At 46.6% G+C, this 72089-nt stretch overlaps 1 protein-coding gene across 2 annotated transcripts; it reads left to right on the top strand.

The window, feature by feature from the left end:
• The first annotated feature begins 18772 nt into the window (after window positions 1-18772).
• Window positions 18773-62244, top strand: LOC115079405 (C-type lectin domain family 5 member A-like). 2 transcript variants are annotated; one of them, XM_029582971.1, is made up of 7 exons: window positions 18773-18938; window positions 23101-23136; window positions 26685-26783; window positions 38549-38623; window positions 47647-47798; window positions 53332-53423; window positions 61559-62244. In XM_029582971.1, the coding sequence occupies exons 1-7, from the start codon at window positions 18845-18847 to the stop codon at window positions 61755-61757; spliced, it is 747 nt and encodes a 248-aa protein (XP_029438831.1). In that variant the 5' UTR covers window positions 18773-18844; the 3' UTR covers window positions 61758-62244. The 2 variants fall into 2 exon arrangements, with proteins under 2 accessions (XP_029438831.1, XP_029438837.1); XM_029582977.1 differs by lacking the exon at window positions 26685-26783.
• Window positions 62245-72089: the final 9845 nt, after the last annotated feature.

Here is a 72089-nt window from a genome sequence, read left to right as displayed (position 1 = left end):
TCAATGTCTGCAGGGAGTAGTGAATTGATCGGCTGAGAAGAGATTAGTGTTAAGATTTTGAAAGTAGGAAATTAGGGAGGCTGAGCTTTGCCCCAAAGAAGTCGTTAGGTCATTGGGGATAAAATTAGACAAAAAATTGAATGTGGAAAAACAAATAGTGCAAGCGAACAGAATGTTAGGAATTATTAGAAAGGGAATGGTGAATAAAACGGAAAATGTCATAATGCCTCTGTATCGCTCCATGGTGAGACCACACCTTGAATACTGTGTACAATTCTGGTCGCCGCATCTCAAAAAAGATATAGTGTTGCAGCTGCCACCACCTAAAATGTTTCGTCTCTAATAGATCATTGTCAGCTCATATCCTAATTCTATGGAGTAGCCTCCCTTTTGATATAAGAGCAGAAAGTGACTTGAAGCAATGTAGGAAAAGACTGAAAAAATGGATTATGTATGCCACATTTATTATATAATCCTGTTAAGATGAAATGATGAGAGAGTTTGGGGAGACTGCCTGGTCAGCACATTGGCGTTAGAAATGCTGTATTGTATTGAAGCGCATGCTTTAAGATTGGGCATCGATCTGAGCGTTTTTTAAACAGTAGAGCGGTTGATAAATGTCAATAATAAATAAAAATGTACCACTGCAGAAATGCATAAGTATATCTTCTCAGGGGACATGTGCAAGCTACACGGTATACAATTTCTGGTGGCATCTCAGCAGCAGTAACTCTCTGCTGCCAGCAGGGGCATCGCTCCACTTCTCACCCCAACGTGAGCCATGCTCCCTCCCTCAACCTTGCTTAAATCCCATCTGAAAGCCTCCTTGGTGATGATGCTTTTAAATATTAAACCAGCCTCATTAACTAATATTAACCAATGTCTTATATTTATGTATTGCAATTATTTATTTTATTGAGCAGGGACCGTGTCTGGCGTGCTGCTTGTACGGCACTGCCTACGTCGAGTAGGGCTATAGAAGTGTTAATAAGCAGTAGTGGTAGTCAGCTGGGACCTCGATGCCAGTTGGGCTGCAGGTTAAACGCTGGCGCCTCTTCCTCCTGCAGCCCCACGGTGAAACGCCCCCTGTTTGAACTGTGGGACTGTATCTACAGAGCCCTGCATGCGTCGGATATCAGCCATTAGAACTGAACCGAAAACCCTAGCAAGAGGGACATAGAGAAGTGCATTCCCTCCTGTACTGGCCGGTTAGATATGAGCAGCTGGATACGTCGAGGGCGGATTGGGGCGATGCTGTTTAGCTGGATAAGTCTTAGACTGATAAGTTATATGGGTAAGTTAAACCTGCTCAATAGCAGGTCTAAGCTTGGATAAGCAAATGTTGCTTACCTGTAACAGGTGTTCTCCCAGGACAGCAGGATGTTAGTCCTCACCTATGGGGTGACATCATCAGGATGGAGCCCAATCAAGGAACACTTTTGTCAAAGATTCTAGAACTTTGACTGGCCCCTACTGGGCGTGCATAAAATCAAGTATCATTATTTTTTTAATGTTAGAATTTTATTACAGATGTAATCTTCAAACAGAAATGTATCAATTTATAACTTTTTTATATTATTTTTAAAGAATCTTTAAAGGAACATATGGACACCATATATCATACACCAATATCCCTGATAAACACCCCCATATCCTAAAATTCAATATAAATGTTCATCCATACACATTCATCCTATTATTATAATACATGAATTAAAACACCATCCCAACATTTTTATTGCACCATATCCCAACTTTTCAACATATATTGTTCCTTGATTCAGAACACGGGTATTCTAGAGGCTCTCAACTCAGATCCACGATCTTCACATACTCGATATTTTCAGAAATTCATCTTTCACTTCTTAATAGTTTGTAAATTCACCTCCCCATCAAGGAACCTCATTTCGCCAATCAGGCTTCTTCAGGGGTTGTCTCTTCCAATACCCTCTGATATGTGCTTTCACTCTCAATGAAATAACAATCCCCCGTTGTCCTGAACGTTCAAACCTTTCTTACATCGGTGTCCAACACGTCTCTCTGTAAGGTCTTACAGCACCAACTCGTTTCGTATATTCACTAAATATCTTCCAGTAATGTCTCGAGTCAAATTTGTAAGACACAGTTCACATAATTCCGTTATCCCTCGCTGTTCTAAATTCTTCACCGAAAGCGTATCATTCTCCTAAAACTTCATCATGTGAATAGCAACTCTCAAAACGCCGGCGCTCAACATATTGCCGTACCTCTAGGGAGGAGACTAGGAGTGTTTCACTGGAAGAGCACTTTTCCTATTTATCTCAGTGCAGGATGAGCTCCACCAGCAGGGGGCAGGTGACAAGAAGGCAGCGGCCGGGGCTCTAACGTCCTCGGGTGGCTTGCAGGATGAGCTCCACCCGGAATTCTCAGGTTGGATGCGTCACTTCCTGCCTGCAGATCTCGTGAGAAACCATGAGCCTTGCAAATGCTCGCAGTGCCTTAACTATGGCCAATCAAGAAGGATGGGAATTATGCCAGGATCTGATTTGACAAATTATCGTCCCATTTCTGTTTTTTTTTTATTATCAATTTTTATTGATGTCCAAGGAAGCAGAAACATCCAAATTGCCACAATATAGGATTTAGCAAACAATTTGCTATGATGACAACAAGTAGAGTTTTACAATTGCATAATAAACCCTTCCCCCTTTCCCTCCCTATACTGCCTGTATCACGACTATGTTTACAGCAGTAAGTTAACAATAGCATGCGTGTCATCTGGTATAACATAGGATGCCCCCATGTTCATCGCTAATATCTGAGATCACGTTGGTTTTTAGCTATCAAGGTAAAGCCAAATGTTCTCCAAGTCAAGTAGGGGTCCCAGACTAAGGAGAATCTACCAAGCTTGTGATGTTTAGATGCGGTAATTCTGTTCATGGTGCAGATACCCCTCCCTGGCTGCTCCGGTAGGTACAGAGCCAGAACAGCGCTATCTCCATTCGTGTACTCTGGGTGGATGCATTTTCAGCCAGAGGCGGCAAGTTCAGTAGCGCTGTTGCCTTTGACAGTTTAATTGTATTCTCCAAGATCTTAGGTAATATGGAGGATATCTGCTACCACAATCCCACCACTTATGGATCAAGGATCCCTGAGAAGAACAACCCAAATTGCTTAATTGAGGGCAAAACCTATGGAGCTTTACTGGATAATAACATCGTCCCATTCCTAATCTCCAGACAATCTCCAAAATTTTAGAAAAATGGGTATCAATACAACTTGAGCAGAATGTGGAGCGTAATAAATGATTGGTTCCTTGTGAAATGGGATTTCACTGAAAATTGGAGCAGGAAAACCCTGTTGGTCTCTTTGTGTCAGCACTTATTACATGAGGCGGATAAGGGGGGACCTATTGTGTTAATCCATCTTGATATTGCAGCTGCTTTAGATTCTATGGACCCTAAACTTTTAATTGATTAGTTACAAGGTACGGGACTTTCTTTAGGTTTTTTTTTTAACTTTTATTTATATTTTAGTTTTTGTAATTCTATGGTTTTATCTTCCGATGTATAGTTGTTTCTTCTACCTTTATTTTATTTAGATATTTTAAGCGAAATGGATAATATGTAACTAGATTTTTAAATGTTTATTTTAAAATGCAGATTCAATTACTGATGCCTAATCTGAGATGTAGACCGACGCGATATGTTTTCACATGACTGCCGGTATATAAAAACAAACAAATGAATATGTATAGGGCTGCCAAGCTACCTGCTAAGGAGCATTGCAAGTGACTCAGCACAGAGCAGCGCCAGTTACTGCCGGTGCTAAATATCCTGAGCGGGTGACAGCCGTGCTCAGGGAACACTTTCCATCCTTGGGTTTGCGGACACCGTATGCTCCAGTTTGGATGACTGGTGTCTTTCGGCGTTTCCTGGTTTAAAGAGTCATCGCAGCCAGGAAGCACAAAAGAGAAGCTTTCTCACAGACCCCGCCCGTGCTAAGGGAGTCACTCGATCCTGGGATCAGGACACACTTTTCCCACAGACCCCTTAGGTCCAGCACGTTAAGGCGAGCGTATGCCAATTAAGTGCCTGAGTTAAAATGGTTTTACTACTGTGAACAGGAGGGGATGATGTGGATTGTGCTTGTTAATATCTTTTCATCCTTGTGTTTTATTTGGGCTGTTTTATTGTGTGTGTCATGCTGTTTTATGAATGCTTCCTTGTAAGAACATAAGAACATGCCATACTGGGTCAGAACAAGGGTCCATCAAGCCCAGCATCCTGTTTCCAACAGTGGCCATTCCAGGCCATAAGAACCTGGCAAGTACCCAAAAACTAAGTCTATTCCATGTAACCGTTGCTAGTAATAGCAGTGGCTATTTTATGAATGCTTCCTTGTAATCCGCACTGGCGTATGAATAAATTATCTGTGGCACCATTTCCCGTCTCTGGAGGCTGGGAGTGAGGCACCCTGCAGTGCAGAAAGGCTCTGGGCTGGTGACCCGGCAGGACCTGGCAGAAAGGGGAGTGAAACCGAAAAGCATTCAGAAACGAGGAATTAGCAGCCTCCACCCCTGACACCTGGGCTCAGGCTCTGCCCCCCCCCCCCCCCTCTCTGATGGAGATTAGCACAAATCGAGGAGTAGAGAAGAAAAAGAGGGTGACTTTAAGTGTTGCGAAAGTCGGCTGAACGGGACCATGGCCAGACTCCTCCTCCTACCGGCACGGCCGACTCCGCCTTCTCGGACCAGGGAACCTCGCTTCAGCCGGCGGCCACGGCTGGTGAGCCACACCGCGGCCTTCCTCCCGGGCCGCCACGGCGACGCCGCGCGCAGGACGGCACGCCGGCGGCTCCTGCTCTGGCCTTCCTCCTGACCCCTGGCTTCCCAGGCATGCGTGCGCCCCACCTGACCCCCTTTTCAGGGGTCACTGCGGGAGGGGCTCAGGCTCCTCCTCCCAAGCCTGCTACTATTTAAGGCAGGGTCTGCTTCTCAGGCCTTGCCTTGGCTACTCCTGGCTCCAGTTCCTGCTTGGCTTCTCTGTCGTCTGATTTCCTGGTTCCCGTCTTCTGTTTTCTCCGTGCCAAGACCCTCTCCTGCCTGTCTATGATCATCATCATCTGCCTTAGACCCAACGTAAGTCCATCCGGCCCCGGTACACAAGGGCTCAACCCACAGGGATGAGGGCTGGAAGTGGTGAAGGTCCTGTGGGGGTCTCAGGTCTCCTGCAGTCTCGCCTGCCATTGGAAGGGTCCTCTGGGGCTCCTCCCCGCTGGCTCCCCTTTTCCGCCGGTCCAAGGATCCACTCTCCTAATATTAAGGAGGGGAAGAGCGAGTGAGACAGAGGGAGGAAAACATTGAATCCTGTGAGCTGGATCCAGTGCAAAAAAATGATCAGCTCACGCCCTTTCTCCTAACGTGCGCCCAGCCACCCCTCCTGGGCGCCCGATGCGTTATTTAAAGGAGGGGCCATGCTAAAAAGGGGCGTGCTAGGGATAAATTGTGCGTCCCTAGCACGTCCATGGCATTGGGCGACCAGGAGAGGTGGCTGTGCACCAGTTAGGAAAATTGGCCCTTAATTACTGGGTATCCACTTCCCTAACCTGACTGTCGGCAAAATGTATTTTTTTCATGCCGCTTCCTGTGGCTCCTCCTACTTAGTATTGGGATGATACTAAGTAGGAGGAGCCACAGAAAAGGAGTAGTTTGGGCATTTTTTTGTGGGTTTGTGTGGGGGTTTTCAGGTGGCTCGGAGCGCGTAAGGACTTAATGCCAGCCCTGGGGTGCTGAGCCCCTTATTGCATTGGGCGTCAAAACTCGCATCCAAGTGCTGGTTAACCTGTGCACTAAGGCTCAGTGCGCGATATTGCATCTGCCTATCTGTGCAAGAAGCACCAAGTCTCCCCGGAGGGCGCCCTAAGATAATTTTCTGTTGCATAAGAAAAACGTCAGATGCCAGATATCTCCTGAGATTTTCTGGCACTGATGATGCAGCTCCGGGATTCTGCAGAACAGGGGCTCGTGAGAGGGAAAGAAAAGGAGAGGATGGAGACATGACAGAAAGCAGGGAGTAATCAGAGCCAGTCCCTGACACGTAACTCGGCCACCCACAAGGTCTGACTCAAGAACTGGCAAACTCAGTGCACTACTGACCCGATGCTGTACCCGAGCAAGGTCAGCACATTCCACAGAACACTTACGGGAACGCTTCTCCTATAACAGACTGCCTGCTTTAGCTGTCTCACAGCCTCGCAGTGTCTCGTGAGTTCGTAACAATTTCTACATCACAAAAAAGGGGAAGAGGAAATTCAACTTCAGGCCAGGAATGACATGAGAATGTAACACTGTGTGCTGCTGAAATATCCCTGCACAAACAGGAGAAAAAGCATCAGCACCAAGCACCACAACCTATAGCCAGGGCGCACACTGCATGAGGTCCCCTCCACACACACACACAAGACACAGACACCGGAGAGGTATGGAGCACACCGTGCACAGCTGGAGACACAGACCCAGACCCAGAACAGCCATAACATCGTAACATCACAGAGTGAATGAGAGTGAGCTCTTTATGCTGCAGTGTAGGTGAGGCAGCCTCGTAGGTGAACCTATGAGCAAATGAGCACTGTAACGGGGGACAGTCTGGAGCTTCATCTATACCAGCTGCCTCCCCTGCAGGTTGAGGTTCTGGTGGGTTCCTGCAGCGGTGAGGAGAGCAAGAGTCCAAGGGCACAGAGTGATCAGGACAGGTAGCACGCTGGAGGGTACCGGGACAAGCCAATGTTCGGGGCAGCAGCAGCAAGCAAGCATAGCCTAGGGCGAGAGGTCAGCTCCAGGCAGCAGGCAATCGTGGTCAGGTACAATTAGGAGGTCAGTAACAGGAAGTCAAGCCAAGGATGGATGAATATGCACAAGGGACACTGGACGAGATGGCTGGAGAAGGCAGGCTGGGCAGGCAAGGCTGAATGCAGGAACGATCAGGACCACAGAAGCACACAGGGATGCAGGAACAACATGCAATGCTACTGAGCAGGAGACCCATTCCTGAGGCAGTGACAGGGAGCGCAGGCCGTAATTAAGTGGTGAAATCTTGCTGATGTCATCATTGGGTGCCGCAGGGGTTTTTACTGCCACTGGCCCTTTAAGTATTTGCCAGTAATGGATCCACAGGGAGGAGCAGGATCACAGCGGCGTTCTGGCCGCGTTGGGAGGATATCGCCAGCGCTGGGGGTGAGTTCAAGAGAGAGGCCAGTTGTGAGCCTACCCTGTGGCTGGTGAAACACTACAGTAACCCCCCCTCACCTGTTTTCTGGGCTTCAGCTTGTTGGGGAACATTTTGTGGAAATCCCGTAATAGATGTGGGGCTTGGCTCCCAGGAGTTCTCCTCTGGTTCGAAGTTCTTCCATGAAATTAAGTACTGGATTTGCTTCTTGCCTTTCCTGGAATCCAAGATCTCCTCCACTTTGTATTGGGCATTCTCTTCAGCTGCAATTTCTGTGCGTCTGAGGCCTGGTCTGGAGGGCCAAGGTAAGATTGTTGGTTTTAACAAGGATGCATGAAATAGGTCCTGAATCTGGAGAGTCAGAGGTAACTGTATTTGAAGGCTACTGGCCCCATTTGTCGCACAACAGGAAATGGACCTATAAATCTTGGGGCAAATTTCAACGAGGGCATCTTAAGGAGTACGTTTTTTGTACAGAGCCAAATGAGGTTTCCAGTTGAGGGGCCAGGTGATGTTTCTTGCCCGCCTGCCTTTTGAAATGCTCTGCCACTTGCTACAGGAGATGATGCGTTCTTTGCCAAAGATCCTGGAGTTAATGTCCCACTAAGCTGACTGCAGGGCAGGTGACAGAGATTGGGACAGGCACATAGAACTCTTCCCACCGGAGCAAGGATGCCCAGTTGACCTGCCATTGGTTTACATAGGGCCCTGAGAAATGCAGTGAGAGACTGATTCATTCACTCGATTTGCCCATTGCTCTGGGGGTGGTAGGCCAAGGAGAAATCCAAGGTAGACCCAATCCAAGGTAGTCCCAAACTTCTTGCACAGACATTTCCAGAAGTGGGCTATAAACTGTACTCCCTGTTCAGGGAGAACGTGGAGAGAGAGCCCATGCAGATGGAAGATGTGCTGGATGAAGAGGTTGGCCAATTCAGGTGCTGAAGAAAGGCCAGTGAGAGGCATGAAATCAGCCATCTTTGAAAAATGATCCACCACCACCACCAATACAGTGGTGCTGCCGCTTGAAAAGGGAATGTCAGTGACAAAGACAGTGGCCAAGTGATTCCAGGGTTCCTTGGGGACAGGCAGCAGCTGTAACATCCCCCAAGGTCAAGCTCGAGAAATCATGTTCATGGCACATGTGGGGCAGGAATCCTCTACATATCGCTTCACGCTGGTCTTCATTTGTGGCCACCTATAATGATGGAAAATTTACTCCCGGGTTCTAGTAATGCTGGGGTGACCCGCCAAACAAGAGTCATGGGCCCATTGAAGAACTTTCTGTCATAGACATTGGGGAATAACAGTCTCCCCAGACAGGACTGTTACTGCGGCAGCAACCATGATTCTTGTGGGGTCAATATAGAAACATAGAAATGACGGCAGAAAATGACCAAATGGTCCATCCAGCCTGCCCTGCAAGCTTATGGTAGTAACTGCTGGCCATACAAGCCACCTTTATAATTATCAGTTTCCCAAAGCAGGGCCCTTGTTAGTTGTTGTCTGAATCAAATACCCCTTCTCCTTTTTTCCCCCTACCATTGATGCAATGATGGAGTTGCAAAAACTGTATGAAGGCTTATTATTGGTGAAGGGTAATAACCGCCACACCAACAAGTTACCCCCATGCACTCTTTTCTTCATTCCCATTCTCTAGCCTTTAGGGATCCACAGTGTTTATCCCATGCCCCTTTGAAAATGTTTACTGTTTTTGTCTTCACCACTTCTTCTGGAAGGGCATTCCAGACTTCCACCACCCTTTCTGTGAAGAAATATTTCCCGACATTGGTGTTAGGGTCATTGGGGTCATTTTGTGACCCCTAGTTCTACTGGTTGTGCATCATTCCAACCTTTCAGGTATCTGAAGGTTTGTATCATACGTCTTCCAGGGTATACATATTTTGGATCTTCAACCTTTCCTCACAGGTCATTTGATGGAGACTCATCACCATTTTGGACACCCTTCTCTGGACTGTCACCATTTTGTCTCTCATGTGCTCCCCGGCCGTGGCAGGCCCGCAGCTGGGCTCACTTACCCCTGATATTGGGTCCCCGGAACTGGCCCAACCTCCTTATTTATTTATTTATTTATTTAATAATTTTTATATATGCTTGTTCGGGAACCATCACAATGGATTACAGAGTTTTACAAAAAATAGTAAAAATAACAGAGTATAATAATAACAAATAAAATGGAGAATAAAAAATACGATTAATAGAATAAAATAAAAGATAAGATCAAGGAAAATAAAATACTAGAGGCAGCTGTATTCAATAAAAGTGTGAATGGATAACATAGTCATAAAGTCAGGACTGACATAGAAAAGCTCTTTAAGAAGGTTATAAAAAGAATCATGTTGGATCCTGATAGGCCTTTGTAAAAAGCCACATCTTTACCTCCTTTCTGAATACTTTTAGATTTGGTTGAAGCCGTGTCTCTATTGGGAGGGAATTCCAGCATTTGGGTCCTGCCAGTGATAATGCCCGATCTCTTACTTGAGAGAGGTGTGCTGAATGGACAGAGGGAATATTTAGGAGACCTTTATTAGCAGAACGGAGATTGCGTTGTGGAGTGTGAATCCTAATGGCGGTATTAAGCCAGTCAGTTTGTTCATCATATATGATTTTGTGAAGAATGCATAAGACTGAATTCGATTCGATATTTAACCGATAACCAGGGTATGGACCTTAGGATGGGTGTCATATGGTCATGTTTCTTGGTTCCTGTTAGAATTCTGGCTGCAGTGTTCTGTAGGATTTGGAGAGGACATCTGGTGGAGGATGGTAAGCCCAGTAGTAGAGAATTGAAGAGGTCAATGTTAGCAAAAATTAGAAGTTGGAGTACTAATCTGAAGTCAGAGGGATTTAGTAATGGTTTCAATCGTTTTAAAGTTTGAATTTTTCTGTATCCTTCCTTTATTTATTTATTTTGGTTGAAATGTGTTTTTTAAAATTTAGTTCAGAATCGATTATGACTCCCAGGTTGTGGGTATGAAGGATGGGATTTAATGTAGTCAGCTGATCTTGTAATTTGAAGGAGGGGAACTTGCCAAGAGTAGATCTTCTATTTAGGAAGATGATTTCAGTTTTGTCAACATTTAACATGAGCCTCATATGGGATAATAACTGTTTGATCATTGTTAAATACATTGCTGCATTTTTATAGGTGGATTCAAGAGATTTGTGGATAGGAATGAGAATCTGTATATCGTCTGCATAGATGTAGTGTGTAAGTCCAAGTCCAGAGAGCAGATGACAGAGTGGAGGCATACAGATGTTAAAGAGAGTGGCAGAGAGTGCTGATCCTTGTGGTACTCCAGTGTGAAGTGAAATTTTATCTGACGTGGAATTTTTTATTTTAATTTGAAAATGTCAATTGGAGAGATAGGAGTTAAACCAGTTGAGGGTTGTATTTGACAGTCCGATGTCAGTTAATTTATCAAGCAGGATGGAATGATTGACTGTATTGAATGCTGCCGATAAATCGAGTAAGATTAATAGGTAGTTCTGTTCACTCTCAAACCCTTTCAAAACGGTGTCCGATAGTGCGAGTAGGAGTTTTTCTATGTTAAAGTGTTTATGAAAGCCGAACTGGAATGGGTATAGGATGTTATTATTTTATTTATTTTATTTATTTATTTATTTAATTCTTTTATATACCGACCTTCATGACGGGTGTCATATCAAATCGGTTTACATGGAACAAGGGGGTAAAACATTCTTTTCAACCATTTAACAGTAAAATAATTTAACAGTAAAATAATCTAGATGTTCAGTTAGATGTTCATGAACTACTTTTTCCAGCAGTTTGGCTAAGAAGGATAAGCTTGATATGGGGCTGTAGTTGTTGAGTTTTGTATGATCAAGGCTATTTTTTTTTTACCAATTTGGTTTAATTATGGCTGTTTTAAGTGGATCAGGAAAATGTCCTTCAGAAAGGGATAGATTAATGATGCCTGATATTGGGGCCGGCAATTGTATGGGCAATAGATTTCAGTGTTGGAACAGGAATGCTATCAATTGGATAACATTCCAATTGGCGGCAGTGGGCAGTTGCCTACGTGTCTGGGTACCCTCCATGTTCCCAGGATCCTCCTGTGCCGCGTCAACCTCCTCCGGGGCCAACCGGGCCTCCCCAAGTGCGCCGTGGGGAGATACTGCCACTTCCTCTTCCCTGGCAGGCTCAGACATTCTCAGAGCAAGCCTTGGCAACAGGTCTCCACCCTTCCAGGTAGCTTTGTTGCTACTCCTGCTCCAGTACCTGTTCCAGCTCCTGTTCCTTTTTCTGCTTACCTTCTGATAGACCTTCTTGGCTTTGACCTTTGCTCGGATTTGACCTCGCCGTTTGATGATCACTGGTGCTGAGGTGGGCACCCACCTAGACTTTATTTATTTATTTATTTATTTATTCATTTATTTAGAGACAATCTCCCCTTTAGTGAGCACTAGGTCGAGTATAACACTCTCCCTTGTGAGTTCCATTAGCATTTGTTTGAACAGAGCCCCTTGCAATGCATCCACTATCTCTCTACTTCTGGTAGATACTGCAGAAGGGATTTTCCAGTCTATGTCTGGCATATTAGTCTCCAGCAATCAGCTCTTCTCCTTTCTTTTGGATGTTTTCAATTAGATCTCGGTCTAGTTCTTCCAGTAAAAATGGATGACCCATCTATCCCACTTTCCTTGCAGTTCAGTTACTTGGATATTGTTCTTGACATACAGGCCGATTCAATAAACTCCGCGGGAGAGCCGGCGCTCCGAGGCGAGCATCTCCTGGGCACGTGATTTTCTATTTAAATTAGGGCCTGTGCTAATAATGAGGCGCTAGGGACACTAGCACATCTCTAGTGCCTCCTTAGCGGAAGTGGCAGCTGTCAGCAGGTCTGACAACCGACACTTAATTTTACCGGTGTCAGTAAACAGCTATGGGTTCAGAAAACGAAAGCCGGCAAAAATGAGCATCCATTTTCCAACTTTTTTAATTTTTTTAATTTTTGGGACCTCTGACTTAATATCGTTCTGTCTCGGCCTGATAAAGAGCTACTCCTCCCCCTTTCCTGTCCTCTCTGTCCTTACTTAACATGTTATAGCCTGGGATGGCCGTATCCCAATCATGAGGATCTGTGATCCATGTCCCCATGACAGCAACAATGTCCAAGTCCACCTCCACCATTAAGGCCTGCAGGTCTGGTATTTTATTGCCCAAACTACGAGCATTTTCTTGTCATAGCTTTTCAATTTTTTCCTTTGATTTGTTGCATTTCCTAAACACCTTCTGTGCTTCAGCCTCCACCCTCTGCTGGGGTGGAGGCTGAAGCACAGGAGCCAGAGAATGTCGGAGAACGGTTCAGAGCCGGACTCAGTGGCGTCCCCTGCTGGGGTGGAGGCTGAAGCACAGGAACCAGAGAATGTCGGAGAACGGTTCAGAGCCGGGCTCAGTGGCGTCCTCTGGTGGGGAGGAGACTGAAGCACAGGAGCCAGAGAATGTCGGAGTACGGTTCAGAGCCGGGCTCAGTGGCGTCCTCTGGTGGGAAGGAGACTGAAGCACAGGAGCCAGAGAATGTCGGAGAACGGTTCAGAGCCGGGCTCAGTGGCGTCCTCTGGTGGGGAGGAGACTGAAGCACAGGAGCCAGAGAATGTCGGAGAACGGTTCAGAGCCGGGCTCAGTGGCGTCCTCTGGTGGGGAGGAGACTGAAGCACAGGAGCCAGAGAATGTCGGAGAACGGTTCAGAGCCGGGCTCAGTGGCGTCCTCTGGTGGGGAGGAGACTGAAGCACAGGAGCCAGAGAATGTCGGAGAACGGTTCAGAGCCGGGCTCAGTAGCGTCCCCTGCTGGGGTGGAGGCTGAAGCACAGGAGCCAGAGAATGTCGGAGAACGGTTCAGAGCCGGGCTCAGTGGCGTCCTCTGGTGGGGAGGAGGCTGAAGCACAGGAGCCAGAGAATGTCGGAGAACGGTTCAGAGCCGGGCTCAGTGGCGTCCTCTGGTGGGGAGGAGACTGAAGCACAGGAGCCAGAGAATGTCGGAGAACGGTTCAGAGCCGGGTTCAGTGGCGTCCTCTGGTGGGGAGGAGACTGAAGCACAGGAGCCAGAGAATGTCGGAGAACGGTTCAGGGCCGGGCTCAGTGGCGTCCTCTGGTGGGGAGGAGACTGAAGCACAGGAGCCAGAGAATGTCGGAGAACGGTTCAGAGCCGGGCTCAGTGGCGTCCTCTGGTGGGGAGGAGGCTGAAGCACAGGAGCCAGAGAATGTCGGAGAACGGTTCAGAGCCGCTCTCAGTGGCATCCTCTGGTGGGGAGGAGACTGAAGCACAGGAGCCAGAGAATGTCGGAGAACGGTTCAGAGCCGGGCTCAGTGGCGTCCTCTGGTGGGGAGGAGACTGAAGCACAGGAGCCAGAGAATGTCGGAGAACGGTTCAGAGCCGGGCTCAGTGGCGTCCTCTGGTGGGGAGGAGGCTGAAGCACAGGAGCCAGAGAGTGTCGGAGAACAGTTCAGAGCCGGGCTCAGTGGCGTCCTCTGGTGGGGAGGAGACTGAAGCACAGGAGCCAGAGAATGTCGGAGAACGGTTCAGAGCCGGGCTCAGTGGCGTCCTCTGGTGGGGAGGAGACTGAAGCACAGGAGCCAGAGAATGTCGGAGAACGGTTCAGAGCCGGGCTCAGTGGCGTCCTCTGGTGGGGAGGAGACTGAAGCACAGGAGCCAGAGAATGTCGGAGAACGGTTCAGAGCCGGGCTCAGTGGCGTCCTCTGGTGGGGAGGAGGCTGAAGCACAGGAGCCAGAGAATGTCGGAGAACGGTTCAGAGCCGGGCTCAGTGGCGTCCTCTGGTGGGGAGGAGACTGAAGCACAGGAGCCAGAGAATGTCGGAGAACGGTTCAGAGCCGGGCTCAGTGGCGTCCTCTGGTGGGGAGGAGACTGAAGCACAGGAGCCAGAGAGTGTCGGAGAACAGTTCAGAGCCGGGCTCAGTGGCGTCCTCTGGTGGGGAGGAGGCCACGCAGTGGATGGAAACGCAGCACCTGGCTGAGTTGCCCCCTCTTCCGAAAACAGGAATGTGAATGTGCTCCTGCGTTGGCCAGGATGCTTCATGATACTGATTCTAGCTACAGAAAAATCATAAAACAGCAGAAGAGATTTGTTTCCTGTAATACCAGTTTTGCTTTCTTTAATTTGCTTCAGTTCCTCTTTTTATTAATGCGAGGTCCCCTTTACTCTGCTGTATTCTTCTGAGTTTCCTGTTCCTGACAGAGCTCCCCTTCTCTCGGGCACAGCACCTCCCTCAGGCTCCAGCTTCGCATCACTTTGTCTGCACAAATGTTTCGTATAATTTAAATGAAGTAGAGGCTGAATTTATGAGAGGAAGAGCATCAGGGACAAGCCTCAGGTCCTGGTGCTGGTGCGGATCGTCCCTGGTCAGCTTTCTTCATTTCTGGCCTGGTGCAGGATACCACACTGCTGTCTCTCCCCTTTCCCCCAGGATTAGACGCGGTTTTTCCTGCTCCTTCTTTTGTGGGTAGTCCTGGATTTTCTTCATCAGCTGAGGGAAACGCGCAGCTCTCATCTCTTCGCAGTTTGCGTGGCTCAAGGGGAAATGCATTATCGGGGTTTCCAGTTCATCTTTCCGTTTCGAGTCTGTGATCGCTCACACGTAAGCTTGCCTGTCACTGCAGGCTGATGGCGAAATGTCCCCTGTGAAACTTACAGGCTCCCAGAGCCTCCTCTTCAGGCATTGCTTCAGCTCCACAGCATTTTTTTGCTTTTCAGGCAGTAGATTCAGAAAACCTTCCCTTTGCCTTACCTGTTTTCTGACAGGATCACTATTCTTCTTAAAAATTGTATCCTTAGTTTTGACTTTAAAAACTCTCTCGTGGGCGGGTTACGATTTTCCTTTGCCCAGTTCTGCACGGTCTTACTCTGCCCAGCTCTTGCTAAATATCTTAGAGATTAGTTCAGCAGTTTAATACATTCTCCTGCCCCTCAGTCAGGGAACCTCAGCTCGTCTCGCAGTTACACACACTAACGGGCCGATTCACTATGGTCGGCCGAGCGTAACTTCAGAACCTGGTTTGGCTGCGTGTTTTCGATGCGCTATTTTTACCACTTATACAGTAAGGGGTAATAGCGCATCGAAAACGCGCGGCCAACCCCCCGAGACTAATAGCGCCCGCAACATGCAAATGCACGCTGATGGCCCTATTAGGTATTCCTGCGCGATTCAGAAAGGAAAATGTGCAGCCAAGCCGCACATTTTACTCTCAGAAATTAGCGCCTGCCCAAAGGCAGAAGTTAATTTCGACTGGCACAGGGAAAGTGCACAGAAAAGCAGAAAAAACTGCTTTTCTGTGCACCCTCCGACTTAAATTACAAAAAAAATTTTAAAATCTGCCCATGGCCCGCGGGTTGGAAGACGGACGCTCAATTTAGCCGGCGTCCGTTTTCCGAGCCCGTGGCTGTCAGCGGGTTCGAGAACCGACGCCGGTAAAATTGAGCGTCGGCTGTCAAACCCGCTGACGGCCGCCGCTCCAGGTCCAAAAGGAGGCGCTAGGGATGCGCTAGTGTCCCTAGCGCCTCCTTTTACCGCGGGCCCTCATTTAAATACTTGATCGCATGCCCAGGAGAGTGGCCTGGGCGCGCGTCGGGAGAGCGGGTGCTCGCCTCGGAGCACCGGCTCCCCCGCAGTTTTTACCATATCAGCCCGTAATATAGTAAAGCTCCAACCAACAAAGCAGGAGGGTAGGCTAAAAAGGCCGTATCAGGCAGATATGGCACATAGTAAAGCTCTACAGGGAAAGACACAAGCGGTGCATTCAGTCTGCCCAGCAACCTTTCTTACTCCGACTTCGTTCTTTCTGAGGGGAGCTGCTGCTCTGCGCACATTATCCCAGCCACCACGGGTTACCTCACTAGACGGTGATATATTTTCACGGAAGGGTTCCTGCTATGTGTGTGTGTGTGTGGGGGGGGGTGTATCCCCATGATAGCAGGCCCCTCCCCTGAAGAAACATCACGGCTTGACGGTGCGCTGTTTTGACTCGTGGCAAAACATCGCAGGGCAAATCAACGTGGCTTAGTGGCCCTTTACGCTCCTTGGCAGCCCCAATCTCAGGCAACCGCCATCGCCATAAAGGGCCAATGCATTAAAAAGAGTCCCCCCAAGAAGGAAAAGTGTAGTGGGGGGGGGGAGGGTCAAGGCTGACCCCTGGCTCAACCCAGAGCAACCCTGACACCCACAAGTTAAAGAAAGGTGAAAGCTCTTGTGTGGTGACCTCCGCCAACCCCAGCCCTGTCTTCAATAAAGAACTGTCTCCCCCAGCCCACCCCAATGGTCAAACTCAATCATTAGGGATGTACTGGCCCCATCCCCCAAACGTAGGGAAACATCATCGGATGCTCCAGGCTCCCCCAGGCCTCCCCAGAGGGACATTGCTGGCAGGTGATGGCCCATATGGCATCAGCTGTCTATGTAGGACAAACAGGTCAATCTATAAGGAAAAGAATAAATGCATATGAATCTGAGGTTAGAAATGGCAACATTCAGAAACCAGTAGGAGAAGATTTCCACCCCCCCCCCCCCCCTAGGACATTCTCTACACGACCTTGCCATATTCCCCAGCCTGAAACTGCTGAATGGGAACTCATGAAAAAACTTAAAACCATCACCCGAGGGCTGAACAGAAGCAATGGCTTCAGGACTCACTGCAACTGGGTATCAGGCCGATGCAGTATCAGCGCGTAGAAAGCAGGTGCGCAACGCTGAGCGCCCGCTTTCTTAATGCGCGCCCAACCACCTCTCCCGGGGACCCGCTGCTCTGTGCTAGGGAAAGTTGTGCGTCCCTACCGTGTCCTTCACATCAGGTGCCTAGAGACCTGCCCTAAACTCCCTTCCCCCCAGGTCTGGCCTCAGATTGGTCCTTTACACTGACATTTGCCAGTGAAAAGGACCAATCCCCTTTCAGGGCAGCTTCTGAAAGGCGATTGGTCCTTTCACTGACATGTGACAGTGAAGGGACCAATCGGCAATAAGTGAAGTGAATAAATCAATATTAAAGTGTTGGGCACTTAATATTAATTTATTCATTCCTTCACTTATTGCCGATTGGTCCTTTCACTGTCACATGTCAGTCACCTTTCAGAAGGATTGGTATTTACTATTTACTGCTTTTCTGTACACCGTTTTAGCCACTCAGAAATTAACGTCAGCTCTGTGCTGGTGTTAATTTCTGAGCGCTCCAATGTGCAGATTGGGCACACATTTCTTTTCTGCACTGAGTGGACTTATCTATGTGGGTGGTTGGGCACACGTTTTGGACATGCTGACCCCCGTTTTGCATCGGGGGTTATGGCCGCGTGTCCAAAACGTGCGTCCAGCCGTGCATTGAGCCTTGCGCTGTGGCCTGTGTACCATACTACATCGGCCTGTATGAAGGTAACTGTTATCTGATCACTCTATCTTTTCACACTTCTCTCAGTTGTCAGAAGGCTATGCTATAATGCTATGAACTCGCTCACCACACCATGTCCTGCCTAATCTAAGCCTTCTCTATGTTCTGTATATATTTTTCTCATCTCCCGTACATCACTTCATGAATCTGATGTAGTAGACTCTGTCCTCCATAGCTCATGCTTTAATACATTAGTTAGTGAGTCTATAAGGTGCCACATAGCTCTTGACATTTTTGTTATTAAGCAAACAGACAAGAAATAGTCCCTACTTAGCACTGCATGATAGCTGCATTGATGTGTATAGCAAAGTCCTTCATAGAGGGTTCAGGAAGTTGGGTCAAAGATGTGGATTTTAGGGAAAGGCCTGGCTGCGAAGTCATGCCTTAGCGTTTTACTGAACTCAAGGGATCCTGGCTCCAGGCGCAGGGTTATTGGGACTTAGTTCCACATTTTGGTGCACAACGGCTGAAAGCACGGAGTCTCAAGCAAGATAATCCTGGCAGCGGTCAGGGCAGGAGAAGGAAGAAGAGGCATTTTGCTGGACCAGAGTTCGCTAGAGGGTATGAAAGGGGAGAGAAATAGAAAGTTATCCAGGGACCTATTTATTCAAGCCTTTAAGTCAGGGCAGCGGGTGCTCGTTCCCACCCTCACTGTGGTTCTTCCCTGCTTTCACAGCAGCAGCAGCTGCACCAGAAGGACCCCTGCTCCCCAAACGGGACGGAAGCTGTAGGACCTGCTCATACCTCTGTGGATTCATTGCTTTCTCACAGGTCTGAATGCAGGCCCCATGCTCTCTCCTCCTACTCTTGCCATCCTGGGGTAAATTGAGAAATAGTCAGGCTTCAGCAGCTGTGGCCCCTTCTCACCAGAGTGGGGGGAACTGAAATGAGCGGCATTTACATTAAACTTGCTCCAGTCCCGCCCTGTATCAGATAAAGGGGAAAACGAAGCTTGCCAGCCCTCACACTACCTAAATATTTGTAGCGGGTTTGGGAAAAGTGAAACCCACTAACCCTTGGCTGTGAATCTTTCAGAAAGGGAACTTATTTGCAGGAGGGTGGTGATAACCAACGGTACTGCTGGTTATGGGAGGGGAAGGGGAACAGCTTATTTCCTGTATGAAAGGGACACAGAGTGAGAGCTTGACGCATTACAGTTTTCTTCCAAGGTTGCACCCAGCAGCAGCCATCCCCTAAGATATCCGCAATGGCAGAGGAGGTAACATATGCAGATCTCAGCTTCCCCTCCACTATCCAAGATAAAGGGAAATATGGACCAGCTCATACTCAGGGAAGACCAGGTAATGCAAATAATTACTGGGTGTTATACACAGGGACCTGCTGATATAGAAACATAGAAATGACGGCAGAAGAAGACCGAATGGCCCATCCAGTCTGCCCAGCAAGCCTCACACATTTTTTCTCTCATACTTATCTGTTTCTCTTAGCTCTTTGTTCTATTCCCCTTCCACCCCCATCATTAATGTAGAGAGCAGTGATGGAGCTGCATCCAAGTGAAATATCTAGCTTGATTAGTTAGGGGTAGTAGGGGCAATAACCGCCGTGATAAGCAAGCTACACCCATGCTTATTTGTTTTACCCAGACTATGTTGTACAGCCCTTGTTGGGTTTTTTTCTTCTCCCCTGCCGTTGAAGCAGGGAGCTATGCTGGACATGTGTGAAGTATCAGTTTTTTTCTCCCCTGCCGTTGAAGCAGAGAGCTATGCTGTATATGCATGGAAAGTGAAGTATCAGGCACATTTGGTTTGGGGTAGTAACCGCCGTAACAAGCCAGCTACTCCCCGCTTTTTGAGTGCGAACCCTTTTTCTTCTCCCTTGCCGTTGTAGCAGAGAGCTCTGCTGGATGTGTGAAGTATCAGTTATTCTTCTCCCTTGTCGTTGAAGCAGAGAACTATGCTGGATATGCATCAAAAGTGAAGTATCAGGCACATTTGGTTTGGGGTAGTAACCGCCATAACAAGCCAGCTACTCCCCTCTTTGTGAGTGCAAATCCTTTTTTCCATTATCTCTTGCTGTTGTAGCTTAGAGCGATGTTGGAGTCACAGTAAGCATGTGTATGTTTATTTAATAAGGGTATTGTGTCAATAGCCATCATTCTGGCGAGTCACCCACTCTTCATTGGCGGCCTCTTGACTTTATGGATCCGCAGTGTTTATCCAACGCCCCTTTGAAGTCTTTCACAGTTCTGTGCATACTCTGTATGAATACTCTGTATGCATACTCTGTATGCATCAGGTAATGCAAATAATTACTGGGTGTTATACACAGGGACCTGCTGATACTCTGTATGTATCAGGTAATGCAGATAATCACTGTGTATAATACACAGGGACCTGATGATTCTCTCTATGTATCTGGTAATGCAGATAATCACTGTGTATAATACACAGGGAGCCTCTGATACTCTGTATGCATCAGATAATGCAGATAATTACTGGGTGTTATACACAGGGACCTGCTGATACTCTGTATGTATCAGGAAATGCAAATAATCACTGTGTATAATACATAGGGACCTGCTGATACTCTGTAAGTATCAGGTAATGCTGATAATCACTGGTATTATACATAGGGATGTGCTGATACTCTGTATGCATAAGGTAATGCAGATAATCACTGTCTATAATATACAGGGACCTGCGGATACTCTGTATGTATCTGGTAATGCTGATAATCACTGTGTATTATACACGGGAATCTGATGATTCTCTTTCTTTGTATCAGGTAATGCAGATAATCACTGTGTATAATATACAGGGACCTGCTGATACTCTATTTATCAGGTAATGCAGATAGTCACTGTGGGGCGGATTTTAAGAGCCCTGAGCGCCGGTGAGCCTATTTTACATAGGCTCACCGGCGCGCGCAGAGCCCCGGGACTCGCGTAAGTCCCGGGGTTTTCGGAGGGGGGCGTGTCGGGGGCGTGACCGAGTGCAGCGCCGATTTGGGGGCGTGTCGGGAGCGTTTCGGGGCGGGTCCGGGGGCGTGCTTACGGCCCGGGGGCGTGGCCGCGCCCTCCGGAACCACCCCCAGGTCGCGTCCCAGCGCGCTAGCGGCCCGCTGGCGCGCGGGGATTTACGCCTCCCTCTGGGAGGCGTAAATCCCCCGACAAAGGTAAGGATGGGGTTTAGACAGGGCTGGGCGGGTGGGTTAGGTAGGGGAAGGGAGGGGAAGGTGAGGGGAGGACAAAAGAAAGTTCCCTCCGAGGCCGCTCCGATTTCGGAGCTGCCTTGGAGGGAACGTAGGTAGAGTGCGCGGCTCGGCGCGCGCCGGCTATACAGAATCCATAGCCTTGCGCCCGCCGATCCCGGATTTTAGCGGATACGCGCGGCTCCGCGTGTATCTACTAAAATCCCGCGTACTTTTGCTTGCGCCTGATGCGCCAGCAAAAGTACGCCTATTCGCGCGGTCTGAAAATCTACCCCTGTGTATAATACACAGGGACCTGCTGATACTCTGTATGTATCAGGTAATGCGATAATCTCTGTGTATACTACATAGGGACCTGCTGATACCTTGTATGCATCAGGTAATGCAGATAATCACTGTGTATAATACACAGGGACTTGCTGATACTCTATGGGAGTCAGGTAATGCAGATAATCACTGTGTATAATATACAGGGACCTGCTGATACTCTATTTATCAGGTAATGCAGATAGTCACTGTGTATAATACACAGGGACCTGCTGATATTCTGTATGTATCAGGGAATGCGATAATCTCTGTGTATAATACATAGGGACCTGCTGATACCTTGTATGCATTAGGTAATGCAGATAATCACTGTGTATAATACACAGGGACCTGCTGATACTCTGTATGTATCAGGTAATGCAGATAATCACTGTGTATTATACATAGGGATGTGCTGGTACTCCGTATGCATCAGGTAATGCAGAGAATCACTGTGTATAATACACAGGACCTGCTGATTCTCTGTATGTATCAGGTAATGCAGATAATCACTGTGTATAATATACAGGGACCTGCTGATACTCTGTATGTATCAGGTAATGCGATAATCTCTGTGTATAATATACAGGGACCTGCTGATACTCTATTTATCAGGTAATGCAGATAATCACTGTGTATAATACACAGGGACCTGCTGATACTCTGTATGTATCAGGGAATGCGATAATCTCTGTGTATAATACATAGGGACCTGCTGATACCTTGTATGCATCAGGTAATGCAGATAATCACTGGTATTATACACAGGGACCTGCTGATACTGTATGCATCAGGTAATGCTGATAATCACTGGTATTATACACAGGGACCTGCTGATACTCTGTATGCATCAGGTAATGCAGATAATCACTGTGTATAATACACAGGGACCTGCTGATACTCTGTATGTATCAGGTAATGCAGATAATCACTGTGTATTATACACAGGGAGCTGATTGTACACTGTATGTATCCGGTAATGCAGATAATCACTGTGTGTTATACACAGGGACCTGCTGATACTCTGTATGTATCTGGTAATGCACATAATCACTGTGTATTATACACAGGGAGCTGATTGTACACTGTATGTATCCGGTAATGCAGATAATCACTGTGTGTTATACACAGGGTTCTACTGATACTCTGTATGTATCAGGTAATGCAGTTTATCACTGTGATTATACACAGTGACCCACTGATACTCTGTGGGAGTCAGGTAATGCAGATAATCACTGTGTATACTACACAGGGACCTGCTGATACTCTGTATGTATCAGGTAATGCAGATAATCACTGTGTATTATACACAGGGAGCTGATTGTACACTGTATGTATCCGGTAATGCAGATAATCACTGTGTGTTATACACAGGGACCTGCTGATACTCTGTATGTATCAGGTAATGCAGATAATCACTGTGTATTATACACAGGGAGCTGCTTGTACACTGTATGTATCCGGTAGTGCAGATAATCACAGTTTGTTATACACAGGGACCTGCTGATACTCTATATGTATCTGGTAATGCAGATAATCACTGCGTGTTCTGCACAGGGACTCGCTGATACTCTGTAAGTCAGGCGGTGCAGATACTCGTATGTTATACAGAAGGACCTATCGATAACCATGTCAAACAGATTAAAATTAAGAGAACTGGATCTCTCAGATAGTTGGTGACCTGAATGGAATTCCTTTGCTTCCTGGCTTGCAATAGAATGCATTCTGGGATTTATAGACGTGTCTCCTGTGTATATAGCCCAATCAGTATCAAGAGGCTGAGGAACGAGAAGACGAGAGCTAGCACCCGGACATCTCCAGAATCTGGGTCACGTGACTGCTCTTTAAGGCTTTTTGCACTTCCAAGCGCGCTCTTCTTGTGTGAACAACATAAACTGATGTATCCTTCTATTCAGTGTCTCTGCTATATCATCACCTAGAATTGCAAATACTCTTTAAAATTTGACATCTTTTCTCTCATAACAGACATCCACAAAAATGAACATCTGGAAAAAGCAACAGGTAAGGTCTAAATCAACTCACTCAACCTTTCACTTAGGGTCACTAACAGAGCTGGAGTAAGAATACGTCTCTCTGAGTTCTGTGAATAACATCTGGGTAATACCTGAGTTTGACCAGACAGAGGTTGGAGGGAGAGCACTGCTGACTGAGGTGTGTAGGTAACATCTGGGTAATACATGAGGTTGTCAGGATAGAGGCTGGAGGGAGAGCACTGCTGACTGAGGTGTGTAGGTAACATCTGGGTAATACATGAGGTTGTCAGGATAGAGGCTGGAGGGCGAGCACTGCTGACTGAGGTGTGTCTGTAACATCTGGGGATTACTTGAGGGTGATAGGAGAGAGGCTGAAGAGAAAGCAGTGCAGTCTGAAGTGTGTAACATCTGGGAATTACTTCAGGGTGACAAGAGAGAGGCTGAAGAGAAAGCAGTGCTGTCTGAGGTGTGTAACATCTGGGGAATAGCTGAGTGTGACAGGAGAGAGGCTGAAGAGAAAGCAGTGCTGTCTGAGGTGTGTAACATCTGGGGAATACCTGAGTGTGACAGGAGAGAGGCTGAAGAGAAAGCAGTGCAGTCTGAGGTGTGTAACATCTGGGGATTACTTCAGGGTGACAAGAGAGAGGCTGAAGAGAAAGCAGTGCTGTCTGAGGTGTGTAACATCTGGGGATTACTTCAGTGTGACAGGAGAGAGGCTGAAGAGAAAGCAGTGCTGTCTGAGGTGTGTAACATCTGGGGAATACCTAAGTGTGACAGGAGAGAGGCTGAAGAGAAAGCAGTGCTGTCTGCGATGTGTAACATCTGGGGAAAACGTGAGGGTGATAGAAGAGAAGTGAAGAGAAAGCAGTGCTGTCTGAAGTGTGTAACATCTGGGAATTACTTCAGGGTGACAAGAGAGAGGCTGAAGAGAAAGCAGTGCTGTCTGAGGTGTGTAACATCTGGGGATTACTTCAGGGTGACAGGAGAGAGGTTGAAGAGAAAACAGTGTTGTCTGAGGTGTGTAACATCTGGGGAAAACCTGAGTGTGACAGGAGAGAGGCTGAAGAGAAAGCAGTGCAGTCTGAGGTGTGTAACATCTGGGGAATAGCTGAGTGTGACAGGAGAGAGGCTGAAGAGAAAGCAGTGCTGTCTGAGGTGTGTAACATCTGGGGAAAACCTGAGTGTGACAGGAGAGAGGCTGAAGAGAAAGCAGTGCAGTCTGAGGTGTGTAACATCTGGGGATTACTTCAGGGTGACAAGAGAGAGGCTGAAGAGAAAGCAGTGCTGTCTGAGGTGTGTAACATCTGGGGAAAACCTGAGTGTGACAGGAGAGAGGCTGAAGAGAAAGCAGTGCTGTCTGAGGTGTGTAACATCTGGGGAAAACCTGAGTGTGACAGGAGAGAGGCTGAAGAGAAAGCAGTGCAGTCTGAGGTGTGTAACATCTGGGGATTACTTCAGGGTGATAGGAGAGAGGCTGAAGAGAAAGCAGTGCTGTCTGAGGTGTGTAACATCTGGGGAAAACGTGAGAGTGATAGAAGAGAAGTGAAGAGAAAGCAGTGCTGTCTGAAGTGTGTAACATCTGGGGAATATGTGTGTGATGGTCACAGGACAGAGACTGAGGAAAAAGCAGTGCTGCTAAGGTGTGTAACATCTGGGTTAAACCTGAGGGTGACATGAGAGAGGCTAAAGAGAAAGTGGCATGGTCTGAGGTCTATAACATCTGAGGAATACTTGAGGGTGACAGGAGAGAGGCTGAAGGTAAAGCAGCCCTGTCTGATGTGAGTAACATCTGGGGAACACCTGAGGGTGACAGGAAAGAGCCTTATGTGAAATCAGCATTCTCTGAGGTGTGTAACATGTGGAGAATATTTTATGGTGACAGGAGAAAGGGTGGATAGATTACAGCATTGTCTGATGTGAGTAACATCTGGGGAATACCTGAGAATAACAGGAGAAAGGGTGGATAGAATACAGCATTGTCTAGTGTGAGAAACATCTGGGGAATACGTGAGGGTGACAGGAGGAGGGGTGGATAGAATACAGCATTGTCTAGTGTGGGTAACATCTGGGGAATACCTGAGGGTGACAGGAGAAAGGGTGGATAGAATACAGCATTGTCTAGTGTGAGAAACATCTGGGGAATACGTGAGGGTGACAGGAGAAAGGGTGGATAGAATACAGCATTGTCTAGTGTGAGAAACATCTGGGGAATACGTGAGGGTGACAGGAGGAAGGGTGGATAGAATACAGCATTGTCTAGTGTGGGTAACATCTGGGGAATACCTGAGGGTGACAGGAGGAAGGGTGGATAGAATACAGCATTGTCTAGTGTGAGTAACATCTGGGGAATACCTGAGGGAGACAGGAGAAAGGGTGGATAGAATACAGCATTGTCTAGTGTGGGTAACATCTGGGGAATACCTGAGGGTGACAGGAGGAAGGGTGGATAGAATACAGAATTGTCTGATGTGGGTAACATCTGGGGAATACGTGAGGGTGACAGGAGGAAGGGTGGATAGAATACAGAATTGTCTGATGTGAGTAACATCTGGGGAATACCTGAGGGTGACAGGAGGAAGGGTGGATAGAATACAGCATTGTCTAGTGTGGGTAACATCTGGGGAATACGTGAGGGTGACAGGAGGAAGGGTGGATAGAATACAGAATTGTCTGATGTGAGTAACATCTGGGGAATACCTGAGGGTGACAGGAGAAAGGGTGGATAGAATACAGCATTGTCTGATGTGAGTAACATCTGGGGAATACGTGAGGGTGACAGGAGGAAGGGTGGATAGAATACAGCATTGTCTGATGTGAGTAACATCTGGGGAATACCTGAGGGTGACAGGAGGAAGGGTGGATAGAATACAGCATTGTCTGATGTGAGTAACATCTGGGGAATACCTGAGGGTGACAGGAGGAAGGGTGGATAGAATACAGCATTGTCTGATGTGAGTAACATCTGGGGAATACGTGAGGGTGACAGGAGGAAGGGTGGATAGAATACAGCATTGTCTGATGTGAGTAACATCTGGGGAATACGTGAGGGTGACAGGAGGAAGGGTGGATAGAATACAGCATTGTCTGATGTGAGTAACATCTGGGGAATACCTGAGGGTGACAGGAGGAAGGGTGGATAGAATACAGCATTGTCTGATGTGAGTAACATCTGGGGAATACCTGAGGGTGACAGGAGGAAGGGTGGATAGAATACAGCATTGTCTGATGTGAGTAACATCTGGGGAATACCTGAGGGTGACAGGAGAGAGGCTGAAGGAAGAGTGTTGCTGTCTGATTTCTTTAGAAAGTGATTATGGTTATTGGGAAGCTCTATAGGGATGTTATATAGTGGGTTTTCCTCTACAAGAATCAGGGCGAGCAGATGTGAGGAGTTTGAAGGCCCAGTGTCACCTAGGCAAGGAGCTGCCTGCGAGTGAGGCTCATTCCTAGGATCTGGAGTTTGAGATTTAGGATGGTGGTTGGAGAGTACCCGGATCACTGAAGATTAATGAGAGGCAGGGATGTTTCTTCCCTGTATCACTGCATATTCTCTAAGTCCCTCTAATCTCTTTTCAGCTGTTCAACACAGATCATCATTTCTCACATGGATAATAATTCTTCTGGGGATCCTCTGCATCCTGCTACTAATCCTCTCAATAGCCCTTGGGGTCCTTTGTAAGTGTATTAAATTCTCCTGTGATGATTTCAAACTTGACTCATAGAATGGACAAAGATACAAACCAGTCACATCTAGGGATTGGTACAGGGGTACAGAGCCTTTCACCTCTAGGACTGGAGGGATCGGGGGATGGGAGCAGGGATACAGAGCCTGTCACCTCTAGGACTGGAGGGATCGGGGGATGGGAGCAGGGATACAGGGCCTGTCACCTCTAGGACTGGAGGGATCAGGGGATGGTGCAGGGATACAGAGCCTGTCACCTCTAGGACTGGAGGGATCGGGGGGTGGGAGCAGGGATACAGAGCCTGTCACCTCTAGGACTGGAGGGATCAGGGGATGGGTGCAGGGATACAGAGCCTGTCACCTCTAGGACTGGAGGGATCGGGGGATGGGTGCCGAGATACAGAGCCTGTCACCTCTAGGACTGGAGGGCTCAGGGGATGGGCGCAGGGATACAGAGCCTGTTTCCTCTAGGACTGGAGGGAGCAGGGGATGGGTGCAGGGATACAGAGCCTGTCACCTCTAGGACTGGAGGGATCGGGATGGGTGCAGGGATACAGAGCCTGTCACCTCTAGGACTGGAGGGATCGGGGGATGGGAGCAGGGATACAGAGCCTGTCACCTCTAGGACTGGAGGGATCGGGGGATGGGAGCAGGGATACAGAGCCTGTCACCTCTAGGACTGGAGGGATCAGGGGATGGTGCAGGGATACAGAGCCTGTCACCTCTAGGACTGGAGGGATCAGGGGATGGGTGCAGGGATACAGAGCCTGTCACCTCTAGGACTGGAGGGATCGGGGGATGGGAGCAGGGATACAGAGCCTGTCACCTCTAGGACTGGAGGGATCGGGGGATGGGAGCAGGGATACAGAGCCTGTTATCTCTAGGACTGGAGGGCTCAGGGGATGGGTGCAGGGATACAGAGCCTGTCACCTCTAGGACTGGAGGGCTCAGGGGATGGGTGCAGGGATACAGAGCCTGTCACCTCTAGGACTGGAGGGATCAGGGGATGGTGCAGGGATACAGAGCCTGTCACCTCTAGGACTGGAGGGATCGGGGGGGTGGGAGCAGGGATACAGAGCCTGTCACCTCTAGGACTGGAGGGATCAGGGGATGGACACAAGGATACAGAGCCTATCACCTCTAGAAGTGGAGGGATCAGGGGAATAGGCACAGGGATACAGAGCCTGTCACCTCTAGGACTGGAGGGATCAGGGGATGGGTGCAGGGTACAGAGCCTGTCACCTCTAGGACTGGAGGGATCAGGGGATGGGTGCCGAGATACAGAGCCTGTCACCTCTAGGACTGGAGGGATCAGGGGATGGGTGCAGGTATACAGAGCCTGTCACCTCTAGGACTGGAGGGATCAGGGGATGGGTGCCGAGATACAGAGCCTGTCACCTCTAGGACTGGAGGGCTCAGGGGATGGGCGCAGGGATACAGAGCCTGTTTCCTCTAGGACTGGAGGGATCAGGGGATGGGTGCAGGGATACAGAGCCTGTCACCTCTAGGACTGGAGGGATCAGGGGATGGGTGCCGAGATACAGAGCCTGTCACCTCTAGGACTGGAGGGCTCAGGGGATGGGCGCAGGGATACAGAGCCTGTTTCCTCTAGGACTGGAGGGAGCAGGGGATGGGTGCAGGGATACAGAGCCTGTCACCTCTAGGACTGGAGGGATCTGGGGGTGGGAGCAGGGATACAGAGCCTGTCACCTCTAGGACTGGAGGGATCAGGGGATGGGAGCAGGGATACAGAGCCTGTCACCTCTAGGACTGGAGGGATCGGGGGGTGGGAGCAGGGATACAGAGCCTGTCACCTCTAGGACTGGAGGGATCAGGGGATGGGTGCAGGGATACAGAGCCTGTCACCTCTAGGACTGCAGGGATCAGGGGATGGGAGCAGGGATACAGAGCCTGTCGCCTCTAGGACTGGAGGGATCAGGGGATGGGAGCAGGGATACAGAGCCTGTCACCTCTAGGACTGGAGGGATCAGGGGATGGGAGCAGGGATACAGAGCCTGTCACCTCTAGGACTGGAGGGATCAGGGGATGGTGCAGTGATACAGAGCCTGTCACCTCTAGGACTGGAGGGAGCAGGGGATGGGCGCAGGGATACAGAGCCCATCACCTCTAGGACTGGAGGGATCAGGAGATGGGTGCAGGGATACAGAGCCTGTCACCTCTAGGACTGGAGGGATCTGGGGGTGGGAGCAGGGATACAGAGCCTGTCACCTCTAGGACTGGAGGGATCAGGGGATGGGAGCAGGGATACAGAGCCTGTCACCTCTAGGACTGGAGGGATCGGGGGGTGGGAGCAGGGATACAGAGCCTGTCACCTCTAGGACTGGAGGGATCAGGGGATGGGTGCAGGGATACAGAGCCTGTCACCTCTAGGACTGGAGGGATCTGGGGGTGGGAGCAGGGATACAGAGCCTGTCACCTCTAGGACTGGAGGGATCAGGGGATGGGAGCAGGGATACAGAGCCTGTCACCTCTAGGACTGGAGGGATCGGGGGGTGGGAGCAGGGATACAGAGCCTGTCACCTCTAGGACTGGAGGGATCAGGGGATGGGTGCAGGGATACAGAGCCTGTCACCTCTAGGACTGCAGGGATCAGGGGATGGGAGCAGGGATACAGAGCCTGTCGCCTCTAGGACTGGAGGGATCAGGGGATGGGAGCAGGGATACAGAGCCTGTCGCCTCTAGGACTGGAGGGATCAGGGGATGGGTGCAGGGATACAGAGCATGCACAATTTTTTTTTTTTTTTTTACAAAGGTAGCCTGGAACAGTAATACTAATGAGTTTTAGAGGGGATAGAGTTGGAATCTAAACCTCAAATAGCCTCCACAAGATGAAACCTACTGTAGCATACATATCCACTGTAACCAAGGAAAATCTCACCACTATCTCTCTAGTTAACACCCACCCCCATGTTACAGCCCCCAGTACCAGTGGAACTGCTCAGCATTAATATTTGTGCCCCTGCAATCCTGCACCTTGAATCACTTGTTCAATGAAACCCCTGAGTTTTCCTGCTCCATCTTAGTTCCCTGCAAGTTCATGTTACTTTGTGTTCCATGTACGCCGATGTGATGAGTCTAGTTGAATATCTACTAGATAAGGGAGGCCTGACCGACGTGCCGCAAATGCGCAGTGGAGAGCAGCTCTACCGCACATGCGCGGGCGCGCACGTCGGTCAGAGCGGAGCGTGCCTGAAAAAAATGGCACAGGGAGGAGCAGTAGCAGTGGTGGCGGCAGCGAGGAGCAGCGGCAAAGAGCAGTAGTGGCAGCTGCGGCAGCGGCGCGCGCGAGGGATGGACCACCCCACCGGAGATCTTCCATCTATGCCATCCGAGGGAAGGGGTTGTGGATGAGCTGAAAGGGGAGGGGACTGAGAGAGGGGGAGTGACTGAGGGGAGGGAGGAAGGTGAGAGGGAGGGAGACTTGAGGGGGGAGATGAGAGGGACTAGAGGAGGGAGGTGAGAGGGAGTGGGAGGGAGAATGAGGGGGAGGGAGTGGGAGGGAGAATGAGTGGGAAGGAAATGGACCATAAAAATTTTTTTAAATGTAGCCCGTGTTGCGGTCCCGGTCGCTAGGCTAGCGACCGGGTCCTTACCTTTCTGCTGCCTCTCCCGGTCTCGCCGCGTTCCGTTGCTCCTGGGGCCTGCAGGGCCGCATGGCAGTGTCTCTCTCCACGTGGAGACGCTGCCGAGGGACGACTCAGACTCCTCCCACTGCCAGGCAACGCGCGCGCGCGCGCGAGCAGGGGGCTCTTAAAGGTCCAGCACCCGGAAGTGCTGAACCGCCCCGTTCCTGACGTCAGACGCTGGCCGGCTATTTAAACCAGCGTCTGACTTCCTTGCTTTGCCTTTGCAACGAGGTCACTCTACTGTGTGCTTAGTTGCTTCCCAGCGTTGCTTTCAGCCTTGGTTCCTGCTTGTTCCAGCCGTGCCTTGCTTCCAGCTCCGGTTCCAGCTTGTTCCAGCCGTGCCTTGCTTCCAGCCCTGGTTCCTGCTTGTTCCAGCCGTGCCTTGCTTCCAGCTCCGGTTCCAGCTTGTCCCAGCCGTGCCTTGCTTCCAGGTCAGGTTCTGTTTGGTCCTGCTGTGCCTTGGCTCCAGCTCTGGGCTCTACTTGCTGTCTACATATCCTGACTCCAGCTCCGGTTCCTGATTCTCCTTGTCTTCAGCCAGCCACGAACCTTGGTCTTCTTCACGATTCTCCTTTGTCTTCAGCCAGCCACGAACCTTGGTCTTCTTCACGATTCTCCTTTGTCTTCAGCCAGCCACGAACCTTGGTCTTCTTCACGATTCTCCTTTGTCTTCAGCCAGCCACGAACCTTGGTCTTCTTCACGATTCTCCTTTGTCTTCTGCCAGCCTCGAACCTTGGACTCATTCACGATTCTCCTAAGTCCCAGCGACTCGGACCCCTACGGGCTCCTCCTGGGGGGGTCTTGGGTTTCCAGGGTGAAGACGCCATCAGTCCGCTCCAGCTGAGTACCGCCTCCCGGCTTATTAACTCCTGTGGACGCTGTCCACCTCAGCCGGCCCAAGGGTCCACTATTGACTTTACTCATAACATAACAGTTTGCAAAGGCCATGGACTCGGCGGACTCCGCTCCTATGCAGGCCATCCCTGGCATGGCCCAAAGAATCCAGCAGCAACAGCAATGTCTGGAAGTCTTGGCTGCTACGGTGGATCGCCTAGCCAGTCGCTTGGACGCCAATCCTCCTCCGGTGGCACAACCCCCGCCTCCACCGGCGGTTCTAGCTCCCGCGCAGACTCAGCTTCCAGCGCCTACTCGATACTCCGGGGATGCCAGATCGTGCAGGGCGTTTTTGAATCAGTGTTTCATCCGCTTCACTTTGCTACCAGGGCAGTTCCCGTCTGATGCCGTCAAGGTAGCATATATTTTGTCTCTGCTCGATGGGAGAGCTATGCTATGGGCCTCTCCCATGTGGGAGAAACAGGACGCCATGCTGCACAATTCACAGGTTTTCGTGACTCACTTCAAACAGACTTTTGACGAGCCAGCTCGTGCTACCACCGCTACCACTGAAATTCTACAGCTACGACAAGGATCCCGTTCTCTGGCGGAGTACGCTATTGAATTTCGTACTCTGGCGATGGAACTCGGCTGGCAGGATGACTGTTTGCGGGGTATTTTCTTGGAAGGCCTTGCAGGCCGTATCAAGGACGAGCTGATGGCTCGCGACCTGCCCTTCACTCTGAACGGGGTGATAGACTTGGCCGGGAGGATTGACCGGCGATTGCAGCAACGAGCTAAGGAGGGTCGAGTTCCTCGTCGGCCTGTCTCTTTGGCACCCTCCTTCTCCAGGTCTCTGACTTTATCTCACAAGACATCATCAGCCTCCCACAGCCCCTCTGAGGAACCTATGCAGCTTGGTCGGGCGCCCCTAACCGAGGAGGAGAAGACACGTCGCCGCACTCAAGGCCTGTGCTTATACTGCGGCACTAAGGGTCATTTCCTGGGTCAGTGTCCTGCGAGACCGGGAAAAGCTCAAGTCTAGGGAGAGATGAGGAGGTTCCCCTAGGCTATGTTAATGCTACTCCTCAATGTACAGTTCCTATAACGTTGGAGTATCCAGGTGGCTCCTTTCAGACTCTAGCTTTCATTGATTCCGGAGCCGGAGGGAACTTTATCTGGAGAGAACTGGTACACCAATTAGGACTACCTACTAAGCGCCGGATACCTCCATTACGGGTTACCTCTATCCAGGGAACCCCTCTACCTGGATCCATTTCTGAAACTACGATGCCTCTCACTTTACGGACGGGAGTGCTTCACACTGAGACAATCTCCTTTTTGCTACTTGATAAATCGGTGCACCCTGTGGTCCTGGGACTCCCTTGGTTGCAACAACATGCTCCGGTGATCCATTGGGACTCTCTCCAAATTGCGCAATGGAGTCCTTCCTGTTTCCAGAATTGCCTGGATCCCGTTCCTAGACCGGAGATATTACTCTCTCACTCTGCCCTGGACCTTCCTTTGCCGTACCAGAATTACGCTGACGTGTTCTCCAAACAAAAGGCTGAACTGCTTCCATGCCATCGGCCCTTCGACTGTGCCATTGATTTACTACCTGGTTCCACTCCTCCGCGGGGTAGGGTATACCCTCTTTCTCTGCCAGAAACCCATGCAATGTCAGACTACATTACGGAGAATCTTGCCAAAGGGTTCATTCGTCCTTCGCACTCCCCTGCAGGAGCAGGATTCTTTTTTGTGTCCAAAAAAGATGGCTCCCTCCGGCCGTGCATAGACTATCGAGGTCTGAACTCCATCACTAAGAAAGATCGCTATCCCTTGCCTCTGATCCCAGAACTGCTCGATAGACTTCAGGGGGCCAAGATCTTTACAAAATTGGATTTACGTGGAGCTTACAATTTGGTTCGTATTCGTCCCGGTGACGAGTGGAAGACAGCGTTCAACACGCGAGATGGACATTACGAATACTTAGTAATGCCTTTCGGCTTATGTAATGCCCCTGCTGTCTTCCAGAATCTGATGAATGAGGTACTCCGGGAGATGCTTCATTCCTTCGTCATAGTGTACCTTGATGACGTCCTGATCTATTCCCAAGATCTTTCTTCCCATCGCCAACACGTCAAACAAGTCTTACAGGCTCTAAGGGACAATCATCTATACGCTAAATTTGAAAAATGTCAGTTTGAGCGCGAGTCACTTCCGTTCTTGGGATATATTGTTTCCTCGTCCGGTTTCCAGATGGACCCAGAGAAGGTGGCAGCCATTGTCAATTGGCCTCGCCCGTCTGGCCTGAAGGCGCTACAGCGATTCCTTGGATTCGCCAATTTTTACAGGCATTTTATACCACATTACTCCCAGAAGGTAGCTCCTCTCACGGCGCTTACTCGCAAAGGGGTTAACGCTCACGATTGGTCCACTACCGCCTCGGCTGCCTTTGAAGACTTAAAACAAGCATTCCTAGCCGCTTCCTGCCTACGACACCCAGATCCACAACGACCCTTCATCTTGGAGGTCGATGCCTCGAATCTGGCTGTTGGAGCGGTGCTCAGTCAACACGATACTTCGGGCAAATTGATGCCATGTTCTTACTTCTCTAAAAAGTTTTCGCCTGCTGAATGTAACTATGGCATCGGAGACAAGGAACTCCTAGCCATTAAGTTAGCCTTCGAGGAGTGGAGGCAATGGCTGGAGGGGGCTAATCATCCGGTGACAGTGTACACTGACCACAAAAATTTATTGTACTTGGCCCGAGCTCAACGACTAAACTCGCGGCAAGCAAGATGGTCACTCTTCTTCAGTTGTTTCAATTTCATCCTCAAGTTTCGACCAGCGGAGAAGAACGTTCGAGCCGATGCTCTATCTCGTACCTGTCAGCCGGAGGAGGAGGACGACTCTCCACGAACCATCCTGGATCCTGCCTGTGTTCAACTAACTACTACTTCCATTTGTTCCTCAAGTAAGACTACGGTTCCTAAAAGGCTTCGGAGGGAAGTCCTGTCTTGGGGCCACGACTCCTTGACCGGGGGGCACGCTGGTAGACTAAGAACTTTGGATCTTATAAATCGTTTCTATTGGTGGCCAGGTCTTCGACGTGATGTTTCCCTTTACGTGAGTTCTTGCCCCACTTGCGCTCTGCAGAAACCGCTTAATGGCCCCCCGAGAGGGTTACTACAACCGTTACCTATACCCACGGAACCCTGGACACATATTGCCACTGACTTTATGGTGGAACTCCCGCCTTCGCAAGGCAAGACTGTGGTATGGGTCACGGTGGACCGATTCTCTAAAATGGCTCACTTTGTGCCTTTACCCAAATTACCTTCCGCCACTGAACTGGCTTCTCTGTTCACACACCATGTATTCCGTATTCATGGTCTGCCTCAGGACATTGTTTCAGACAGAGGTCCTCAATTCACAGCCAGGTATTGGAAAGCCTTATGCAAAAAATTTAAGATCCAGTTGAGTTTCTCTTCCGCTTTTCACCCGCAAAGTAATGGGCAAACTGAACGCATGAATCGTTCTTTAAAGTTGTTCCTACGAGCGTTCATTAACCACAAACAAGATAATTGGGTGGAGCTTTTGCCTTGGGCTGAATTCGCCTATAATAATCAGATACATACGGCGACGGGGAAATCCCCTTTTCAAATTGTGTACGGTAAACAGCTCAAACCACCGTTACCTCTACCTGTACCAACCTCCTCACCCGCTGCTCAATTGTCCGCGGACCAATTGAGTAAATTGTGGTCCTCAACTCAACACCGTCTTCAGAAGGTCGCACGCACTGCTAAACGCTACTATGATCGACACCGAAAACCTGCATTCACCTTCCTCCCAGGCGATCGAGTGTGGCTTAGTACAAAGAACATTCATTTGAGGCAACCTTCCAAGAAACTCTCTCCCAAGTTCTGTGGTCCCTTCCGCGTAGCTGAAAGAGTAGGGTTGGTCTCTTACCGTCTACGACTCCCAACCACTTTACGCATTCATGATGTCTTTCACGTCTCTCTCTTAAAACCAGTAATTCTTTCCAGATTCCACCCCAGGCCTCTTGACGACGCTTCCACCACCACGGATGGGGATCCTACGTTTCAGGTACGAGAGGTCCTGGATGCTCGTTTCGCCAACAGACGTTGGGAGTATTTGCTGGCCTGGGAAGGTTGTGGAGACGAAGACAATACGTGGGGGCCTGCCCGCAACATCTTGGACAAGACTCTCCTACAGCAATATCATCTGGACCATCCTGACAGGCCTAGTCCTCTGAAGAGGGGGCGTAAAAGGGGGGGTACTGTTGCGGTCCCGGTCGCTAGGCTAGCGACCGGGTCCTTACCTTTCTGCTGCCTCTCCCGGTCTCGCCGCGTTCCGTTGCTCCTGGGGCCTGCAGGGCCGCATGGCAGCGTCTCTCTCCACGTGGAGACGCTGCCGAGGGACGACTCAGACTCCTCCCACTGCCAGGCAACGCGCGCGCGCGAGCAGGGGGCTCTTAAAGGTCCAGCACCCGGAAGTGCTGAACCGCCCCGTTCCTGACGTCAGACGCTGGCCGGCTATTTAAACCAGCGTCTGACTTCCTTGCTTTGCCTTTGCAACGAGGTCACTCTACTGTGTGCTTAGTTGCTTCCCAGCGTTGCTTTCAGCCTTGGTTCCTGCTTGTTCCAGCCGTGCCTTGCTTCCAGCTCCGGTTCCAGCTTGTTCCAGCCGTGCCTTGCTTCCAGCTCCGGTTCCAGCTTGTTCCAGCCGTGCCTTGCTTCCAGCCCTGGTTCCTGCTTGTTCCAGCCGTGCCTTGCTTCCAGCTCCGGTTCCAGCTTTTCCCAGCCGTGCCTTGCTTCCAGGTCAGGTTCTGTTTGGTCCTGCTGTGCCTTGGCTCCAGCTCTGGGCTCTACTTGCTGTCTACATATCCTGACTCCAGCTCCGGTTCCTGATTCTCCTTGTCTTCAGCCAGCCACGAACCTTGGTCTTCTTCACGATTCTCCTTTGTCTTCAGCCAGCCACGAACCTTGGTCTTCTTCACGATTCTCCTTTGTCTTCAGCCAGCCACGAACCTTGGTCTTCTTCATGATTCTCCTTTGTCTTCAGCCAGCCACGAACCTTGGTCTTCTTCACGATTCTCCTTTGTCTTCTGCCAGCCTCGAACCTTGGACTCATTCACGATTCTCCTAAGTCCCAGTGACTCGGACCCCTACGGGCTCCTCCTGGGGGGGTCTTGGGTTTCCAGGGTGAAGACGCCATCAGTCCGCTCCAGCTGAGTGCCGCCTCCCGGCTTATTAACTCCTGTGGACGCTGTCCACCTCAGCCGGCCCAAGGGTCCACTATTGACTTTACTCATAACATAACAGCCCGTTGGTATAAAAAAAGCAAACAAATAAATAAAGAAATGTAGTATGCAATATACATACCTTATTGATTATGAAATTTATTGTCCTCGACTATTTGCTTAACCGTTCAACAGTTTAGTGTGCAAATGAAAAGTCTCGAAAGTATACTCATCTTCACAGCATCCTACATGGGACATGTAGGATGCTGTGAAGATGAGTATACTTTCGAGACTTTTCATTATAATAAACTTGCTAAGTATGATTCAGAGATCAACAAAAAAGTTTTTTTGAAAGCTTTATTCAATTTTCGTGTGCAAATAATGGTGATACATCTATAAAGGTGGAATAGTAGGGGTCTTGCTATGTTTTTAAACAAATTAAAAAACAAGCAAAAAATTTTTTTGAATAAGTTTATTCACATTAAATAAATATCAAATTTGGACCTGTACGCTACATTCTGAGTGTGTATGCTTTGAACATTCTCAAGTAGCTTTGAGGTCCTACAAATAAAATAATTGACTGAGTAATGTTCGTGTGGTCTAACAATTTTTGAATTGATTGATAAAACATACACCAGTGCTGGGTTTTGGTTTGATGTGTGGTTGATAACTCTTCAGACACTGGAATAAGAATATTTTTGGGCATTGTGTTTGTGTGATTGACTCCTGTAACGTGAAACATCCACACCTTTGATTATTTGTTTATTGATTATTTGTTCATCATTTATAGATGTTCTCCTGTAACTTGAAACAGCCACACCTTTGATTTGTTTATTGATTATTTATTCATCATTTATAGATGTTCTCCTGTAACATGTAATATCTACACCTTTGATGATTTGTTTATTGATTATTTGTTCATCATTTATAGATTTATTTATTTATTTATTTATATTTTTATATACCGAAGTTCTTGTAGGGACTACAAATCACTCCGGTTTACATAAAACGAAGAACTGCTCAACAGAGAGCGGAGCTTTATATGGAACCGTAGAACATATGGAACAGTATAACTGGTTGACAATTTAACATAATGCTAAATAAAGTGATAATATTTTAACTGGTAATAAATAAAGAAATATAATATTTTATATAAGAAGTATAACTATTTAACGTAGCAATAAATATAAATATAAGCAATGCCAAATATATATATGAAATAAAGTAAATTTTTGAGCTCAAAGATAATTGTCCAGTTGCAGATTCTTAAAAGTAGATGTTCTCCTGTAACATGTAAAATCTACACCTTTGATTATTTGTTTATTGATTATTTTTTCATGATTTATAGATGTTCTCCTGTAACATGTAATATTTACACCTTTGATTATTGTTTAACTATTTATATGTTATAGATGTTCCTTGTAATTAACAAAAGGAAACACTTGTTTTCCTGTGCCACTCAATTCTCAGTAAACCGATGTGATATGTAAAATCGAACATCGGTATATAAAAACAAATAAATAAATTCCCTATCCCTGGGGAGGCAAACACCAGTCTTCAAGAGCCACAAACAGTTCTGGTTTTCAGGTTATCCTCAATGAATATGCATGAGAGAGATTTGCATACAAAGATTTGCATGCACTGCCTCCATTGTAAACAAAACTATCTCATGCATATTCATTATGGGTATCTTGAAAACCAGGCCTGTTTGAGGCTCTTGAGGACTGGAATTGACCAACCCTGCCCAATTCAAACAATACTACAGAGGTAGGCAACTACAGCCTGTGCGCCACAAGCTAATCAGGTTTTCAAGATATCTTCACTGGATATTCATGAGATCAATTTTCATGCATTGCATGCAAAGACATCTAATGCATATTCAAAGTAGATATCCTGAAAACCCGACTGGGTTGTGGCATTTGAGAACAAAAGTTGTCACCAGGAGTGAATCTTCATCTCTGCTTTGTACAGTATCAAGTCACCCTTCGTCTTTTCTCTCTTCTTATACAGATGCTGAGAAGGAAGACACACCAGTGGAAGATGCTGCCCCAGAGAGAATTAATGGAGATTTTCTCCAAAATGAAGGTACTGCTGTGCAGAACAAACACAATGGCTGATTGACTTATTCCCCTGTTGAAGGGAAGGCAACGTAGTAACATAGTTACATAGTAATATAGTAACACAATAACATAGTAACACAATAACATAGTAACACAACATACTAACATTCGGGCCAATACAGAAAAAAGTGCGGGAGAGCTGGCAAGTGCCCGCTCTCCCGATGCGAGCACAGGTCACTCTCCTGTGCGCGTGATTTAGTATCGGCCCACATGCAAATGATGGTCTGTAGTAAAAAGAGGTGCTAGGGACACTAGCGCATCCCTAGCGCCTCCTTTTTGACAGGAGCAGCGGCTTTCAGCGGGTTTGACAATCGACGCTCAGTTTTACCAGCTTCGGTTCTCGAGCCCGCTGACAGCTACAGGTTCGGAAAATGGATGCCGGCATAATTGAGCATCAGTCTTCCGACCCGCGGGCTGCGGGCACATTTTAAATTTTTTAAATTTAAATTTACATTTTTTGTTTAATTTTGGGGCCTCTGATTTAATATCGCTATGAGATTAGGTTGGAGGGTGTACAGAAAAGCAGGTTTTTCTGCTTTTCTGTACACTTCCCCGGTGCCGGCCGAAATTAGCCCCTGCCTTTGGGCAGGTGTTAATTTTTGAAAGTAAAATGTGCGGCTTGGTTGCACATTTTACTTTCTGAATCACGCGGGAATAACTAATAGAGCCATCAACATGCATTTTCATGTTGTGGGCACTATTAGTTTCAGGAGGGTTGGCCATGTGTTTTCGACGCGGTATTACCCCTTACTAACATACTCCCTAGCTGGTGACCTGGTCTACTTAGACCTTTCCAACATGGACTCTGCCCATAGCTCATGGAACATGATTACCAAGGACATAGCCGACAAAATCTGCCCACTCATCTCCAAAGAACTAAACCCGTCAAACCCCCAAAAATCATGGTACACCGCTGAACTAAAGTCACTCAAACGAGAACTAGAACCAAAGAAAAGAAATGGCGCAAGGATCCCTCCCCCTCCCTCCTCGCATCATACAAACACACCCTCAACCACTACAGAGATTCCATCCTCAAAACCAAAATAGACTATTACGCTCTAAAAATCCATAACTTCCAAAGTAACGCCAAGGCCCTGTTCAATTACGTCTCACACCTCACAAAAACAACCCCTCCACCCATAGCAGATAACGAAGCCAAAAATAAATGTAACGAATTAGCAACCTTCTTCCACGACAAAATACACAAACTAATTGCACGATTCCCTCCCTCTCCACCTCACACCCCCCATGACAACTTACCAGAACTCTACACTTGACTCCTTTGAACTCACCTCCTACTTAGAGATAGCAACAATTTTAAAAAATATGAAACCCTCCTCACACCCTGAGGACTCCATTCCCACTAAATCACGTCTCTCTATCCCAGACATCATTGCCAAACCACTATCGGAAATAATTAACCTCTCCTTTTCCCTTGGGCAAGTCCCCCCAGCTTGGAAACAAGCCATCCTCAAACCCATCTTAAAAAAATCTAACCTTGACCCTTCTGACCCCGCTAATTTCTGGCCAATATCTAACCTCTCTTTCCTATCCAAACTTACAGAAAGAGTGGTCAACTCACAACTTAATGATCATCTTGAAAAACACAACACCTTATTTCCCTCACAATTCGGATTCCGTAAATTCTTCAATACGGAAACTCTCTTAATATCCCTTACAGATGCCCTAAAGGACTTGATAAGGGCAAGTCATACATTCTAGCCATGCTTGGCATTTCTTTGGCCTTCGACACGGTCAACCATAACCTCATGATTAAACGCCTTTCTGAAATAGGTATCTCTGGAATTGCCCTGAACTGGTTTGAAGCCTTCCTCAATAACAGACACTACAAGGTCAAAATTGGTGCCCACGAATCCAACCCTATCAACCTTACCCACGGAGTTCCCCAAGGCTCCTCCCTATCCTTGACTCTCTTCAATGTCTATCTCCTGCCATTATGCCAATTCCTAGCTATGTGGGTCTCACCCATTATATCTACGCAGATGATGTTCAAATTCTCATCCCCATCAAAGAGTCCATACCCAAAGCCCTAAAGACCTGGGAAAACTGCCTCTCTTCTATTAACTGCCTTCTAACCAACCTTAACCTCGCCTTAAATACTACAAAAACAGAGCTCCTACTCATCTGCCCTGGTAACCACAACCCTCTCCCCTCCCTTCAGACTGTTTCCTTCTCTCAACAAGTAATAGATTTAGGAGTCACACTTGACAGCCATCTGAACTTAAAAAAAATTATCAATAACAGCACCAAAGACTGCTTCTACAAGCTGCACATCCTTAAGAAACTAAGACCACTCCTCCACTACAATGATTTCAGGACTGTCCTCCAAGCGATTCTATTTTCGAAGATTGACTACTGCAATACTCTCCTCCTAGGCCTTCCTGCTGTTTCCATCAAACTGCTCCAAATACTGCAAAACGCAGCAGCTAGAATCTTCTCCAATTCTCGCAGAATAGACCACATCACTCCAATCCTTAGAGACCTATATTGGCTCCCCATCCCCTCTAGAATACTCCACAAAGCCCTCACAATTATCCACAAATCCCTTCACAATCAAAACTCTCACTGGCTTAATGGCTCCTTGCAATATCACTCCTCCAATAGACCAACTAGATCCACCTACAAAGGCTCCTTGTCTATTCCCTCGCATAAACTGTCTCAGCTTATCTCCACCAAAGATCGTGCTCTCTCCATAGCAGGCCCAAAGATCTGGAATTCAATGCCACCCGATCTATGCCAAGAACAATGTATCAAAACGTTAAAAAAACCCCTAAAAACTTGACTGTTTAAACGGGCTAATAACTAACTTCAACCTCCATCCCTCTGTCAAAACATCCCTTCCTCTTCCCCCCCCCCCCCCGCCCCCCCTCATTCTGTGGCTCATTCCTTCAAGAGCTAACTCTCCCCTACCCTCATCAAGCCCACTTCTATTTATTGGTTAAATTATGTAGTTATGGCTAAACTATCTAGTTATGTTAAACGATCTACATCTATCTATTGGTTATACTATCTGCTACTATCATTACCTAGCTCTGCTCGACCCTCTAATACTCCCTACTTGTTCGTTTGTCCCCTTGTTAATTGTAACTTTATAAATCAATTTCTCATCTTTTTGGTTTAACCACGTTGATCTATAAACTAATGTGATATGTCTATGAATGTCGGTATAAAAAAAGTTCTAAATAAATAAATAAATACTATATAAGGGGTAAAGCTAGCGCGTTGAAACCCCAGCTAAAAGTGCACTCCAACGGAGCACACTGTACTGTATTGGCCCGATAGTAACACAATAACATAGAAACACAATAACATACTAACATAGAAACACATTAGCATACTAACATAGTAATATAGTAATTCAATAACATAGTAACACAATAACATGCTAACATAGTAACACAATAACATAGTAACATAGTAATATAGTAACTCAATAACAGTAACATAATAACATAGTAACAGTAACACAATAACATAGTAATATAGTAACTCAATAACATAGTAACACAATAATATAGTAACACAATAACATAGTAATATAGTAACACAATAACATAGTAACATAGTAACACAATAGCATAGTAACATACTAACATAGTAACACAATAACATAGTAACAAATAACATGCTAACATAGTAACATAGTAATATAGTAACTCAATAACATAGTAACACAATAATATAGTAACATAATAACATAGTAATATAGTAACACAATAACATAGTAACATAGTAACACAATAGCATAGTAACATACTAACATAGTAACACAATAACATAGTAAATGACAGCAGATAAAGACCATAAAGGCACATCCAGTCTGCTGAGCAGCGATTTTATGCTCATCTTCACAAACTAGATCAAATTCTCACAGGGAACCCAACCCCCAATCCTGTTGTGTCTCCTATAGTGCCGCTCTGTGCAGGTTAGCAAAAACTAGAATCAAAGCATCAGAAACCAAAATTAGAGGAAAGATTTTACTCTTGAGTTGTGAGGTTTGGGAAAATCCTGCCATCTGAATGTCCTGTACAGAGATGATAAAAGAGGATGGAGTCTCTTCTCACCTCCATATCATTCCTCCTTATCATAAAGTCGTGAGGCAGTCAGACTTTCACATTCTCCAAACTGTACAGTTCATAATCCAGACGAGAAAATCCAAAAAATACAGAGGAACGGAATCAATCTGAGGGATGGGGGAGTCACTTCTGGCTTCCCAGAGTGTTGGCTCTGCTGTTACTATTTCAGATTCTTGCAAGTATCTGTAAGTGCGGCAGGCTTTCAGCCAACGGCTCCACTCTCTCTCTTCCCTTTGAGCTGGGTGCCCTCCAAAGGTGGCACCTACAGAGTCCTCCCCAACTTCTCTAGCACGAAGGAAGAACACAGCTCCCAGCTGGGGATCTCTAGCACAGCACCACTTTATTTTGCTTTATTATCTTAATATAAGGCCTTATTTGTAAAAATCAAAGCAGGTTCCAAGAGAACTAAAATAATTATCATTATCATTTCAAATCTGATTGGTTGGCAAGGCTGGGAAACCAGACTTGTTTGGACATCTTCCTGTGCTTTGCTGAATTCTGGTACAGGCCTCAGGTCCTTGTTGCCTCATGCGGGCAAGTCACACCCTGCTATAATATAATTTTTGTGTGATATCTGGAGCAGTTAAATTCAGATCTATCTCACTGACCCTTTCCATCCCTCCCCTTCAGTTTCCTGCTTTTGCTTCTAACTTCTGAGCTGGGAAATGCATTTCTGTACATTTCTATCTTACAGGATACTTTTTTAAGAAGCTAATTGCCTGTCTCTATGAAATGAATTCAGTCTTTAAGACTCAAAAGGCAAACAGGGCCGGCACTAGCTTCTGCGCTGCCTTGTGCATAGAGTCCCCGTCGCCGCCCCCACACTGCCACGCTCTCCCCCCTCTCTGCATCAGTGTGGGTGGCCCTCTGTTTCTTCGGCCGCTGGAGGAGGATACGAGTTCACATCCTCTTCCGGGGACTGGAGAGAGCGCCACCGCCAGAAAGAGGGTATGGTGGCAGCGGCACTCTCTCCGTTCTCTGTCACCGCTGACCCACTGACCAGCCGACCTGCTGGCCCGCCGCCTCCCCAGGTGTGCCACTCCGTGCAATTGCATGGTTTGCACACCCGGTCACGCCGGGCCTGAAGGCAAAGTACAGATATAGAGAAACAAAATGAATATATATCTTGAAGGGTCCCTTTCAATACCTTTACTGTGCCACATTTCACCCTAGTTCACATAGAATTCAAGAGATCAGTATCCTGGGTAACTTTTAAGTTAGCTGGAAGAAGCTTGAGATTCAGATTTCCCACCCTGCTAGCCTGAAACATTTTATCTGAGTAACTTTTTCCCCAGGTAAGGAGTTTTACGTTTAGACCTCTCCGGTGAAGTCCTGCTGAATGTCTCCGTTAATGTTATCTTGGAGACTTTATCTGGGTAACTTTCTGCTCCTTGACCCATTGAAATTTGACCTCTTTTAAGGCCAAGCCATACTGTACCCACCCATACATCTACCCTCGCAGTTAGTATAGCTGTGTTTAAAAAAGGATTGGATAAGTTCTTGGAGGAGAAGTCCATTACCTGTTTTATGCTTTATATTTAAATTTGTTTTATTATGTATGTAAACCTGTAAACCGCCTAGACGGACACGTAAGTGACCCCACGTGCGGTATATAAAAAACTTTTAAATAAATAAATAAATAAATAAATAATTAAGTTCACTTAGAGAATAGCCACTGCCATTAGCAATGGTTACATGGAATGGACTTAGTTTTTGGGTACTTGCCAGGTTCTTATGGCCTGGATTGGCCACTGTTGGAAACAGGATGCTGGGCTTGATGGACCCTTGGTCTGACCCAGTATGGCATTTTCTTATGTTCTCATTACACCCCTCCTCCCTCACCATGCGTAGACCTCTGTCCTCTCTGTCACTCCTTATATCTCACCCTCATCACATTACACCTTCTCCACCCTCACCATTCAAGAAGCACAGATTTATCACCTCTCTATCCCTGCTTATATCTCACCCTCATCCTATCTATCCCTCCCTTTATCTCACCCTCATCTCTCATTACTCCCCCCTCTTCCCTCACCCTGCACAGTACTGGCCTCTCTCCTCTCTGTCCCTCCCTATTTCTCACCCTCATTACTCCCCTCTTCCTCCCTCACCCTGCATTCAGCACTGGCCTCTCTCCTCTCTGTCCCTCCCTATATTTCACCCGTATTTATTTAAAGACTTTTCTATACCGATATTAGTGGGGACATCATTATCTCAAAACACCCCTCCACCCTCACCATTCATGCAGCACAGATCTATCATCTCTCTGTCTCTCCCTATATCTCACCCTCATCTCTCATTACTCCCCCCTCTTCCCTCACCCTGCATTAGCACTGGCCTCTCTCCTCTCTGTCTCTCCCTATATCTCACCCTCATCTCTCATTACTCCCCTCCTCCTCCCTCACCCTGCATTAGCACTGGCCCCAGCCCTATTTTTTTTGCTTGGTGCACTCTTTCCTTCCGTACATTTTATTTGCTCTCTCTCCTATCCATGAAACCCTTTCTTCTTTTCTCTGCTGGAGGTCTTTTCTCTCCCCACCTTCAGTCCCTGTCATCCCACCGTCCAGTCACTCACGAGTTGGAAGAGGAAGAACTGCTAAGTAGGGAGTGGGAGAAGGACACAGGAGGGCTCCTTTCAGATAACTTAGAAGATGCCTGGCAGGGCAATAAGGCCTGAGGGAAAGCTGGCAGTGCGTAAGGAGAGTCAGCGCCGACAGAGGAGGAGGGCAAGATGGGCAGGCCCGGGTGCTAGTCATATTATGTGGCTTCTGCCCGCCAGCCTGCCGTCTGAGGAGGTTCCTGGCCAGACAGGGCCCAGACTGCCCAAGGCAGTGGTCAGCCTGGCACCATCATCAGCAGAAGGTGAGGGACTCTTGCCCTTGGACACTAGTGAGAGCCCAAATCACAGCTCTGGTCCTCAGACAGCCCAAGTCTGTCCCGTTTATGAGGGCTGGAAATGTTTGTTCATAAACAAACAAGCCTAGGTACAGGGCGGGAGCAAAACCAAATGCTCCCCGCGTGGCAGGGGTCAAGGTCACCACAGCTTTCCTCCTTCTCTGATTCTCCTTCCCTTTCTTTCTCGCCATTTTCCACTCCTCTCTTGTCTTGCCAAGTGCCGGCGCCGCCCCCAGCTGGGCCTGGCCCGCAGATTCTGGAGCAGCCGTCGCTCTTCCTTCATCCACTAAAATCCTGGAGCGTGAAGGTCGCCGAGGAAGGGAAAGGGCCGGAGGGAAAACTCAGGAGGGGAACGGGGAAGTTCTCTCGTGCGGTATGGAAGGAGCGACGTTAGGAGTGAATCGCATTTTTAAATCGTCTTGGTTTCTACAAACTTTGTGCTACTGCAGTTTGACTCAATAAAAGAAAGCCAGACAGACAAAAGGACAAAGATCAAGTAATCTAAATTAGGATAAATAAAAAAACCAATAACAATATTTATTTATTTATTTAAAACCTTTTCTATACCGTCATTAAGTTAGGGACCATCATAACGGTTTACAATAAGGCACAAATAATAATATTGGAAACAGAAAATACATTCTATCGCTAAACAAGTGCCGAGACTTTACGGTAACAAAGCTCATAAACATATACATAATTGGAAGTGTTATATCATGTCCATTCTTTATTGTAACAGGTTTTAAAATCGAGAGTTTATACAGACTTAAAAACAAAAGTAGAATACATACCCGTGTAGCTTGGGGTAGGGTGCTTGAGTGTTCTGCAGATCGGTTTTCTTTTCCCTGTGTTCTACTCTCCGTTCTCTTTGTTGTACGCCTGTTTGAATAGCCGTGATTTTAAATGTTTTCTGAAGGTTTTGATGTCTCTTTGTAAGCGGATCTCGACAGGCATGGCCTTCCATAGCCTAGGGCCTGCTAAGGAAAGCATGAAACCTTTCTTCTCTTCATGCTGTTCAGTTTCGGGAAGATGTTTTTACTTACGGTGCATGTATGTATCGTCAGAGACCCGACGTGGCCATGTTTCAGCTCGTCGCCTGCATCAGGTTAATATATAAAAATCACAAACAGGGGTCCTTATAGAGAGCCCGTTATAGCTAACAAACCCCATCATCATCATTAAGACTAACAAGAGAGAATGTGACGTTAATTAGGAAAAATATCGCGTGTGTAAAACGAGCCCTTCCATAAAAACATTACATAGCCACAAAAAACAAAACAAAACACAGAAAAATAGAAAGAGATGTGCAGAGGAGAAGAAAGTACAGTGAGACCAGCAGATTGTGCTGCCTGTAGTGAGAACGAACATTGAAAACCTTTCAGAAACAGCGATAATATAACTGATAATAAAATCCAAGAATAATAGAAAATATAGAAAATACGGATTGCCCCAGGGCCTGGCGGTGACAGCGGCCCCCACGCGTGCCGTGCCTGCGGCCCCCACGCGCGCCGTGCCTGTGGCCCCCACGAGCGCCGTGCCTGCGGGGCCTCTGCTGAGCGGGGAAGGCAGCTCCCTGATCGCCCGTTTGCAGTGCACTCAGCCCCCCTGTGCCGTGGATCCTTCGGAAAGGCCTTGTAATCGGTAATTATTCTCCATTCATTTCCTCTCAGAATAGGGAGCACAGCTTGCTGTGACTGCACACATGTACCTGATGGAAAAACATCGTTGTTTCTTCTATTAAAGTGCATTTCTGTAAAAGAATTACCGCCTGCATCTTTCATGCGTTGTTTATTGCTTTTATTTCTCCTTCTATAATTTAATTCCCTTCACCGGTTTCTCTTTTTTTCTGCCTTGTACGCATGCGCCCCTTTCTTTTAATTCGATTTCACTCGTGCTCCACTGCCTCCTTTTTAAGTTTCCGTTACCTTTCTTCCTGCCAGAGGCCGAAGGGATGTGAAGCTCTAACCTGGGCTCCCCCCCTGTTCTCTGTCACCCGCAGGCCGGCGCTATGAGTACTGTCCGGAGGGATGGAGAGCCTGGAAAGGAGACTGCTACTTTGCGTCTACGGAGAGCGGGAGCTGGATCGCCAGCCTGCACGACTGCGTCTCCCGGGGAGCTCACCTGGCTCTGCTCAGGAACCTAGAAGATCTGGTAAAGCTTCCATGTGAGGCAACGGTGGGGATGTACAGGGCGGCTCTTCCAAAAAAAAAAAAAAAAGCACGTCTTCCGCCTTCTCCCTGATAGTCTCACCTCTGCCACAGAGGCAGCATGGCAGGCACGTTTAATTCTTGAATGGGGAAATCACTTTCAGATGTGCAGAGGTTCCCAGATTTCTGAATTCTTCATGCACTCTGTGAGCAAAACAGAGTTTTATCCTCAGCAATGACCTTTTACAAAGTACTCACAAAAAACTTTTAGAAAATACTTACAAAAAACTTAGGTGCTTATGTCCTCTTTGTGCCTGCATTTATCTGGATGGAGCAGAGAAGGGCGAATCCAGAAGGGCTTTGGACTTACCTGCATACTTTTGGATTTTCAACAGTTTAAGAACATGCCAGACTGGGTCAGACCAAAGGTCCATCCAGCTCAGTATCCTGTTTCCAACAGTGGCTAAGCCAGATCACAAGTACCCGGCAGGATCCCCAGGGGTAGAGAGATTCCAAGATACTTATCTTAGGGATAAGAAGTGGATTTCTGCAACTCCACCTTAAAAATGGTTTATAAACTTTTCCTCTAGGAACTTGTCCAACCCATTTTTAAACGCAACTACACTAACAGCTTTCACCACATCCTCTGGCAACAAATTCCGGAGCTTAATTATATGTTGAGTAAAAACATAATTCCTCTTATTAGATGTAAGTGCATCACCAGTAACTTCATTGTGTTCTCCCTGGTCTTTGTACTCTTTGAAAGAGTAAACAACTGATTAACACTCAACTCATTATGCATTTACATTTTCCTGAATAGTTTCCATGCAAATAATTGCAAATCTAACGGTGTGTGGGCAAATTTATTGGGATAATTTAAAAAGCAAACTTCCGTGCATATGTCCACTTTGAAAACTGATGCAAAGTAGATGTGTTTTTGCCAACTTTCTTATGCGGGTTGTTGGAAGACGACCTCCTAAATAATGTTGTTGCGAGTTACCTGGAAGCCTCTGGGTGCACACAGAGTGGGAGACATAGCGACATAAGGATGGTTGCAGTGGTTTATAGGAACAGCACCATATTACATCCATAACCGCTCATTTTGAAGGTGGTTAAGCCCAGCAGTGGTCCTAAATTTAACTCATCTGTCATACTTTGCTGTCAAAGTAAAAAAAAAATAAAAAAAATTTACCGGTAGCGTTAACGTTAGCAGAGTATTAAAGTAAGGTGTGCTATAGCAATAAAAACCTACCTGTTTGGTTTTTAGTATGTGTTTAGTTATTCAGAGGGACTTATAGGTACTCGTTTTCAATTTTAATTTTAATCAAGTTTTGGTGTATATTTCACATTTGGTACCTTCTTGTTTATATAGAGGCTTTCATTTAATTTCATGTTTTAATGTTTACTCGTACTTGAGTGAGGACTACACACATCTTTTCGTTTTGTGTATATTTTTACTTATTTATTTCTAAGTGTATAGTTACTGCCCATTATCCATTATCAGATTTATTTGAATGTATATCAGTATTTTTAAGTAATTCCATGTTGTCTATTAACTTCCAGACTAATAGATAATTGAAGTTTCGTATAAGAGCACTTCAGTGTTATATATAAAGGGGTAGATTTTTTAAAAATGCGCGTTCGCGTACTTTTGTTGGCACACCAGTCGCAAACAAAAGTACGCTGGATTTTAGCAGATACGCCCGTAGCCACGTGTATCTGCTAAAATCCAGGATCGGCGCGTGCAAGGTTGCCGATTTTGGGCAGCCGGCGCGCGCCGAACCGCGCAGCCTGCCTCCGTTCCCTCCGAGGCCGCTCCGAAATCGGAGCGGCCTCGGAGGGAACTCTCTTTCGCCCTCCCCTCACCTTCCCCTCCCTTCCTCTACCTAACCCACCCCCCCGGTCCTATCTAAACCCCCCCCCTACCTTTGTCCATGGATTTACACCTCCCGGAGGGAGATGTAAATCCACGTGCGCCAGCGGGCCGCTGGCGCGCCGAGACGCAACCCAGGGGCGGTTCCGGAGGGCGCGGCCATGCCCCCGGACCGCCCCGGGCCGAAACCATGCCCTGGGCCCGCCCCGAAACGCTGCGTCGATCGGCCCCGCCCCGACACGCCCCCGACAAAAAACCCCGGGACTTATGCGAGTCCCGGGACTCTGCGCGCGCCGGCAGGCCTATGGAAAATAGGCGCGCCGGCGCGCAAGGCCCTGCTCGCGTAAATCCGGGCAGATTTACGCGAGCAGGGCTTTTAAAATCCGCCCCAAAGAGAACATCATCATATAGGTACAAATTGTTGTCACTGTACATTTTGGGGTAGATTTTCAGACCGCGCGAATAGGCGTACTTTTGCTGGCGCATCAGGCGCCAGCAAAAGTACGCGGGATTTTAGTAGATACGCGCGTAGCCGCTAAAATCCTGGATCGGCACGCGCAAGGCTATCAATTCCATATAGACGGCGCGCGCCGAGCCGCGCAGCCTACCCCGTTCCCTCCGAGGCCGCTCCGAAATCGGAGCGGCCTCGGAGGGAACTTTCTTTTGCCCTCCCCTCACCTTCCCCTCCCTTCCCCTACCTAACCCACCCACCCGGCCCTGTCTAAACCCCCCCCCTTACCTTTGTCGGGGGATTTACGCCGCCCGGAGGGAGACGTAAATCCCCGCGCGCCAGCGGGCTGCTAGCGCGCCGGGACGCGACCTGGGGGCGGGTCCGGAGGGCGCGGCCACGCCCTGGACTACCCGGGCCGTAGCCACGCCCCCGGGCCCCGCCCCCGGAACGCTCCCGACACGCCCCGAAAACGCCGGTAGGCCTATGTAAAATAGGCTCACCGGCGCGCAGGGCCGGATTTGGGCGGATTTAGGCGAGCAGGGCTCTTAAAATCCGCCCCTTTGTATTTTTTGGCATATTAATATATTTTTTGAGTATATATATTTTTCTTTCTGTTTTCAATCAAGTGATATCCATGGTTTCTGTTATGTCTGTGGTACCTATATATGTTTGTTTTGTTTTTATTAATATTTATGTTATTTATATGTTACATTTGTCATTTTAGCCCCTGAGGCAGCCCCAAGTGGAGCGAAACTCGGCCTGAGTCGGGCTCCTGTATATCTTTGTGTCTCCACTCAGATAAAGATTTTTGGACTACTTTTGCTGTCTTACCCATATTGTTGCCTACACGGCGTTCCTAGACAACCTACCCTCCTGTTTTATCAGTCCCTCACTCTGGAACTCCCTGCCTCCTAACCTACGTCTTGAACCATGTGCGATTAAATTTAAAAAGAAGTTAAAAACCTGGCTATTCAAGCGAGCCTACCCGGAATAGACCTACACCCAATTTGTTCTCCCATGCACCTCCATATGGTGATTCTACTCCCCTTATGTTAATTGTGATTCTATTTTCCTTATGTTAAGGACTTCGCTGTTCTTGTTTAATCTATATTTCCACGCTGCACTTTGTTATCCCCCTCCCAGTTCCTACTCCCTGTTAACATGCAATTTCCAAACCTACTGTTCGAATGTGAACTGGTAAGATGTCCCCCTACTAATACTGGTATATTAAAACATTTAAATAAATAAATAAGGAGGCCCTGATATGAAAAACCTTACAGGAATTGATTCATGATAAAACAAGACAATGATCCAATGTACATATATCATGCATTTCCAAAAATGGTTTCACCCGTCAAATAAATTGTAAGTAAAAAAATGAAGAACAAATAACAGAAGAGTAGAAAAAGTAAGCTTATCATCAATTTTAACTCCCAGAACAGAAATACAATTAGATAGAACAACCTCAACATTAGCCATTCAAGGGTTTTTAATCAAGGACTTCTCCTTCCTACTGATCGAAAGAGCTTCCAATTTGTCAGGTTTGACTTGAGTTTATGAGCTTTCAGCCGAGCTCTTCAGAAGAGTAATGCTGAACGTGGGCTATAACCTGAGCATCTTCAGCTAAAAACAAGGACTGTAGCCTTTGCTTTGGATTAGACTAGCTAAAAGGGCTAAAAATAAATTAAAAATTAAAAGGGCCAGAATAGATCCAGTTGGCCCAATGGGAATGATTCAAAAGATATAAACTGAAGCAGTAATACCTAAAATCAATCAGGCGCTGATCGACTGAATGCCGATGACGTGTCGATTGAAAACTAAGAGCATCTAAACCACTATCGGGTCTGACCGTAACCTCATTAACCATAGCAACCAGGGCTGTTTTCAGTGCTATGACTTATATGAAACCCAACTGTCTGAGGCAGAAAACATTGGTCTTTTCAAGAAAAAGATTCAACTTGTTCATGACAACCTTTTCAGTAACTTTCTCTTAAAATGGAAGATTGAAACTGCTCTATAATAATTCAGTGATCCTGGGACCAACAATTTCTTTTTTAAAAGAGGATGAATCCCAGCTTCTTTTGATAGTGAAGGGAAAACACCCCAGTTCCAGACTGTTATTAACAATTGGAAGTAAAACTCTGTACTGGCCAATTCTGGGTTGTTTTTTTTTTAAACCATTTTGTAAGGCAATGGGTCAAGTGGTCTCTGCTATTGGCAATGGGTCAAATGGCCACTGCTATTAATTGCATCAGTAGCATGGGATCTTCTTAGTGTTTGGGTAATTGCCAGGTTCTTGTGGCCTGGTTTGGCCTCTGTTGGAAACAGGATGCTGAGCTTGATGGACCCTTGGTCTGACCCAGCTTGGGAGGTGCTTCCATTCACTATAAACGATGGATAGGCAGACGAGGGCTCTTCAGCTTGGAAAAGATGGCAGAGAGAGGGACATGAAGGAAGCTTATAAAATCATGAGTGGGGTGGAAGAGGTAAATAATGCCAAAACAAGAGGACACTTCATGAAACTAACTGGTAACAGGTTCAACACAAATCATTGAAAGTCTTTTTCAGTCAATGCACCATTACGCTGTGAAGTTTTTTTGCCAAAGAGGTGGTGAAGGTTAATATTATAGACGGGTGTAAAAAGGTTTTGGACAAGTTGTGGGAGGACAGGTCCATTAATAATTATTAACCATGAGAATTTCAACATCACCACATCTTACTTCTGGGAGTGAGCAACAGAAAATGGATTGCCCCATAAACTCCTGCAGAACACTTCATAAATCACTGGATTGACCACTGTCAGATACAGGATGCTGGGCTTGATTGGACCTTGTGGCCTGACCTAACGTGACATTTCTTGTGTTTTTAAGATATTAAGGAGCTGCCATGTGCTTGATGTAGAATGCTGTAGCTCCTGCCTTTCCAATCCCATCCTTGTGACCCCACAGGCTATAGGGTTTTCAAGCTACCTGGGATGTGCAATTGGAAACCAAGTATATGCAAATATATCTCATGCATATCCATTGGGGATATCCCGTAGGATCATGAGAACAGGTTTAGGGAGCCCCGGATTAGCTGGTACCTGATTTCATTCTATGTCAAACTGGACAAAATCTGCTTGTTTTGATGCTAAACCATGCAAGCAAGGCTGAGAGTTCTTGTTCCCTAGAGTGTAGGAAGTGGAGATTCATGAGGATGTGCTTTTTATTTCAGGTTCTCATGGAAATTTCAAGAAATAAAAAATACTGGATTGGTTTGCACAAGATAAACAACATATGGATATGGTTGGATGGTACAGAATTGGGGTAAGATGTCAAAAATGGCAAGAGATGTCAAAATTACAAAGAAACAAACAAACATGATGACAGAAAAAGACCCTACGGCCTATACAACTCTACAATCCCTACCTGTCTCTCAGAGATCCCCTGTGCTTTCCCTATGCTTTCATGAATTCAGATAACTTACTTGTTTCCACCACTTCCACAGTGAAGCTGTTCCATGCATCCATTACTAGGGATGTGAATCGTTTTAGGACGATTAAAATTATCGTCCGATAATTTTAATATCGTCTTAAACCGTTATGGAACACAATACAATACAGATTCTAACGATTTATCGTTATAAATCGTTAGAATCGTGAGCCGGCACACTAAAACCCCCTAAAACCCACCCCCGACCCTTACGGAAAATGGCGCCGGCAGGAGATCGACTGCAGGAGGTCGTTCAGCGAGGGTTCCGGCGCCTCGCTGAACGACCTCCTGCAGTCGATCTCCTGCCGGCGCCATTTTCCGTACGAAAACGATTCGCGGCGGGAAATCGCTCCCTGACCCCCGCTGGACCTCCAGGAACTTTTGGCCAGCTTGTGGGGGGCCTCCTGACCCCCACGAGACTTGCCAAAAGTCCAGCGGGGGTCCGGAAGGACCTCCTGCCGTCCAATCTTTTTCGTCTATGGCCGCCGCCATTTTTCGGCGCCATTTTGGAAAATGGCGCCGGCTGAAGACGACAAGATTCAGGAGCAGGAGCCCGTTCCGGACCGCCGCTGGACCCGCAGGTTATTTAAGTTATTTGGGGGGGGGTTCGGGAGGGTGGGGGATTTAATTTAAAGGGTCGGGGGTGGGTTTTAGGGGGTTTTAATGTGCCGGTTTTTTAGATTTTTTCGATTTTTTCGATTTTTAACGATTTTTAATGATTTTTCACGATATTTTACCCCCCCAAACGGCAACAATACGATTCCCTCCCCCTCCCAGCCGAAATCGATCGTTAAGACGATCGAGGACACGATTCACATCCCTATCCATTACCCTTTTTATGTAAAGAAATACACCTTTATATTACTCCTTTCACCTCACCCCATGATCCCTCATTCCAGATATTATTTTCCATTGAAGAGATCCACCTACTATGCATTAATACCCATGATGTGTATCATATTTTCTCCTCTCTCGCCCTTCCTCTAGGGTAAACATGTTTAGATCTTTATGTCTGTCCCCATATGCTTTAGAATAAAGACCATTGACCATTTTAGTAGCCACTCACTGGACAGCACTGACTCCATAATGTTTATATCTTTTGAAGGTGCCATCTTCAGAACTACAGAGTATTCCAAATGAGATACAGGAGCAATATCACTTCCATTTTCTGCAGACTATTCCTCTTTCTGTGCAGTCAAGCATCATTCTTGCTTTTGTCATCATTTTATCCACCTGTTCGGCCACCTTGAGATCATTAGATATCATCACCCTCGGATTCTGCTCTTGTTTTGCGCATAGAAGAATTTCACTCCTAGACTCTACTGAAGCCCAAATGAATGACTGAATTTTTAGCATTCTTTCCTGCCAGAATCTAGACCATTCCTAAAACTTCCTTCTTCATGCCTTCCACCCCTTTCTAGCTGTCTACCCTGTTGCAGATTTTGGTATCATTCGCAAAACAACAGTGGAACAACAGTGGGCCAAACTAAAAGGAGCAATTACAAAAGCAACAAATCTATATGTTAGAAAAGTAAACAAAAGTAAGAGAAATAAGAATCCAATCTGGTTCACAAAGGAAGTGGCTGATGTAATAAAAGCAAAAGAGCAGCTTTTAATAAATATAAAGGATCCCGAAAAATGGAACACAGGGAGGATTATCTGGTGAAACTGAGGGAGACAAAAAAAGTAATCAAGAAAGCAAAAGGTCAGGCAGAGGAAAGGATTGCCAAGCAGATAAAGTTCACATACATCAGAGAAAGGAGAAAGGTCCATAGAGGTATAGTGAAATTGAAAGATGAGTAGGATTAATGGGTGTAGAGAGATGAAGAAATGACAGAAATATTAAACAAATACTTCAGTTCAGTGTTCACTAAGGAAGACCCTCGAAGGTCCATCACTTGTTAACTTAACTGTAGAAGGAGGTGGAGTAGATGTAACTCCATTTACAGAAGAGAATGTATGGGAAGAGCTGGAAAACTGAAATTGGACAAAGACATGGGGCCTGAGGGAGCTCAAAGATATGCTGGTGGGTCCGCTGTGTGACCTTGTCAATAGATCCCTGGATAAGGGTGTGGTACCTAGTGACTGGAGAAGAACGGTGGTGGTTCCGCTACACAAGAGTGGGAGCAGAGAAAAGGCTGGAAACTACAGGCCGGTTAGCATCACCTCGGTGGTGGGAAAATTAATGGAGACACTGCTGAAGGAAAGGAGAGTGAAATATCTAGTTAGGGGGATTGCTGGACCCGAGACAACATGGTTTTACTAGGGGAAGGTCCTGTCAGATGAATCTAATTGATTTCTTTGATTGGGTGACTAGAGAACTGGATCAGTGAAGAGTGCTCCATGTATTTTATTTGGATTTTAGTAAAGCTTTTGAATCGGTCCCACATAGAACACTCATCAGCAAAATGAGAAGCTTGGGAGAGAGCTCCAAGGTGGTGGCATGGATTACAAACTGGTTGATGGATAGAAGACAACATATGATGATAAATGGAACCTACTCTGAAGAGAGAATGGTGTTAAGTGGAGTGCCACAGGGATCGGTGTTGGGACCGGTTCTGTTCAACATCTTTGTGAGCGACATTGCGGAAGGGATAGAAGGTAAAATTTGTCTATTTGTGGATGATACTAAGATCTGCAACAGAGCAGATGCGCCGGAAGGAGTAGAGAGAATGAGATGGGATTTAAGGAAGCTGGAAGAGTGGTCAAAGATATGGAAGCTGAGATTCAATGCCAAGAATTGCAGAGTCATGCATCTGGGGTGTGGTAATCTGAAAGAATTGTATGTGTTGGGGGGTGAAGGGCTGATGTGCACGGAACAGGGGTGATAGTATCTAACGACCTGAAGTCAGTGAAGCAATGTGACAGGGCGATAGCTAAAGCCAGAAGAATGCTGGGCTTTATAGAGAGAGATATATCTAGTAAGTAAAGGAAGTGTTAATTCCCATGTACAGGTTCTTGTTGAGGATTCACCTAGAGTACCTTGTTCAGTTCTGGAGACCATATCTCAAAAGGGACAGAGAAAGGATGGAGGCAGTCCAGAGAAGGGCGACCAAAATGATGGATGGTCTCCATCAAATGCCTTATGATTAGAGGTTGAAGAACCTGACTATGTATACTCTGTCTTGTCGTTCTTTGTTTTTCGGCCACCATGGAAAATGTCGGGTTTTTTCGTTTCGGGGTCTTTTTTTTCGCAAAAAATCTATTTTTAGTTAGTGCGTGCTAACAAAAACTGTTAGATTTTGTTACTTTTTGTTAGTGTGCGCTAATGGGAGTTAGCGCGCACTAACGGGGAGTTAGCGTGCACTGACTCCTGTTAGTGCGCACTAATCGGAAAAATGAATTTTTGCAAAAAAATGGGAAAATCCCGATCTTTTTCGGGCTCCCTAAAACATGCCGAATTGGACAATTTTGTTGAAATTTTCCAATTCGGCAAACACGAATGCACATCTCTAAGAGGAAACAATTTGACCATGTTCACCATGGATCATTAAAATCTTTCAAGTATCTGAAGTCTGTATCATATCACCCCTACTCCTCCTCTCCTCCAGAGTATACATATTCAACTGAGTCAACTATGCCAAAGCACAAAGGACTCCCATATAAATTACCCTTTACAGTTTGTTGACGCCATGAGCTCCGTGGACTCGTCTCAAGCCTCTGCCATCTCTGGACAAGCACTCCAGTTGAAGCAGCAGCAAGATAAGCTACAGAATTTGATGCATCTCATGAAAGGCCTGGATTCCTAGCACGAAGCTTCTGTGATCACAGCACCCACTCCAGCTCCTCCTGTTCATTCCACTTTCACCATGCTCTATCTACCTTCCCACCCCAGTATGGGGGGATCCCAAGAAGTGTTGAGGCTTCTTGAATCAGCACTGGATGCAATTTAAACTACAGGCACTGTTTTTTTCCCTCAGACCAGGTAAAAGGGTCTGCCCTAGCCTGGGCCTCCCCCTTTTGGGAGGATAATGACCCACTTTTGAAGAACGTGGGCAGTTTCCTGAGAGGGTTCTGGCTGATATTGGATGAATTCAGATGGACACCCTCCATGGCTGCTGAACTACTTTAGATCTGACAAGTCTCCAGGACTGTAGGTGAATATGTCATTCACTTTCATACATTCGTAGCTGAACTCCAATGGGGTGATGACAGCTTGATTGCCATCTTTCATCAAAGGCTATCAGAGAAAATCAAAGATGAGCTAGTAGGACAAGATCTACCCAACACCCTGGAGGGCCTGATCAGCTTGGCCATACGCCTTGACCTTTGTTTCCAGGAGTGAGCCTGTGAGAGGGTGTGACTCGACATCTGATCTGTTTGGCTCCCAGTTTCCAGCATCCCATAATTACCATGCTGGTTCCTGAACCCAGTGCTCTCCCTGAGAAGCCCATGCAAGTGAATCACTTCAAATTGACTCCAGAGGAGAAGCAGAGGCGCAGGTGCCTCAACCTATGCTTATATTGTGCAGCATCGAGACACTTCGCAAATCATTGCCTGGTTAACCTGGCAAGCTCCAAGACCTAGGTCTGGTGGGAGAGGCCACACTAGGTCAATATTGTACCACTCCGCAAATCCTAGTACCAGTACACCTCTCAGTCGGGGACACCCATGTTGATACACACGTCTTTCTAGATACTGGCGCTGAAGGCAGCTTCATCCATGAGTCATTGATACAGCAGTTTCATTGGACACCATGTTCACCATCTCTTATGTTTATGAAGAACCATTACTGGGGTGAGACATGATGGCTAGTGTTCATTCAACATGTAGACTGGCCTCCTACACCAAGAGCACATTAGCTTGTATGTGCTTCCTAAGGCAGTTAATGAGGTCATTCTGGGCTTACTCTGGTTCATGTTGCACCAACACTACATCAACATGGGTATTCTACATCTCACTAAATGGGGCACTTGCTACCATGAGCAATGTCTCACCAAGGTTTCACCTGTTTTGCACCTTGCCCCGATAATAACCTCAGAGTTACCTGGCCTGCCACTGAAGTATGCACAATACGCCAATGTCTTTAGTGAACAGCAGGCACAGGTCCTGCCTCCACATTGATCCTATGATTGTGCTAATGAATTGCTGCCCGGGAAGGTACTATCCAGGGGCAAGTTCTACCTGCTCTCTGCACCAGAAACAGAGGCCTTGCCTCAGTATATCAAAGAAAATATGGACCGCGGATTCATTCATCCCACTTCCTCTCCTGCAGGGGCTGGATTCTTTATCATAGGGAAGGAGGACAGGTAGTTACATCCCAATATTGGTTATCATGGTCTTATCTCTATTACTAAGAAGAGTTGCTATCTTCTTCCCTTGATCTCCAAACTCTTTGATCATCTTCAGGGCGTGCAAATATCTATCAAGCTGGACCTTTGGGGGGCATACAATCTGATCAGAATTAGAGGGGGTGATGAATGAAAGACCACCTTTAACACCTGAGACAGATACTATGAATAGGTAGTGATGCCTTTTGGGTTTGCCAATACCCCTGCAGACTTCAAGTTCATGGCAAATGAGATCTTATGGGACCTCTTCTACTCCCATGTCATAATTTATCTGGAAGAAATCCTAGCCTTCTTGAGGTCTTTGTCTGAGTACAGATGTCATGTGAAACAGGCCCTCCAGAGACTCTATAAGCACCATCTTTATGCCAAATTAGAGAAGTATACCTTCAAACAAAAGGAACTTCCTTTCTTGGGATATTTTATCTCTCACTATGGTCTTCATATAGTCCTCAATGAATTAAAAGCCATATTGGGGGTGGCCATGGCTCGTGGGTCTTAAGGCACTACAGCACTTCCTGGGGTTCACAAATTACTGCAGGTAATTTATCCATGATTACTCCTCCTTGGCAACCCCACTCACAGCCCCAACTAAAAAGGGCATGGACACCAAGAACGGGACCCCGGACATTATCCAGGCTTTGAAACATCTCAAAGAGGAGTTCAAGCTTGATCCGCTCCTATATCTCCTAGAACTTCTCTAGCCATTCATCTTAGAGGTAGATGCATCCATCCTTGGAGTAGGTGCTGTCCTCCTACAACATAACCATAATGGAACACTCATGACCTGCTCCTACTTTTCAAAGAAATTCTTTCCGGCAGAGAAGAATTGCTACTCATGCCAGAAATAATATTTAGAGGAATCTCCTTTATATCTTGCTCAGTAAAGACTGAAGTAAAGAATTAATTTAGTCTCTCTATTATGGCCTTGTCTTTTCTAAGTGTCCTTTTTTCCCCTTGATCTTTTTATTTATTTATTTGAATCTTTTAATATACCGATGCTCAAGATAAAAATCTTATCGTACCTGTTTACAGCAAAACAGGGGATAACCAGTAGTATAGGAGGAAGTTACAAAAAACAGGGTGACGCAATTCAGGACAAGTGAGAAAGGAAGAAATTAGCTTAACATAGTGCTACTATAGTGTAAACAATAAGCAATTTATAAACTTACAGGAACGGTGAAGGTGTTAAAGCTTGGAAGGGAAGAGTCAGGGAAGAAGGGGGAGGGAGAAGCCCAGGCGGTGTGTGAAGGGGGGAAGGGGCTACAAATCTATCGGGGTGGCTTGTCTTATAACAGGTTGGAGCAAGAGGGCAGCCAGAATTATTGAAGTTATAATGGAACAGAGTAGATCTGACAGGAGATTATGAATTGGTTAGGGGAAGGCTAGTTTGAAAAGCCATGTTTTCAGTTTCTTTCTGAAGGTGAAAGGGCATTGTTCCTATCGAAGCTCTGGTGGTAATGAATTCCATTGAGAGGGTCCGGCAGTAGACAATGCACGTTTCCTAATGGAGGGATGAAGTGAGGATTTAGAGGGGGGTTCATGAAGAGATCCTTTATAATCTGATCTGATTGGTCTCGCAGAGGAGTGAAGGTGGAGCGGAATTTTGAGTTGGAGTGAAGATTGAAGGTAGATGGTTTTGTGGATAATGGTCATGGTCTTAAATAGGATTCTATAGTTGATGGGAAGCCAGTGTAAGGTTTTGAGGATAGGGGTGATATGGTCTCTTCGCCTTGAATTGGTTAAGATCCTAGTGGTCCAATTGACTCCCTCACATGCTTTTTGCCTCAAATGTACCTGAAAAAGTTTTTATTATGAGTTTTTGCTTCCATGGCAAGCTTCTTTTCAAATTCTCTCTTTGCCTTCCTTATCAATGCTTTGCATCTGACTTGCCAGTGCTTATACTGTTTCCTGTTTTCTTCATTTGGATCCCTTTTCCATTTCTTGAAGATGTTCTTTTAGCTATTATAGCCTCTCTCACCTCACCTTTTACCCAAGCCGATAATTGTTTAATCTTCCTTCCACCTGTTCTAATGCGTGGAATACATCTGATCTGGGCTTCCAGGATACTATTTTTATACAACATCCATGCCTGATGTAAACTTAACTTTTTCAGCTACTCTTTTCTGTTTTCCTAATCAATATCCTCATTATATCATAGTCACCTTTTTGAAAGGTAAATGCTGTCACAGAAGATTTCTTTAGTGTCCTTCCTCCAGTTATTAAGTCAAATTTGATCATGTTGTGATCACTATTGCCAAGTGTTCCCAAAACACTTCCCTCTCACCAAATCCTGTGTTCCACTGAGGACTAAGTCTAAAATGGCTCCCCCCTCCCTTGTTGGTTCTTGTATCTGCTCCATGAAGTAGTCATATATTTGTCATGCTGCTATCTCTAAGAAGAAGGAGAGGACAGAGAGCTCTACAGTGCACCTTCCTGCTGTTTTATAGCAGGAAAGAGAGAGACTGTAGAGCAAATGTTTCTGCTGCCTCTGAAGGGAGAGAGGGGCTTTCAGCCCACGCTCCTGCACTTCCTGACCACAGAGTGAGACAGGTTTGATCTACCATGCTCTTATTGTCTTCAAGGTGACCAGATTACAGGGTGCTAGTCTATCTTATCTGATGAAGCATGCAGTAGAAATCCAGCTATTAAATATTGTTCTTTTTTTAAATTTCACATTAGGTCTTCCAGAAGTGGTAATTCTCTCTTCTGTGCAGCAGTGACTCCTCAGGCAGAGTTTAGTGATGAAGACTGCAGAGCTCGTTATCCCTGGATCTGTCAGAAAGCCGCCGTCGAGCTGCGGTTTGAGCAGGGCTCTGCTTTCCCCGTGGTATCAGTTAATGGCGTGAAGCACTACAATGTCACGGAAGAGGCCGCGTGAACCACAGCAGCGGAGTCCGAGGACTTTGGGTGAGCTCTCCGTGCAGCACGCCCAGACTCATCTCGTGAAGAGTCCGGCTCGCTGGATGTTTAGGAGAGCCAGTTCTCATCACTTCTTCCCTTTCATGGTTTCGTCCACCGAAAACATGCATGTTGAAAGAAAAGTAAGCCTTTTACATGGCAATGCATTTTCATTTCATTCTAGTTCCTGAAACATTGTGTTGGAGTGACTTGATCTCTGTTGGCTTGATTAATACTTTTTAGGCTGAAAAGGTAAATAATTCTAAATATTTACAAACTAGTCCACGATCCATTATTTGACATAATCCTCATTCTCTTTTCCCTGAGTGCCATCCCCATCCAGAATTGGTTATCTAGGAGGCAACGTTATGTAGCCGGCCCGGTGACTTGCTGGCGGGGCTTTTGCTGAGTGTAAGGCATAGAAAAGCATGGAATAAATAAAATAAAATAAATGCCGTCTGCACTGAGACAGGCCCCGTGTACTTATAACCGGTGGACTTTGCACCAATATCGAAAGCCAAGCAGACGTGCGCCCGTGGTGAAAGACGGGCTTCCTGCGCACCGTGATTTCTTGTTTTCCACCCGGAGAGCTCCCCGTCTTTCGGCTGGCCCGCCAGTGGTGTTCTGATCTTTACAACACCGTGTGACAAACGGTTTGAGAAGATGAGCCACAAATTTAGTCAGAGGTTGCAATACGGAACCCGCAGAAGATATAATCGGCTAGCCTGATGGTTTGATCAAAGATGTATGTATTTTGATGCCGAATAAATCACTGGTATTTTCAGTTTTGGCACCGTTAAAAAAAATATTCATTTCTTTAGGTGTCAAAAATCCATGCTCTCGTGCCGACTGTAATACGTCTTGTTCCAGACATTGAATGTCTTCAATGGATCTCCTAATATTGATAAAATAATCAATAACGTAACGGAGTGGGGGATTGCACCATCATGCCTCCACTTTTATCTGCCAGTTATATCTCTAATTATTTATCATTAGCCAACTGTTGTAATGCTTGTTTCTCTCCTCAACTTAAATTAAAGCATATTCCACACTGGTCATTCTCCAACTGCGCTAAACCATGCAGTACCAGGTCTCTAAAAGTCACTATGTAAAGGCCCATTGGACCTGGAATGATCCATCGAGAGCAGTGTTTTACCGCTGATATATCATTGTGCTTTTGAACCATTCTCTAAAAAATAATTTTACTTGTAACTTGTAGAGGAATCTATGGCTGTGTATTCAGCACGGCAATGGACCATGAAAGGCCGTGGGTATGAACCTTAACCCCTATTTAATGCCCTTTCCTGTTCATCCATCAAAACCTTACCTGCTAAATGTATAATGCCTGTTTGTGTGGCTTCTGCCATTCCTCGTCTGGAAAGAAGAATGTGCTGCATTTGTACCTGTATGGACATCAGAAGCTGGTTCCCTCTCCATGTTCTCCTAAAATAGAATGCTTTATTGGGTACATTTATCTGTGGCAACAGCCTAGAAAGCACACAGTAAAGATGTATCCTCTGAGCAATCTTCTGATAGTAGTGAAGAGGCAGCAGAGTGAGTACAACATGAATTTTAACCAACTCAGTGCAGCTCTCCTCTTTTAAAATGTCTTCATTGCACCCGTTCACTTCAGACACTCCATCAGCAGTGAGTGCCACGTCACCTCTCTAAGGCTCCAGAACAAGCCTAATTTAAAAAAAAAAAACCAAACATGCTAAGATTTTTAATATGCAAAGCAATACAATTACAGGTGACCCTATCCTCACAGGATTCTGAAAACTACAGGGACCAGGAAATCAAAAGATGACCGACAAGGCACACCCGGGGAAACGTAATGGTGGGGACTGATGCTTCCACACTCTGCCATGCCTCACATTCATCTGACATGCATTGACTCTCTTTAGACACTTTCTGCATCCCTTGCTAAAGTTTCTTTCCTCAGTTAACCTTTAATCCTGAGGTGTGACTGAATTGGTCAATTATGTCTAAAGGTATAGGAAGCCAGAATTTTGGATGAGATAGAAACAAAAGTATATCATCTGTGAACAGAAGCCCCTTCCCCAAAGAACTTATAGGCTAAATGGGGGCTTGAGGCAAAGGTAGATAAATGACTTGTCCACGGTCACAATGAGTGTCTGTCAGAGAAACAGACCCAAAAAACAGCAAGGTAAGTGATCCAGAAGAGCCGCGAGGAAACAACAAAAGAGTGGACGCCTCAAAGAAGTCTTTTTCAATTCTTTATTAGTGGAGACGCATAAAACTTGTTAAACACTGCCCGACTCTGGCCGAGTTTCGCCACCAATAGTGGCTGCCTCAGGGGCTTAGTTGTAAACGTACTGAAAGATTCAGAAGAAATATCCAAAAAACAACCGCAATACACGTGTATCGTCTTAATTCTTGTCACACGGATTGCCTCCGATCGATCGGAGAATTAAGACGATACACGTGTATTGCGGTTGTTTTTTGGATATTTCTTCTGAATCTTTCAGTACAACTAAGCCCCTGAGGCAGCCACTATTGGTGGCGAAACTCGGCCAGAGTCGGGCAGTGTTTAACAAGTTTTATGCGTCTCCACTAAAAAAGAATTGAAAAAGACTTCTTTGAGGCATCCACTCTTTTGTTGTTTCCTCACTTGTCAGAGAAGCAGGACTTGAGTTAGACACATTGAACATCTCGGAGGAATTATTATTCACTAATTTTACCCTACAACCAGATATCACTCTGACAGCCCCGTGTGGAGTGCCAGAATTTGCGTTTTCAGTAACTTCTGTGTCTGTTCATTCCATCATAGCAGCACTGAATATGCTGGAGAAAACTGAAGTCTTCATAGGTTGTGACATTTCTCACTGACCCAACAGAATCAGTGTTGCAGTGTATGGGATTTGAGATGTGACTCTAGGGCTGAAAGAAGGAAGTAAACAGATTGCTCATATCTATTGGCGGAAGTTATCATATGTTATGTTACACTTATACTGTACATCACCCTCCTTAAGCAAAAAGTTTGACCCAAAAAAACGTTTACAAAAAAATACAATAATCAAACATTAGAATTCAATAGGGATGTGAATCGTTTTTTGACGATTTAAAATATCGTCCGATATATTTTAAATCGTCAAAAATCGTTAGGGCCACGATACAATACCAATTCCCCCGATTATCGTCAAAAATCGTAAATCGGGGGAAGAGGGAGGGCAGGAAAACCGGCACACTACAACCCCCTAAACCCCACCCCCGACCCTTTAATTAAATCCCCCACCCTCCCGAACCCCCCCCCCAAATGCCTTAAATTACCCGGGGGTCCAGTGGCACACTAAAACCCCCTAAAACCCACCCTGACCCTTTAAATTAAATCCCCCACCCCAAATGCCTTAAATTACCTGGGGGTCCGTAGCGGCGGTCCGTAGCTTAAATTACCCCCGGGTCCGTAGCTAAATCGGGGGAAGGGGGAGAGCAGGAAATCCGGCACACTGAATCGTGGTGTCTTCAGCCGGCGCCATTTTGCAAAATGGCCGCCGCAAAATGGCGGCGGCCATAGACCAATACGATTCGACGCAGGAGGTCGTTCCGGACCCCCGCTGGACTTTTGGCAAGTCTTGTGGGGGTCAGGAGGCCCCCCCAAGCTGGCCAAAAGTTCCTGGGGGTCCAGCGGGGGCCCCTGGAGTGATCTCCTGCCGCGAATCGTTTCCGTACGGAAAATGGCGCCGGCAGGAGATCGACTGCAGGAGGTCGTTCAGCGAGGACCGCGTGTGTGTGTATGTGTGTGTGTATGCGTGTGTGTATGTGTGTGTGTATGCGTGTGTGTGTGTATGTATGTGTGTGTGTGTATGCGTGTGTATGCGTGTGTGTGTGTGTATGTGTGTGTATGTGTGTAGGTATGTGTGTGTGTATGTGTGTATGTGTGTGTGTGTATGTGTGTGTGCATGTGTGTGTATGTGTGTGTGTATGTTTGTGTGTGTGTGTATGTGTGTGTGTGTGTATGCGTGTATGTGTGTGTATGCATGTATGTGTGTGTGTATGTGTGTGTGTGTGTATGTGTGTGTGTATGTGTGTGTGTGTGTATGTATGTGTGTGTGTGTATGCGTGTGTATGCGTGTGTGTGTGTATGTGTGTATGTGTGTATGTATGTGTGTGTGTATGCGTGTATGTGTGTGTGTATGCGTGTATGTGTGTGTGTATGTGTGTGTATGTGTATGCGTGTGTGTGTGTGTATGCGTGTGTGTGTGTGTGTATGTGTATGTGTGTATGTGTGTGTGTGTATGCGTGTGTATGTGTGTGTATGTGTATGTGTGTATGCGTGTGTGTGTGTGTATGCGTGTGTGTGTGTGTGTGTGTATGCGTGTGTGTGTGTGTATATGTGTGTGTGTGTGTGTCTCTCTCTCTCTCTCTCTCTCCACTCCCCCTTTGTTGGGAAGGGGAGGGGAACTCCTGCTGTTTCTATGTTTAGGGAGCCTGGCATCTGATCACCCAGCCTTTCTGTGAGACTCTGCCTTCACTGTGCTGTGTTTACAGGGCGGTTCAAAATAAAATCTTCTATCTCCCTTTTTTGTCCTTAGTTGGGGGTGTGGTGCCCGACCAGGAATCCCTATGAGCTCCTCCCTGCCGTACCACAGCCCAGCTAAGTCTGACTGAGTCTCTATTAGGTTCTGTACAGACAGATTGAATTCCTCTTCCAACCTAATCAGCTGCTCTCGGGCCTCTTTCAACTGAGACATTAAATTGCTTTTCCTCCCTGTAGGTTAACCAGGGCTTTCAGAGACAGGATTTCCTCTATGCACGCTGGTGTTTTGGCAGAGTCATTTGTTCGTTTTTCTGGGCTGCTGGCATTTGATGACTCACTTGTTGTCCTTCAAGAGAGTTAACTTTAAGATGATGCCTGACATTCTCCTGGCATCAGGAGAATGTCAGGCATTTTCTGCTTTCAAGTGGCTGGCTTCACATTCTTACTCAGGCAGACTGATATGAAACTTGGACTTCATCTCTGAGGACAGGAATCCTAATTTGGAGAATCTCGGTGGCCTCCAGAATGCAGGCAATGTAAAGGTATATGTAGCCGGAGGGAGGCTGCCTGCTCCCCCCTTCCCTCTCTGGGGGGGGGGGGGGGGGGAAGGCTGTGCTACAGAAGCTTGCCATTTATTATTTTATATGCGATACAAAAAGCCCAGAATGAGATAGACATCACATGCCTCTACAGCCCTTAACACAGCATAGGCTTATACTGAGTAAAGCTCCACAACATTAATGGACATAAACATATCAGAGACTTCAAATTGCTTCAGGTTTGTTAATTAATAAACATAGTTAACTAGCTCCCATGACTGTAGAAAATTACCATCAGGTCTCACCCTTATAGAGGTCCAGTTTGCAGATCTGTGGGGGATGCTGTGGCTTATGGAGGATGACCCTGGGGTGACAGGAAACGCTGAAGTCTCCATTGTCCCGACCATGATGCAGCAGGCAGGACCTTCTCTTTACATGGGGAAACCATGGCAAGCTGGAGCGGGCCTGCTGGAAATAGGGAGGGGCAGGCAGCCATGGCTCAAGTCACTTTCTCCCCAGCCGCTGCCCTGAGTCCTTCTCCGCTGCAGATTTTAACAGTCAGGACATGAAAATGCAATGATTCATGCATAGTCAATCAGAGCATGAAAGGGGGTCATTTCTTCATTTCAGAGCACTGCCACCCTCTCCCATCGGTGGAGGGGGGAGCACTGCTTCTGCTATGTGGTGACTCTGGAGCAGGGTATGGGTTAGTCTGGTAAACTCTTGACCATCAAGCTGTCTTGTGGTTTAAGTGTTTTTCTGTGAGTTGACCTGTCTGATGAATTTTCCTTTTGGATAGGCTGTTTTCATCTCCAAGCAGTTTGGGCTGTTGCAGAGTTCACCTGTGAGCCTCCCTTCTGGTAAACCCTCCTTCTTAGATTGATTATTTCTTGTTTCCAGGGAGATTTGGGGACCTGTCCCTGGGTAATTAAGTTGTTTTTGGTCAAAAGTTCCTCGTCTTGTTTATGAAAAAGACAGATCTTGGAGGAGGGCCTCCATACACTCCTTGCTGGCAAAACAAATAGCTCAGTTATGAATTTCTTCTCCAGGTCAAAGTTCATCTACTCTGTATCCTTTAGCATATTCATCTGTGTCCATATTGTGATTAGAATTCATATTTTGTTGCATAACGTAGTAGACACACTCCACCAGACCATCCCCACCAGGATCTCTCTCTCCCCCCTCCAATGGTCACTCTGTCTATCTCCTTCCCCAGTCCATCCCCAACAGTGTCTTTCCCCTCCACCAGTCTCTTTCTTGCCAGTCTCTCTCTCTGTCTCTCCACCAGGCCATTCTGGTCACTTTCTCTTCCTCCCACAATCCATTCCCCCAGTTGCTCCAGATCCAGCAGTGTGGCCGCCAATATTTTCACCTTGTAAGTTATTGAATATATGTACATTCTTGCACACTGACTGCTGTGCTTTGCATTTATATGCGTTCCATTTATATCAATAAGCAGTATTTAACGGTTTATATATTATAAATGAGTCTGGTGTGCATATAATTAGTTCTTTGTTATTAATAATTAATAACTTTTCTATGCAGGTAAAAATGAAATGGAAGCATGTGGGGGGTCCACAAACATTTTGGAGGTTGAAAAGGGGTCCACACTCCCACGCCCCCGGAACGCCCCGGCACCACGCCCCCGGTCCCGCCCCCGAAACGCCACACCCCACCCACAAAACGCCGCGTCATTCGGCCCCGCCCCCGACACGCCCCCTTCCAAAAACCCCGGGACCTACGCGCGTGTCCCGGGGTTCTGCGCGCACCGGCGGCCTATGGAAAATAGACCCTTGGTCTGACCCAGCATGGCAATTTCTTATGTTCTTATGTAAGAAATAAGCTAAGTCAGCTAATAATTAATGATCACTTGAATCGCCAAGGTTTATCAGCTTAAGGAGTTAGTTGAATGAAAGGAAAGACTGAAAGAGAATTTTTTGTAAATTGAGTTGACGACAACATTAATTATATTCAACTACACCCCAGTCAATAAACATTGCATTTCCTTGTGAAGCTGAAAAAATTAAATTCCACATCCTGTAAATAAAGCTTGCCGTTCTTTGGAAAAGGTTATACCTTGGCAGACAGGACTTATTAAAGAGGCTATTAGAAAACTAGGCTTCAAGGCTGATATTTAAAACAATAATTACAGCTGAAGGTTGTAACTAAGCACAAAAGTACGTATACCAATTCTTGTCTTTGAAACATTACCCTTGGATAAAATAAATGCAAAGAAACAAAACATATCCTGAGAGAGATAACGAAAGACGCAAAAACTGTTCTATTTAGCTAAGCTAAGCTGAGCCTGTATAAAAATTAATGAGAGTGTGAATGGAAGGGCTGCTGTTCTGAATCTTGACTTTCTCGCTTCCCGCATACGCTGAACCAAATACCTTTCCCTCACTCAATCCTCAACTCTACCTAGTAATTGTTTATTTATTTATTTAAACAATTTGTACTCCGCCAATCCACAAATCTTGGTGGATCAGAATTCTGCTTATACAGTTATAGATCAACAAGCATTTCAATACCATACACACACACATAAGATAAATTACCACCAGTGGCTACCTGTGTCACCAGAGATGCCTAGTTTGTATTAAGCCTTAGAAAGAGGCAGGGGAAGGGAATGCTAAAGTGAAAAAAATACGTTTTCAGAGCTTTCCTGAAATGGAGTACTTCCTTCTCTGCCCTGATATCCTCGGGCAAGTTGTTCCACAGGGTAGGGCCTGCTATTTTAAACATCCTGTTTCTATCAGCCTTACTTCTCTTAGTGGAGGAATCTCCAACAAATGTTGGGTAGATGAGAGGAGTGGGCACTTTGGATGCCGTGATTGAATGGATGACTTGATACGGGGTGGGACCAAATTTACCTGTGCTTTAAATGCCAAATTTAAGGCCTTGAATTTGATCTGCCATGAAACTGGTAGCCAATGCAGAGCAGCAAGAGCAGGGGCAATATGGTCCAGTAAAGATAACTCATAGGTCAGTCTAGCAGCTGAATTCTGTATTAATTGTAATGTGTTAACGTATGCCTTGGGGAGACTCAAGAAAAGGACCTTACAATAGTCGAGTGCAGATGGAAATATAGATTATGTTATTAGGCAAAAATCTGCCTGGTCAAGGAGGGACTTTAAAGACAAGGATGTAACTTATAATAAGATGCCTGGATCAAGGAACTGAAATGCGGACTCAGAGACAGAGAGGAACATATTTGAACTCCTGAGTTCTGAGCTTGATTCTTTATGGGTAGAAAGGGCGCTTAACAGTTCCCTAAAAGGGAATGCTTAGAGAAGCGGTGGCCACTTGAGTGTGAGACAGAAGAATCACTTCTGGTTTTTTTTTACACTCAGGACCAGCTTATTGGCTGATAGCTAATCTTCAGTCCTAGGCAAGCATTTGTTTACCTTTTCCAAGGCTAACTCCATTGACAACAGAATTGGAAATAAAAACTAAATGTCGTTTGCGTAGTTTGAATGAGACATTCAGACTAGAGAGAAGTGAGCAGAGGAGAATAAGGTAAATATGAAAGAGAATAGGGGAAAGTGAAGAACCTTGAATGACTTCTGCATGAAGGTGATATGAATCAGAGAAGGCTTCTCTGATTTTCACTCTATAGGGTATGTTTGTAAGAAATGTGGAGAACCAAGAGAGAACCGATGCACTTATTCCTATTGCTCTTAAGTGGTCAAGAAGGATCTCAAGGTTCACAGTGTCAAAAGCTGATGATAAGTCCAGTAGGACTAGGAGATATTTAGTAACCAAATCAAACCCTTGGCATATGTGTTGATGACTTTGGCCAGAAATGGTAATGTAGAAACCGGACGGTAATGTGAAGGATCAGCAGGATCCATTTTGGTGTCTTTTAATAATGGTTAGACAGTTTCCATTTTTATAGAAATTGACCCTCATAGAGGGAGGCATTGTTGAGGTTCGTAATTTAGCCATGCACAAAGTATTTATTCTTTGTTTTCTTAAGTAGCTAGAAAAAAAGTACAATAAGACAGCAGAGACACACAACCAGGGTGATATACTAGGTTGTAAAAGATTGACAGTGACAGTTAGACAGTTTTTAAAATTAATTTATGCAAAGATAGTGTAGGAGGAAGGATGAATACTCTCTCCAAGGTCCACCAGGGCCATCAATAAAGGACCCCTCCAAGTATCCTCACTTAAAAAGGCTCATCTCTCTTCCACTAGGGATCGTGAAATATCCATTGCAGGTCCTAAGCACTGGAACTCCCTCCCTACATTGCTCCGACTTGAACCTTGCTCCTCTAAATTTAGAAAGAAACTAAAGACTTGGCTCTTTCGACAAGCCTACCCCGACTAGCCCCAATCTCCGCTCCCCTATGCAACCTGCTGATATACGCTTGTTTACAATTCTGGTATAAGTCACTGTCTTTAACCTTGCAAGTCCCCTTGTATATACGTTATTTTGTATTTCCCTTGTACATAAATTATTACAAATCTTCTTGCTACATTACAGCATAAGAATTGTTAGTTGTTAGTTGTACCACATCCTTTCTGCTCTGTCTGGTTCTCATTGCAATTACCAGTTTTTCCCCTCCCCCTCTTCTGTTCATTGTATTTTCCATCTGTCAGTTCTAATGTAAACCGGTATGATGTTGCACACTAATGTCAGTATATAAAAGCCTCAAATAAATAAATAAAATAAATAAATACTTGGTCAAGAGGGAAGATCCAGAATTCCTGCGCATGTGTTATGACTTGGGAGGTGGACCCTTGGTCCGGCGATGAACGTGCGTCCACCCGCCGGAAGGCGAGGCCAATTCCAAGGCTCACAAGAGATGGAAGAAGGGAAATCTGGATGCAGGTGCCTCCTGCGGGTTGTGTGGTCCAGATAGCTGGCGCCTCCAGCAGGTCGTGGGATCAGGAGCTGGCGCCTCCAGCAGGTCGGGGAAAACAGAGCTGAGCTGGCGCCTCCAGCAGGTCGTGGGATCAGGAGCTGGCGCCTCCTGCAGGTCGTGGGATCAGGAGCTGGCGCCTCCTGCAGGTCGTTGGATCAGGAGCTGGCGTCTCCAGCAGGTCAGGGAAACAGAGCTGAGCTGGCGCCTCCAGCAGGTCGAGGAAACAGAGCTGAGCTGGCGCCTCCAGCAGGTCGTGGGATCAGGAGCTGGTGCCTCCAGCAGGTCGTGGGATCAGGGAAAACAGAGCTGAGCTGGCGCCTCCAGCAGGTCGTGGGATCAGGAGCTGGTGCCTCCAGCAGGTCGTGGGATCAGGGAAAACAGAGCTGAGCTGGCGCCTCCAGCAG

Source organism: Rhinatrema bivittatum, chromosome 1 (assembly GCF_901001135.1).
Source record: "Rhinatrema bivittatum chromosome 1, aRhiBiv1.1, whole genome shotgun sequence".
Taxonomy (NCBI): domain Eukaryota; kingdom Metazoa; phylum Chordata; class Amphibia; order Gymnophiona; family Rhinatrematidae; genus Rhinatrema; species Rhinatrema bivittatum.
Note: the sequence above shows the minus strand (reverse complement) of the source record. Positions and strands in the feature narration are given on the sequence as shown.

Bases quoted from the DNA above. Each gene is read 5' to 3' on its own strand.
- LOC115079405 (XM_029582971.1), top strand. From the start codon at position 18,845: ATGGCAGAGGAGGTAACATATGCAGATCTCAGCTTCCCCTCCACTATC. The intron at 38,624-47,646 runs GTACTGCTGTGC...TGTCACCCGCAG, and splicing joins AGATTTTCTCCAAAATGAAG to GCCGGCGCTATGAGTACTGT. The intron at 53,424-61,558 runs GTAAGATGTCAA...ATTTCACATTAG, and splicing joins TTGGATGGTACAGAATTGGG to GTCTTCCAGAAGTGGTAATT.